We start from the raw sequence: 70,282 nt of genomic DNA on the forward strand, positions 1-70,282 counted from the left end.
GGAGGGCTCAGACCCCCTCACTCTGAAGCCAGGTGAGGCAGGAGCCCTCACAGGCAGAGCACCCAGATTCGGATCACAGACTGGGGTTTCTGGGGATGGGTACCAGAGAGACGATGTCACAGGCCATCTAGAGGAGAGCTCGGCCCCCCGGCCCCTCCCCACCTCATCCGGTAGTCAGTGCACTCCACCCACTGGAGGGAGCACAGTTCTCAGCCTAGGGCTGTCCAAACCTCTGATTCCAGCAGTAGTGGTTGTATTCCTCTCCAACTTCCTGAAGTCTAGCTTGTGCCTCAGAGCTGCCTGGCCACACCTTCCTTCCCCTAGCTCTGCCTTGTCTGAGCTGTCAGCTGAGTCTCTGTGGGTCTGATTGTCTATGTGTGTCTGTGTGCCTCTCCCATCAGACAGGGATCTCAGGCAGGCAGAGGTCTTTCTGCCTTTGACTCCTCTTTCAGTGGCCAGCCGTGTCTGTGCACATGGTTGGGGGTTCAGGAAGGGCGTGATCCAGGACACCCACCTTGTCGATGAAGGCAGCGAACCTGCTGTTGAGGCACTTGATCTGCTCCTTCTCCTCGTGCTTCACGCACTGCGCGTTGGGGTCGATCTCCAGGTTGAGGGGCGCGAGGAGGCTCTCGTTGACCGACACGGTGGTGATGCAGGGGGGGCTGGGCCCGCACACGCCGCCGGAGCGGTAGCCGAAGCTGCGGCCGCAGGAGCCGGTGCGGAAGCCCCCGCAGACGCTGTGGCTGCCGAAGTTCCCGGCGAGGCCGCGGTAGCAGGAGATGCCGCGGTAGGGGGCGGCCGTGATGCAGCAGCGGCCGGGCCGGAACCCACAGGCCGTGGCGCAGCTGAAGGCGCGGCCACCGCAGTATGATCCACAAGTCATGGTGCTTTGGGGGGAGACAAGAGACTCTGAGGATGGAGACGTCCAAATGGAGAGTACAGTGGAGGAGGTGTCAGATGTTTACTTCTTGGACTTCTGTAGGCCCTTTATATATGTGAGGACCCTGACTTGTGACCACGTGGGTAAGGGGAATTAGATGCGTTAATGGGCTTGGGTTGTTTAGCTGCTGTAGCTCCTCCCTTAATATGCCTAATTGGTGCCCAGATGCAGCCAGATGTTTATGGTCCTTTGCCCTAAACTACACAATTTTCTTCTTCAAAGGGCCACCTCACCTCCCACACCCACCTCAACTTCCCAGTGCACAGGTGGCAAAACTGAGAGGTTAGAGGACGGTGTGGGCAGTGACTCAAGTTGGAATGGAGGGAGGGAAGGGGCGAGGCTGTGGGTCCTGTTCCGCCCCTTTTGATGAGACCAACACCGCTGTCCGTGGTGCTGATGGGACCAAGCCAGGAACGTTGGAGGAGCATGAGATCAGATGATGCGGAATTTGAGGTGTGCTTGGTGGTTTCCCAGACCCAGGTGGCCCCTTTCTGCACCCCAAAAGCCCCACATTTACACAATCTCTAACTTAATCCAGCACCCTCAAACCAGTTCCCACTCCCAAATCCCTTACATATACCTATCAACATGTTCTCTCTCTCTCTCTCTCTCTCTCTCTCTCTCTCTCTCTCTCTCTCTCTCTCTCTCTCATACACACACACACACAAAATGCACTCACATGCTGGCCTTCCCACCCATAATTTCACACACACTCTCACAGGCGCTCACTTGCACATTCACCCGCCCTCACTAGCACACAGACCAATCCTTAAGCCAACTTATTGGACCCTCTTGGCTGGCCTATGCTGAGAGTCTCTTGTGATGCCTCAGGAAGCACACATTGGCCCACTGGCCCCAGGAAAGGGCAGGCAGTCATTTCCAAAAAGGCCCCTAGCAAGGATCGAGTGCCTAGATGTCACCTCAGGTCTCTGTGTTTCCTCCAGGGTCCAGAAGCCTGGGGTGGGCACCATTGTTATGAGTCTGTATAACATCTGGCTCAGAATGTGCAATTTACATAGAGCTGTGGGGAGGAGATCCTCCAACCCCCTGCCATCACCCCTTAGGTCCCTGCTGCTTTCCGTAGTATACCCACACAGCAACCCCCTTCCCTGCACAGAAGATTGTCAGTACATTTGAGGTGTCAGAACAGATGCATGTTGGTGTGTGACATCCATACAGCATGGAGAGTATGTACCTTGAATTCACAAGGGCTGGGTAGGGACCAAGGCTCTGCCCTGATTAACTCTGTGTGATCTGGGGGCAAGGCATTTCACTATTCTGGGAAATTGCTGGTTAAGGCTTTCCCTCCCACTGCTGCCTTGGAGATTTACAGAGATATGTACATGCCCAGTAAACCCCAGAGCACAATTCATATGGGCTTTGTTATAATCATTAAGAGGCAACAGGCTCTAGGACAGAGTTTTTTCAGAGTTTATATTATGACCCACTAATGGAAGTGACCAGAATTTTATTTTAATGAATTAAATTAGAACAAAATCAAATAGAGTAGAATAGAATAGAAAATATCAGAGTAAAATATATGTAGTAAGAATAACTATTGTTTCATTACTTTTTTTTCAATTGAATGTTGTCTAAATGTATGTACACACTCAGTCACTGTGCAAAATTATTTTTTAATATGGTTGCAGCTAAACAGCATCATTTAAGAAAACAGACCCAGATCCCAAACTGCCTACTTTCATATTCCAGCTCTGCCACTCTGCAGTTGTATAACCTCAGGCAATTACTTAACCTCTGTCTGAGGTTATACATGGTATAATAATAGTACCCACCTCATAAAGCTGTTGTAAGGATGAAAATAATTAATTCATGCAAAGCACTTAGAACTAAACCTGACACACTCTTAAATGTGTAATCGTATTAGTTGTTGTTGCTGCTGCTGTGGTAAATATACTGGCAGGTTTTATGAGGACATAGGGATATGTGTTGTTGCTGATGCTGTGTATATATTGGCAGGTTTGATGGAATAGGCCCACACATTCCTAAACCACCTCTGTTTAATTCCATTAATGGTGCCTAGCTTAAAGGACTATGAGATGGATTAAATAAAATGGACAATTTTACTCAATGGACAATGCTTAACATAGCATCTGGCACATAGAAAGAGCTCAGTAAATGTCATCTACTATATTCACCAATGGGAGCCAGTGCAAGGGGCAGAGAGGACCTGAGGCCTTTGGCATGGTTACTCCCTTTATCATGGAAAAGAGCCCCAAAACGAATGCCCACCTTTCAATACACACTCCAGCCTCACTGCCCCAAGGAAGGCCTAATCAGAATTTCTCCTTTTGGGCAAGGGGAAAATGTCACCTATCCTTGGGCAACCATACTACTGGAGAAGAGAAGCATGTGTAATCTGACAAGTCTGTAATCTGTGAATAATTCATAAATTTGTGTTTATTATTTGGCCATAACAGACCATCAGAAATCTTTAGTCATAAATCAAACAATGGTATGCTCATTCGTATTCCTTTTTACCTGACCCCGAAACTTCCCAATTGGTCAATAGCCAGGGGATACCATTGAATGGAGGGTGGGGAGTATGCCTTTGACAATCCATCCAAATATAATGGAACTCCAAAGATGACAAGAGAAGGCACTACAGCTGGACAAATGGAAGTTGGAGTTGAGGAAGAACTTCCAAGAAGGAGGGTAGGTAGTCATGGTTTCCTAAAGGAGCTTGCATTATCTCCTCCATTTAGGAGAGCTTTATATGAAAGAAAAACACTCCTTATTCTGGAGTGGCCACTGTGTTTGTGGAGACAGAGTGACAGAGTGAACCAAAAGACTTTAAAATCTGGAGATCAGAGTCCTTTTTAGCCCAAGTGGACCTTGTTTCAAGGGATGCCTGGAACAAGTGGGCAAATTGGGTGGTTTTAACATTAAGAAGTTCTTGTCCAAGGCTCCTTTCTGTCCATTCTGCTCCTATGGAGGGTTTTATGAGGCAGATTCCCTAATAGATGACTGCTCAGATGAGAGAATATTCTATTAGGGGGATTCAGGGATTCTGTGGCTGATATGCCCCTGCCATATGTTGAACCCTGTTTTAGTTTTGGAGGGAGGGAGGCATTAAGAGGAGGAAGGAGACATGGGTTCTGGAGCCCCCCAATCTGACAGGGAAGACAGACCTAGGGTCACAAGAAAGTCCAGAAGTCTGAAGAGAGCTGCTTTTCAGATGTACCATCAGATATTGAGGAATGCATTGCCTACTGACAGTGTCCTTTCTGGGGCAATGTGAAATGCAGCTAGTCTGATGAAAAGGCAAGGAAGGCTCCCTGGAAAGGGTGAGGACAGGCTTAAGTAAGGAGGCAGGCAGGACAGTGTTGGTGAAAAGGTGTGCATGGAGGGGTTTCAGAGAGTGGGAGAGGGTGAGACAGGGCCAGGCAATTGAGACCCTCCTGAGGGTCCTTGCAGGAATGGACGGAGTTGTGAGATGCCGGGACAGTGGAGAGAGAGAGAAAGGAAACCAGTTGAGACCTAGACCTAAGAAGTAGGGCCGTGTCATCCTTGAAACTCTGCTGCATGGCTGCGGGCTGGGAGGCAGCCTGCAGGCTCTACATCTGGAGGATACCAAAACATCTGCATGCTGCGCTTGTGAGTGTCTAAGGGGCTGCACCCTTTCTAACCTTGCAGCTCATGCGATCTGTTCACAGAAAGCAAGTGCAGGCCAGGTTCCAGTAAGGGAAGTTGAGGGAGTGAGGGAGTGGCAGTTTAGACAACACTCAAGCTGCTGAGCTGTTGATGAGGGAGTTGACCCTAACCACAGCAGCGGGACACTGGTCAATTATCCATCAGAACTCACAAGAAGGGAGTCCCATTAGACAAAGGCCCTTGTGGGAAGCCTGGATGGGGCTGGAGCCTGACTCAAGAGCTCTGCCCTGATGAGGTCTGCTTAGTGGACAAAACTAACCAGGCTGAGCCCCTGTGACTCCCCCACCCCACGTCCCTGCCCTGTGAGGGCTCATCACCATAAATCTGGAGCCAACACCTTGGATAATATTTGCATGTATCTTCAGGTAGGTCTACACAGACTTGCCCTCAGTGCTGTGCCCCTTCCACCACCACCCTACTCCTCTGCTCTTCTATCCCTGGCGTATCCCACCCCTCCCTCATCCTCCCCTGGGTCTTCTACCATTTTTCCTCCACTGTCCTCCACTTCCTCCTCTTTCTCCCATTCTCCCCAAATCACCCCCAGCCAGTCTCCTTCTTTTCTTCCAAGTGGCCCTTGAAAGTAATATTCTACAACCAAGCATCTCCTTCTCCCCCTTTTCACTGGAAATCCCCTCCCATCAACTTCTGTTCTCCAACCCGACCCCTGGTCTCTACTCTGCCCCAATGCCTTCAGAATCCTTGCCTTCATTGGCGGGCTTTCCCTAGCAACCTGTCATAGCTCAGGCCAAGGGCTTTGCTTTGGTCAGGGACACATCTCACTCACTTCCTTCCTCCTTCAGGCCTCAGCAAGAAAAATCACCCCTCCCCAACCCTACCCCCAGGAATGTCCACCCTCTGGTCTGCTTCATCTGGTCCCACCCCATCCCACCACAAAGCTTTACACAATTAACCACCAAGCTTTGATTGGCTCCATTACTCAGCACTTAACATTGCAGCTGGTATTCATTTCATTCATTCAAAAAATATTTATTGAGCAACTTCTATGTGCCAAGCCCTTGGAATATGGTCACGAACAAAACATTTGTAAACATTAGTGTGTTGCAGGGTTTGCATTTTTTGTTCGTGATTTAGGTACATGTCCAGAGTTTCTCTTAAAACTGACAGCTCACCGAGAACAAAGGTGAGTTCGCCTCCATCCTCTGGCCCTGAACCCTGAAAGCACCATGCAGGGCCTTGAAAAGGCATGGAGGAGAGATGTGCGTGCGTGTGTGTGTGCGTGCATGCATGCGTGCGTGCATGCGTGCGTGTGTGTGTGTGTGTGTGGTGTTATATACAAACACCATCTACTGTGTGATGCCTGCATTGATGGCAGAGGGTGGGCAGATGGGAGTGCAATGAGAAACTCATCTCTTCCATTGGGATCAAACACACCAGGTTCTGAGTGCCAGCTCTGCCACTAATCACAACCTGAGCAAGTCTCTTAACTTCCCTCGGCCTCAGTGTCCTCACCTGTACAACTAGAATAACAACACCAAACCCCAGGATAATTGTAAAAATTAAATGAGTTAATACATGTTGGGTTCTTAGAATAGCATCTGGTATGAAGTAAGAGGAACATCAAGAGATTTTTTTTTTTTTTTAGTTTAGAAGAATAAAATAGTTTTCTACACTAAACTTATACTACTTGTATAGCTTAAAAGAGTAACCCTATACTCTTAAAAAACTCTTGCACGAATGCACCAGAAGACATGAAAAAGAAGCTCTGTTCAAAATACAGAACTCAGGAAACAGGCATGAAGGTATCAGAGTAGAAAGGTGAATAATCCGTGGGGTACTCATGCAATGAGCACCACCCACTCATGTGAAAATGAATACAACGCAGCTACAGGAAGCAACACGGAACAAAGAAACCAGACACAAAAGAACTCATACATGATTCCATTTACATGAAGTTCAAACACTGGAAAACTAAATAACATATTGTTGAGGGATGCATACATTGGTTCTAAAATGGCAAAGAAAATCAAGGGAATAATTAAAGACAAAATCCAGGAAAGGGATCACCCTAGGCCAGGAAGGAGGAGGGTACAAAGAGAATGAGGTACATGGAAAGCTCCCAAGGTACACGTATGTTCTGTTTCTTCTTATAGGTGGTAAGGACACCGCCTTGACCTTCTTTTATGTGTTGACATATTTCACAATAAAAATAATTTTAACTTCCATAAAATTAAGATGCGTTAGCTTCACATTGCCAAAGCCAGGACCATAGGGTGGTGACTTGCCCACCTTCTTCCATCCCTTCCCCCTCTTCCCCACTACCAGCTTTCTTAATGAAAAAAAACAGGCCAAATGTCCTTTTAGGTCTTCAAAAATTGGCAGCAATTAATAATTCCTAAAGTGTCATGAAATGGTGTCACATTTGAATTTATATCTTGTTTTAAATTGCTTCTGGCATCTTTAAAATTGCTTAGCAAGGGCCAGCCATTGGTAATTAGCTTGTGTTTATGCATGTTATTTTTATAAGGAGTTACACAGGTAGAAAAAGCAGAGTGTGTGTGAGATGCACCTTGACTCATGGCACTGCTCAGGACACCCAGCCAGCTGGTGTGCTGGGGACACCCCTGCTCAACTGTGGGCAGTGCCTAGAATTGCAGATGAAGGTACAAAGAGCTTTGAAAGTGTTGACCCAGTTGCCCTGAACACATAAAGTGTCGGCAGGTGCCACACCCTCCTCTGGGGTGACAGATGGCTGACACAGTCCATGGCCCCCATTGTTGTCCTGTCACAAGGCCCCACTTTGAATGTTTTGCACAGACACACTGACCCCTATCCTGAGCCCTGCTCTCCTCTGTCTTCTTCCTTCCTTCTCTTTTCCCATCAACTCTACCCCCGTTCTCCTTCCCTTGAGGCTGCTCTGCCTACTTGTGTGCCTACGGCACAGCAGCTACAGGGGCCTGCAAGCCATGTCACTCAGCTCTCTTGTCTTCTCTTTGGTGTAATGCAAACCTCTGTACTTTGTAAGATTATTTTTCTAGGACCTTCTCTATTGGAGTTGGAGTGGTTCATGGGTAACTAAAACATAGTACAATCTATCAGAGTAGTTACAACATACCAGAAGTATACAAATAACTAAAATCAAGTTTTCCATTTCCTTCCTTAAATTCTTAGCCACAGGGTGCTGCACATCTGATCTTTATTCCTCTCTAGCCCCAAACAACCTCGCATTGCCCCTGTGTCACATATATCTCATTGGCTCCTCCTGCTTCTGTCATCCCAATCCCCTCTGACTCTGCTTGTCTTCCTCAGACTGACTCCCTCCCTCCCTAAATCCACAGATATCTCCTTCTAAACAACTTTCTCTACCCTCTTAAACTTTTCCAGCCATTAGGAAATCCAGGGGTTGTCATTGCTTGTAGGTGAGAAGGCATTGCCCCTCGTAGCTTCACCATTTACCAGCTGTAAGACTTTGGGAAAGTTCTTTAACCTCTCTGAGCCTCAGTTTCCTCATCTGCAAAATGGGGATAATGGTACTTACTTCATATGGTTGATGTGACAATTAGAGATCATTTATGGTATATAATGATGATCACATAGGTGACCAATAAAAAGGAAATATCCTCTTATCAAAATAGGACCTATGTTTCCCTACAGAGTTATTTCTAATGGTAAAGGGGGAAATGCACTCAAGTGATCCAATTGAGCATCACCAATCTGACATTTTGTGCTTCCTGAGGTGATACAATAAGAGTTATACAGCATCCCTTATAAAGTATTATTCTCATTTAATATAAACCTAATCAAGCCTCTAGCCCAGTGCTGTCTAATAAAATTTTATGTGATGATGGAAATGTTCTTTATCTGTGCCGTCCAATAAGGTAGGCACTAGTCACATGTAGATATTAAGGGTTTAAAATGTGGACAATACAATTGAGGAAATAGATTTTTAATTTATTTAATTTTAACTAATTTAAATTCAAATCATATGTGCCTATTGTCTACTGTATTGGACAGCCCAGACCTAGAATTAATTTCCAAGTTCCAGAAAATACAAGAGATAGAGCCTGAAGTTAAATCACATAAAACCTATTTAATTTCTTAGGACAATTGGGAAAATTGAATATGGAATGGATAGTAAGTGGTTCTTCGGAAATATAGTTAATTTTCTCACATGTGAAAATGGCACTGCCCCTACTCCTAAGAAATGCACACTGAAGTATTTAGCACACATGTCATGCTTTCTGCAGCTGTCGAGTAAATGGGCAAATGTGAAAGCAAATTTGGCATAATGCTGACAACTGGCGGATCTAAGTGTCTAGGTGGTGCATCTATGGGTGGTTGTTGTATTATTTCAACTTTTCTCTATGTTTGGAAACTCTCATAAGAGTTGAAAAAGACATACCAGACAAATATTAAATAATTTGATGACTGCTGCCATGGTAGAAAAAAATCAGATGTTTTCATCAGTACACTGAACAAACAATCTGGAGATGAGAAAATCCAGATTTTTGTTTTAGGAGTTTACCCACTACTGGAATGGAAATATCTTGATGTTATATGTTAATAGCTCATTCTGTCCCGGGCTCCCTCCTTCCTACATCACACTCCACACACAGGCCCCCTCCTGCTCCCGGTTTCCCCAGCACCGGGCCTCCCTTCTCCTGTCCCGGCCCTGCCCTCCCCCCCCCCGGCATTCCACACATGGGTACAAGCCCTGCTGGCAAGGCACTTTGAAGATGAAACATGCTGAGTCCCCCTACGGCCCAAGGGCTGGCATCATTTACAAAGAAGAGGGTGTGGGCCACTCCACCATTAAAGCACATTCTGGAGAGGCGTTGGACCCGGCTAACCGCCGAAGCCCATAAAGCACAAATTGCCCCAACCCCGTCTTCATAGCCGAGCCCCTTCGGAATCTGAAGATAAATAGGACTGAGGCGCCCTGCGGAGCACATTGGAGTTTCCATCAGGACTCCAGATCTCTTCTCCTGTGCTCTGCAACCCAACTTCTAAAGCACCATGACCTGTGGATCAGGATTCGGTGGCCGCGTGTTCACCTGCGCCTCGGCCTGCGGGCCCCGGCCCGGCCGCTGCTGCATCACGGCCGCCCCCTACCGCGGCATCTCCTGCTACCGCGGCCTCGCCGGGAACTTCGGCAGCCACAGCGTCTGCGGGGGCTTCCGCACCGGCTCCTGCGGCCGCAGCTTCGGCTACCGCTCCGGCGGCGTGTGCGGGCCCAGCCCCCCCTGCATCACCACCGTGTCGGTCAACGAGAGCCTCCTCGCGCCCCTCAACCTGGAGATCGACCCCAACGCGCAGTGCGTGAAGCACGAGGAGAAGGAGCAGATCAAGTGCCTCAACAGCAGGTTCGCTGCCTTCATCGACAAGGTGGGTGTCCTGGATCACGCCCTTCCTGAACCCCCAACCATGTGCACAGACACGGCTGGCCACTGAAAGAGGAGTCAAAGGCAGAAAAGACCTCTGCCTGCCTGAGATCCCTGTCTGATGGGAGAGGCACACAGACACACATAGACAATCAGACCCACAGAGACTCAGCTGACAGCTCAGACAAGGCAGAGCTAGGGGAAGGAAGGTGTGGCCAGGCAGCTCTGAGGCACAAGCTAGACTTCAGGAAGTTGGAGAGGAATACAACCACTACTGCTGGAATCAGAGGTTTGGACAGCCCTAGGCTGAGAACTGTGCTCCCTCCAGTGGGTGGAGTGCACTGACTACCGGATGAGGTGGGGAGGGGCCGGGGGGCCGAGCTCTCCTCTAGATGGCCTGTGACATCGTCTCTCTGGTACCCATCCCCAGAAACCCCAGTCTGTGATCCGAATCTGGGTGCTCTGCCTGTGAGGGCTCCTGCCTCACCTGGCTTCAGAGTGAGGGGGTCTGAGCCCTCCATCTGGCACCTGACACGTGCCACCTGGATTCATCTGGTGGGGATAACTCAGCTCACCTGGGAGTGGACACTGAGGTTTCCCAGCCCCTTGCTCCCATCCATAAATGGAAAATCCAGACATAGATCAGGATCGGGAAATCCACAAGTTGCCTTGTCTCTCACTGCCCACCTCTTCCTAATCTCTGCTAAGCTCCAGGTTGGGAATTCACGTTAAAGCAATAACCCCCAAGAGTTGAGTTTGGGGCACCAAGAGCCATCTGACCCCTTGTCCAACCTCCAATGGCAGGTGCGCTTCCTGGAGCAGCAGAACAAACTGCTGGAGACCAAGCTGCAGTTCTACCAGAACCGCAAGTGCTGCGAGAGCAACCTGGAGCCGCTGTTTGAGGGCTACATCGAGACGCTGAGGCGGGAGGCCGAGTGCGTGGAGGCCGACAGTGGGAGGCTGTCCTCGGAGCTCAACCACGTGCAGGAGGTGCTGGAGGGCTACAAGAAGAAGTGAGTGCAGTCAGAAGAGGGGTGGCAGGAACAAAATGGGATGAAGTCAAAGTGGGATAAATCTCAGTTAGACCACAGGAGGAACTCAACAGGAAGAAGACAGCGACAATAAGCCTGTGAGGGGAGGGATTCTTTTCCGGGCTGGAATACTAAATGTTGCACAGATTCTGAGCTGCTCCAGCTACCTCATCATTGTGTGTTTACTTCATTAATTCATCCACATCTGTTGAGCATCTGTAGATGTTCAGGTGCTGTGGAGGCTGTGAGTGCAGAAGAGCTGAGAAAGTAAAGCAGGGGGAAAGAGTGGTGAGCACCAGAACTAGCTCAGGGTTGCTGCCCCAGGGAGGGGCAGTCCACAGCAGAGAGGCCTCTGAAAAGTGCAAGGGCCACCCGGACCCACAGCGGGAATGAGTCTCTGAAACAGGAAAGCTCTGGTGACATGGGATGGTTGAATGCCCAGAGGAAAGAGACAGACAATGTACCTTCTAGGCAAACACTTTCGATTGTATGACCACCTCCAAAGGATCCAACTTCTGAAATGTCTTTGGTCTGGGCCTTCGTTCTCTTTTTTGCCCCCAAATCTGAGCCTTGTGTCCTTTGTCCCCAGGTATGAAGAGGAGGTGGCACTAAGGGCCACTGCTGAGAATGAATTTGTGGCCCTGAAGAAGGTAAGTGGCCCCAGAAAACTTGTCTCCAACTGAGACTCAAGGGCAGAGGCAGGAGGGAGCTCTCTGTAATTCCGAGAGGCTGAGCAACTCCCCCAGAACCACACAGCCCAACCTCTCCCCGATTCCTTTCCGCAGAGGCTCCAGTGCTCCCTGGTAGCCCCTGACATCAGAGTACACTGCCTGCTCCAAGCAGGGCAATATTCTCCCCCATCCCAGGCCACTCCCATGTGGCCACTGTCTTCCCAGCTCCTTTGGCCCTGGGCCTGGCAGAGAGTGGGCACTCAATGAGTACGTGTGAATGAAAGAGCACATCAGTGCCCGGGAACGGCTACACCGCCAGGCCAGCAGCAGCTGGGAAAGGCTGGCGTGAACAGTAACCCTCATCCTTCGCCTCTTACACATGATTCTGTACCAGTGCCTCACACGCACTCCTCAGGCCCCTCCGCCCACCTGGACATCCACGAGGAAGGCAGGGCTCATCCTGAGGACATGAGGCATGGCTATTGAGGGTCTTGATCTGAGTCCCACTGCCTGGGAATGGTCAGAGGTGATCTCCGAGCCCTCTTTTTCTGACCACAGATCTAGATTTCTTTCTACAAGATTCCAGAACAGAGATGGGTGGCACATTTCACCCTATATCCTAAGTCTTGGTGATAGTGTCAGGTGTGGATTCTAGAGGAACCATCCCAGTGGGAACCAGAGAAAGTGCCTGGATCCTCCATCTCCTCCTCCCTTACCCAAACGCTCCTGACCCCACTGACCATGGAAAGGGCCTTGCCACGCCATGACACCAGGAACTGGGATGAGTATCTAAGAAGGGTTTACAGTGCCATCATCTCCCCTTAGGACGTGGACTGCGCCTACCTGCGCAAATCGGACCTGGAGGCCAACACGGAGGCCCTGACCCAGGAGATCGACTTCCTGAGGCGACTGTATGAGGAGGTGAGGGACCACAGAGTAGTGGGGCAGCAAGGAGGATGTGAGTTAGACATTGGAAAGGACTGGTCACCATTTGGCTTCTGAACACCATGGTGGGGTGTGGGGACTGCAGAGCAGAGTTGAGAAGCCAGAGGCAGGTTTGTTGTCAGAAGGTGAGGAAGTGTGGCTTGACCTCTCCTCTGCCAGGCCCCAGGCAAGCTGGTGTTCCTGGCTACTACGAGACAATTATCACAAGTTGGTAAACTCTGGTCCTAGAGCCAAAGTTTCGAGTAGGTAGGCCCTGACCAAAATCAGGCAGCGGGCCTCTCTCGTAGACTCTCTCTACCTCCTCGTTGCAGCCTGAGGAGCATTGGGTGGTCCCAGGGTTGAGGGGGAAGACTGCTATATGGAGGTGGGCTTCAGACATGGGGCTGTCAGAGGAAGCAGGGAAAGGGGACAGACAGTGAAGGACTGTGAGACGGTGGGCTGCCAAGAGTGGGACGCTGGTCTAAGAAGCGCTTCCCACTCCCTGTCCTTTTGTAGGAGATTCGTGTTCTCCAAGCCCACATCTCAGACACCTCGGTCATCGTCAAGATGGACAACAGCCGGGACCTGAACATGGACTGCGTTGTTGCTGAAATCAAGGCTCAGTACGATGACATCGCCACCCGCAGTCGGGCCGAGGCTGAGTCCTGGTACCGCAGCAGGGTGAGTGGCACAGGACACCTGCCTCCTAGACATGGCGGTGGGAGGGATACAAGGCATATATTAGAAAAGGTTTCTGTGTGGAGATTCTGATCCCCAGGGATGGTAAGAGAAGGGCTGCCTCTCTGGGGTTGGGGTGGCAGGGCAGGACTGCCAAGTGTGGTAGCACAGGCTGAGCACTGAACAACCTGCACACTCCTCCCTGGTGTTCTGAGTGGGTGTGAGGTCCCACCCTGAGCCTCATGAGCGTCTCTGCTTCCCCCCAGTGCGAGGAGATGAAGGCCACGGTGATCCGGCACGGAGAGACCCTGCGCCGCACCAAGGAGGAGATCAATGAGCTGAACCGCATGATCCAGAGGCTGACGGCCGAGGTGGAGAACGCCAAGTGCCAGGTACAGGATCCCGGCCCACCCCTCAGCATAGGAAGACTGTGGGCTTAGCCTATAGCAGAGGATTTAAGTTAGACTCTGGAAAAGTCTTCCTAGCAAGTCAGGTAAATGCAGCCTCACAGATGACAGTGAGACTGAGGAATTCTACTGAGACATTCCTATTGTCTGGGCCAGTGTGTGTGTGTGTGTTTGTGTGTATGTGTGTGTGTGTGTGTGTGTGTGTGTGTGTGTGTGTGTGTGTCTGTGTCTGTGTGTGTAAGGAAAGGTAGGAGGCTGATTGTGGAGACAATACTTCAAAGCAGAAATTGAATGATCCTATTGGAGTCTGGCTGGGATTTCAGGAGACTAAGATTCACTCTCTCCTCCCCACATTCCCCCTGCTTCCCAGAACTCCAAGCTGGAGGTCGCCGTGACCGAGTCGGAGCAGCAGGGTGAGTCGGCCCTCAGCGACGCCCGCTGCAAGCTGGCTGAGCTGGAGGGCGCCCTGCAGAAGGCCAAGCAGGACATGGCCTGCCTGCTCAAGGAGTACCAGGAGGTGATGAACTCCAAGCTGGGTCTGGACATCGAGATCGCCACCTACAGGCGCCTGCTGGAGGGCGAGGAGCAGAGGTGGGCCCAACCCAGCCTAGCCCAGAGCCACCCACCCCCATCCCTTGCACAAACCCCACCTTTGCCCTTGGCTGAGCAGTGGCCAGGGCTCTGGGGGGAAACAAACCTATCATTTATCACTTTGAGGGGGCAGGGGTGGTAGGGTGCAGGGTGTTTCCTCAAACCCGCTGCTCCTAATTCCTTGCTCATTTGTGGATCCCACCCCATGACTCTGGGGAGCTCTGTCAGCACCTCTAGCCCAGTCAGTAATGTTGTCTTTTTCTTTTCCGCCCTCAGACTGTGTGAAGGCATTGGGGCTGTGAATGTTTGTGAGTATTTGGAGCCTAATATGGACAGATTTACTCCCTCCCTGTGGGGGAGGGCAGAGTCGGGAAGGAGGGGTTTCACTGAGAGCTAAGTATAAAAGAGTGGGCTGGTAACACAGCAGGAGGGATTTGGGGTCAGACAGAGGAAAGACCACAGCTTTGGCACTAGATGGACCTAGAATCGTCCACTAAACATGCTTCTGGCTTTTAACACCCTGAGCTCAGGGCTTGGGGAAGGGCAATTGTCAAGGAGGTGATACAGCTGGCCCCCAGAATTTTGACTCAGTCTTTGGGGTTCACAGGTGTCAGCAGCTCCCGGGGTGGGGTCGTGTGCGGGGACCTCTGCGTGTCGGGCTCCCGGCCGGTGACGGGCAGCGCCTGCAGCGCCCCCTGCAGCGGGAACCTGGCGGTGAGCACCGGCATGTGCGCGCCCTGCAATTCTGCCACGTCCTGCGGACTGGGCACCTGTGGTGTGGGCTCCTGCGGCATCAGCTCCTTAGGCCTGGGCTCCTGCTCCAGCAGCTGCCGGAAATGTTAGGCTCCTCAAATCATGCCCCAGGCCTCGGGCATCTCTCCCACCTAGCCTGGTTTCTCCCCCGACCCCACCCCCACGCCACCTCCAGCACCTGGAGCAAGCGCTCAGCTACTTCTGCACTTTGAAGCTCCCTCCCACTTCCACCTTCTCATTTCTCTGTGTGATCCCCTCCTCCTCGGCTCTGGCACCTGGCACTGGGAAAGGCTACGCCAGAAAGAAGTATCATTGGGGACCACCGGAAGGGAGATCGGGGAAGGGAGGACCAGGAGCCTACCCTGGGCTGAGAGCCCCCAGCCTCTCCCCTTCTACCTCTGCCCTGTTTGTCTTGATCTGTCTTCCCAATAAATCAGTGTAGCCAACCCTGGGCCTAGTCTGTATCTGTTAACGTCCTTGGGGTCAAGGTTTGGGAGGGTGGCCAAAGTTACACAGAGCAGAGAACTGCCCAGGCCTGAATCTCCAGTGCAGTTCTCTATTCCTTGGCTCACAGCAGTCTCGGAGTCAGCCAAGGGTTCTGCTAGGCCCCTATACCTGATATAATGTTATATACACAGCCTTAATGATACATCTTGCAATGAAGAAACCTGAACTCAGAGACACAGTAACTGGGGCAGGTCTCTCAGTGGTTCATCTGGGGTTTGAACCATGTATCTGTCTCTAGTGCTCATTTCACTAAACCACAGCTGCCTCCCAGAAAACATCCCATGCACTTGTATAAACTGATGGATAATACAAATTAGATTCACCAGTCACTCAAAGCTTAAGGAAACATGACTCATTCCTTTGTTGGAGAAGACTCATGGCTGAGTAATTTACTGGAATTCTTTAAGGGGAGAATACATGAATATGATTTAAACCTTCAAAAAGCCTTTGATTTGGCTTTCTTTTTTTTTTAGTGGAGTCACTCTGGGGTTTGGATACCTGCCATAGCTGATACATTGCTTCAAAGACAGAAAGCAACACATAGCAAGAAGGTGATGTGGCATGAAGGTGACTCTGTTCTTTCCCAGCTGAGTGACCTTGGGCAATGTACTTAGCCTCTCTGTGTCTGTTTCCACATTTCTAAAATGAGGATGATAAAAAGAGCATCTATCTCATAGGGTTGATGAGAGGATATAGGGAAAGTGAAGGAAAATGGTCATGGCCCCTCAGATGTTCAGAATCTTGCTGGGCATTTGATGTAAATATGCACGTATGCCCGAGTGTTCCTTGGTTATTGTCTAATATAATTGCCTATGTGCACCCAGGTGTCCTGGGTTATAGGACTTAAGTATAAAGGACAAGAGGCTCTGACGCACAGTGCCCCCCCGTCCCTGGGATGCGGGGTGGGGGGAGGTAGTGGGTACAGGGCCACGGGGAGGCCAGTACTGCTGCTGGAGGCTGTTGCTGCCGGTTGTTGCTTCCAGGGCCCCCAGACCCCTCCAGAAGGCCACCGCCACTGCTGCTGCTGCCGCTGAGGAAGCCAAGGACTGAGTTCATGTCGTCTGCCAATGGCTCCCGGGATCTTTCCCAATTACCTAGCTCATGGACCTGTGTGTGAGGGGTCTGGTGACCTAGCCTGGCATGGGAGGGGTCTGTGACCAAGTCTATACAATGGGTTTGAAGGGTCTGTGAGCCCTAACCTGACAATTGGCTACACTGGCAGGATTCTGACAATAGCCCTAGCAATACAGAGAATTAAGCAATTTCATATATATAAATGCTTAGACAGTGCCTGCCACAAAAGAATTGCCATACGTGTTTATCATTAGTATTATTCTTTTGCTGAATGTAAAGTAGTCCAGGGATCAGGACATGGCCAGATTCTTAGTACACTTGTATCTGTAATCAGAGATTGCAAGCACAGAGAGAAATCTCCATGTCTACCAGGGCCATTGAGTTCCTTCATGAGCAGGAAGGAACCTGGAGAGGTCCAGAGCATGTGATTGTTCTAACCAGACTTCTAGGCTGTGGCACCACACAGCTCAGAAGCAGGCCCTGTCAGGAGTCCATACTTGAGGTCCAAGCCCCAGCCCCAGCCCTGCATCCCTCCCCAGTTCAGAAGCCAACACAACTGCAGTCCCAATAGACTTCTCATCTCTGCCAGCTGATCCCTCCCTTTCCATCTCAACAGTCTCCTCAGCCCAGCTGGGCCATGACGACCTGCCTTACTTTCGCCCTCTCACCTCCCTCTCGCTCTGACACTCTCTTCCTTCCCACTCACGCCCTATAACCCTCACCTCCCTCTAGGTTCTCACTCCTGGACAGGCTCAGGCCAAGGAACAAGGGTCAACGAATCAAACACATAAGGCCCACGGTGCAGAATGGTGAAGGAAACGGAACACCTCACTGTGTGACCTTTAGCAAGACAGCTCTCCTGTATCACTAATGAAATAAAATGGTTGGACTAGATGGCTGCTAAAGTCCCTTACCAACTTAAAGCTCTATTATTCTTTAGAAGAGGTGGGACAGGATTAGGAGCTACAGGGAAATTGAGAGCGTGGAGTCCATGCAACTGTACTGTGTATGCGAATGCTGCCTGTATATTCATTCTGCATAGCTCCATGTCTATAGCTAGCTGTCTCTGAGTAGAGCAATATGATTGCATCCTGGTATATGTACATCTCCAGGCATCTGTGCAGAAACATATATACATGCACATGTGACTGTGAGGATTCCTGTATGTGTGATTATACGTACAACTGTGTGTATATGTGTGCATATGTGCTGCAGAGGGGGATTTGTGGGTGCACAGGGATGTGAATGCAGTGTGGGCACGAGTGGACCCTGTGTGCTGGTGAGGCAGAGGCCACAGCAGGAGAATTGGTTAAGGTGGGGTAGTGATGGCAGGTGCTGCTGTGACCCAGTCTATACAATGGGTTTGAAGGGTCTGTGAGCCCTACCCTGACAATTGGCTACATTGGCAGGATTCTGACAATAGCCCTAGCAATACAGAGAATTAAGCAATTTCATATATATAAATGCTTAGACAGTGCCTGCCACAAAAGAATTGCCATACGTGTTTATCATTAGTATTATTCTTTTGCAGAATGTAAAGTAGAAGTCCCTCCAGGGATCGGGACATGGCCAGATTCTTAGTACACTTGTATCTGTAATCAGAGATTACAGAGAGAAATCTCCATGTCTACCAGGGCCATTGAGTTCCTTCATGAGCAGGACAGAGCCCTGGAGAGGTTCAGAGCATGTGATTGTTCTCCACATGAGGGGAGGTGCCCTCAGGATAGGAAGCCCTTGCTCTTAACCCTTGGGCCAACCTACCTTCCCCTCCTGTCCTACTGTCACTCTAGATCCAGCTGGGGCAGAGGGAGGTCAGCTGGCCTTAGACCTTATAGAGCCTTCTTCAAAGGTGCTCAAAACCCTTCTAAAGAATTCCACTAAGTGACATATTAATGGCATCTCTATAACTCTTAAGTTTTAAGCACTTTACATACAGCAATATTTTTAATATCTTTAACAACCCTATGATAGGTACTATTCTATTTCATAGATAAACTTTGGCTCAGAGAGGCTAGGGAGGAAAATAAGAGGGGAAAATGAGTCTTTACCATTTAGATCGGGGAAGGGTGGGACTGAGGCCCAGAACCAGGTGAAGAGTTTGGTCAAAGTAGGAGCAAGTCTGAAAACAGAATCTAGGCCCTTCCTTCCTCACTCCAGGCTGGTCTGGTTGCAATCTTGCAGCTGAATCGCAGCAGGAAGAACTGCATTCAGACTCCACGAGAGACTGCCAAGGGGTTACATAGGATGAGACTTGCTAATGGTGGAAAAACAGGGCCCAAAACATCCCAGGACAGGGCTCAGAGCCCCAGGACCACAGAGCCCCAGCCACCTCAAGGGGCTTGAATAGAGACACAAACACAGCAATGTTAGCATCTAACTTACTACTAAGTGTGAGGCAGGCATGGGAGCCAACAGAGGACTGACTCTTTATGGTCCCTTCTGCTGAGAAGCAATGACTGAACCAGCAACAACCCTCCTCCCTTCAGAAGTCACCCTGACTCACAAAGGTTATAAATGGGCTGGTGAACGACTCTCCATAAAAGCACCAGACAGTTCTCTTCCATCCCAGGCTGGAATGTGGCCCATGGCCAGGGGAGCCTCTCAGAGAGTTGGTACCCAAACCACAAACATTGCTAGTGACCCACATGGCCCTGGCGCAGGAAGAGACTCAAACTTGCCTCCAAAGTCCCCAAGTCCAAGCTTATGGTTTGGAAACGGAAATGTGGGCAACCACTCCTCCTCACTGGTACAGGTTGCAGAATGCACATCCCAAATCCTGCCTGCAAGTCCTCGGTGATATTTCTGTCTGCACTTCCCACGAAGTTCCTTTGTTGACATCATCGTCACAGCAGCAGCTGGAAAAAACTGGCCTTGAAAACCATAGAATTGCATTACCTCCTAGCAAAATGCAAGGAACATGGAGCTGGACTAGAGAATTCTGCAGAAGGGAGGCTGTGCTTTCAGGCAGCTGTTTTGCATTGGGAGCTTTAGTAAGAATATTTATACAGTTGATATAGGACAGCACTGATCAATTGGGGCTGATGTGTGAGCCCAGTGGGGCCATGTCCCCTAACCCTCTGGTGGGTGGTATTCTGCCAGCCAAATTTTAGTTCATTCCTCTTGCATGAGACTGTTTTGTTTACCCAGGAAGAGGGCAGTTATCCAAAAGAACACAGTAGACACTCTGGCATTTGAGTACCTTAAAAGGTAAAGCCAGGACCTCTGGCCCATTGACACACCCTAGCCCTACCCAGGGACATAGAAAGCAAGAACAATTGTTCCTGAGATGCACTGATGATTTAATCCTTTGTGCAATAGAAAAGAATGTGAGCTCACTGAACAGAAGCTTCTCTTGGGCCTGTGTGACAAGGAGAGAGCCCAGAAACCCAGCCTTTCTCTGGCCACCCACCCCCCAAACTGGTCTATCTTCTGCTGGTCTAGTTGCCTTGTGAAAACTTGGACCAAACCACACCATAGATCTAGAAGCAGAGGCAGAGCTGGAGCCCCCATCTGACTCCAAAGCCCATGCTTCCCTCCACCCATGGTATGTTGTTCCCCAGGCCACGGCCAGACCCAGGCCTGGGACACGCAATTGTGTTTGTACCCCGCAGTCCCAATCTGCAAGAGCCATCTTTCCCAGAGCCTGTCCTCAAGTGCCTTGTTAGGACAGTAGAAGATGGCTGGCCCTCACCCCTCCCACTTTCTTCTCTTTATGGTCTGTGTCCTTGTTCACGACCTGCCTCCTCACCTAGAACATCATCTGCAGAGAGCCAGGACTTGGTGTCTTGCTCACCATCGTGTGTCCCCAGTGCCAGCACTATGTGGGACCCTGGGAGGCCATTTAGTATTTGTGGAGTGCATGAATGGACAAATGAATGCAGTTCTCAGCTCCTCTGCCCAAAAGAGCTGACTCTGGCCCCCAGGCTAGACACTCCTGCATTAATTAGCCTCTTCTCTCTCTTTCCCTGGGGCCCTCTGACTCCCCCTGCCCCTCATCCTAAAGATCCTGGTTCTGTAATATCAAATCACCTCAGATTAAGTCACTTGGATTCACACACCACGGGGCTGGCGGGGGTGGGTGGGTGAGTAGTTTCCTGGTACTGTTCCCCTTCGCGCCCCCAAATCCCGCCATAGTTGTCTGTGCTCTGAGAATAGCCCAGAGAACCAGGTTCAAACAGCTTGGCCGTTCAGCACTGCCGACCTTTTTATTGCAAAGGAGTCGTCCTGGGAAACAGGGATAGGGGGAGTTCAAAGGGATAGGTGCTGGGTCCAGGTAAGCCACAAGCCATGCCTACCCAATGGCCCCAACGTGCAGACTTTCTCTGCACGGGGGACGGGTCTGACACAGTTTTGTAAGCTACGCTCTAAGACTTTACGCTCCGGGGTTGGGGGGAAAGAGAGAGGGTCGAAGTGAGAGCCAGCTCCATGGGAGGGTGCGTCTGAGACAAGAGGGCCAAGTCTTTGGGGCAGAAGCTGAGGGTCCTTGTCTTCTCCGAAGCGGGGCGGGAAGGGTTCAACATCCGCGGGAGCCGCTGCAGCTGAAGTCCCCGGCACAGCCGGGGCAGCCGCAGAGCGCGCAGCCGCCGCCAGGGGCGCTCGTCTCCTGGGCGCCGGAGCCGGCTCCAGGCGGGAGCAGGCGGGCCGGGCCCGAGGCAGAGCCGGGCGTCCCGGCCCGAGCGCCACCTGGAGCTGAGCGGAGAGCGGCTGTGGGCTGTCGGCAGGAGGAAAGCCCGCCCGTTCCCCCACCCCCAGTCCCAGAACACAAACGTGCAGACTCCTTCTCCAGGGAGAAGATACACAGACCCTCCTCCCCACCTCGAGACAGAAGTGCAAACTCCCCCAGAGGAATAGATACGCAGACCCCTCCCCCAAAGCACAGACCACAGGATCGCCTCCCCCAACGCACAGAAACACAAAGACTCACCCCCAAGAGAAGCAATAGCCCCCCCCCCAAAAGGGAGATGCACCTCTGTAGTCACAGACGGAAGGAGAGAAACACAGCCATTCTCCCTTCTCAAGAGGGTGCACACAAGGAGGTGTAGAGGGGGTGTCCGGGAGGGTTGAGGGAGGGGAGGGGGCGGGGAGAATGAGAGAAGTTCTGACCCCTCCAACCCAAGTTATGCCTATTATTTACTTACCGACAGTCCCTGCCCCAAATCCTAGACCAAGCCTGCGGGGAGAAGGAAGCAGGTAAATGAATCATCCTACCAGGTTTAATATTCTCCATTCTCCAAGGCAAACGCTCCTGACCCTCCCCAGATGGGCAGAGTCTTTCCATCCTGCAATCTCCTTGGTTCTCTCTGATCCCCACAGTCCACAGTCAAATCTCCCTCCAGACCTTTAAGCTCAGTCCTTCCTGCTTTAAATTCAAATCACTCACTTTTGTTGATGACTTCTGGGAGTCATCAAAAAAGGACTTCTGGGAGTCCTCCTGGAAGGCGGGAGAAGGCAAAAGATCTACACTTTCTCTGGCCTAACCTGATCTTCAAAGGTGGGAGGTGGGGGTGGGGGGGAATATTTACAATTTTTAAAGAAGACCACAGTAGAGACAGCTCAATTGTCTGAAGAATATTGTTCAAGCCTCACCCCATCACGTTCTGCCTGGGTGTCCTTGAAGCTGTCATTTACCCTCTCTGAGACTTAGTATCCTCGTCTGTAAAATAGGGATAACAGTTCCTCCTTCACAGGGTTTTTGTGAGTTTTAAAGGAGATCATCAGTGCATTATGCCTGTTGCATGGTGGTCTTCAGTTCCTTGTCCCTCCCACAGCCTTGGTTTCCTACTGCCTGCCTGTTCGTTTATCCCTACCTCCTCAGGCCTGGGGGTAAGGGGCACTTCACACTGGGGACCTTACTCTCACTGGCTGGGCCTTGGTCCCTGCAGTAGTCTCAATGGACAGACCGGCCCCTTATCTCAGAAACTGGGGGTGAATAACTTGATGAGTCATCCATTCCAGGTGCCAAAGATGCTCATAGCTAGGACTTTGTTCAAAGGGCTATAAAATGGTGGGGAAAATGGGCTCCAGGAGAACAAATCCTTGGATACCCAGGTCATCTCTCCCCACTCCTCCCCAGCTTATGAGGGTGGTGGCCACCCTGTGCCCCTGCACTCCTACCCCCGTGGCCACATCTGAAACACTTCCCAGCCCTCACCAGCTCTCCTCGCCCTCCAGCAGCTTGCGGTAGGTGGCGATCTCAAAGTCCAGGCTCAGCTTGACGATCATGAGTTCCTGGTACTCACGCAGCTGCCGCACCATGTCCTGCTTGGCCTGCTGCAGGGCAACCTCCAGCCAGGACAACTTGCCCTTAGCACTGCCTGAGGCCCTCTCCTCCTGCAGGGCTGGCAGGTCCTTGGCTCTCTCTAGTTCACAGGGCTGGGGGTGAAGAGAAGACCAAGGGAAGAAGGACGTCCTTGGCCCCTACTCCTCCCCCCAGCAAGGATCAGAACTTCCTCAGGCTGGAGGACCAATGAGGACTGGAGATTGTCCGTGCAGTGAGCATGCCTGCTCCAAAGCTTGTGTCTGTGTGTCTATACCGCAGGATGAAAAGAACCCATCCACTCTGCTCTCAGGGTGCAGATTTGGGATGGCAGAGAGAGAGCCTTTTACATCTGGTATGATGACACTTCTAATACAAACTAAGATCTGAGAAGCAGCACATGCTCCATAGCACATAATTCTGGGTTATTGTCTCACACAGAAAACTAACAGGAATGTCCTTTCTTCATAGGAGACTAGAGTTCATGGTCTCTGGGAAAAAATAATAATAATAAACGCTCGACTCAGTGAGGTGTACTTGCTGCTTGGGAAGTCAGAGCAGCTTAGTGAAACTGAACCATGACAGGCCCACCCACTCACTCTGCCCCCCTGGAACCTAAACAGCCCGTCCCTCCTCAGAGTCATCAGGCCCTGGACAAGTGAGGACAAACACACACACACACCCATGAATATCCCTCCAAGCCTGAGACACTTGAATCTGCAGAAAGCAAGAAAAGACTGGGAGCAGAAACCCTTCCCTCTGTGGGGTGGGACATGCGCCAGCAGGCTTGACAGAGAGGGGTGCAGGAAAAAAGAGAGGGAGCAGAAAGGAAGAGAGACGGGGAAAAGAAAGTATCCATGGGGAGCCTCTCCTTTCTAAGGCTTAAAGCCCGAGTGACAGATGCCAGTGCCTACAGGGGCTCAGCTGGAAGCATCAAAAGGTGAAGGCCAAGTGTTAAACATGTATCAATAGTATCCAGTGCCACAAAGAAATTGCACTCTCCCATCTTCCTGAAATCACCAGGACCTCTTTTATGTCTTCAGTCTTTCAGTTCTCTACTTAAGAGACATGGGTTCAGAGCCTTTTCTCTTCTACAAGGATATTAACAGTGTAGCCAGGGTGATGATAAATGGCAAAGGACCCTCTGTCTCAGTGCCAAAGGATGCAATTGGGAGTGGTGGGGACTGCAGCACACCAGGGAGAATACACTCTGTGAGAAGATAGAGAAGACAGAGGCCTCTCTTCTCTAACCCAATGTTACCATGTGGTAAATTGCCAGATCTTCACATTTTTAAAGAGAACCCAGAAAACTGGGTTTCTAGGTAAAATCTTGGAATTTCTCAAAGTAGACTCAAATTTGATGCTAAGACAAACAAAACATAGAGACATAAAAATGTACATCCACATAGAAAAAGATAACAGTAAACAAACAAGGATGGGTATTCGTACATATTTACCTACAAGCAAAGGTAAGCATGGTATATACACGCAGCCACACTCCCGCTTGCTCAGACATTCACAAAGAAAAACTCTATCCATCTATTCCAAAGGAGTCGGGGGACAGGTCTAGTCCTCTAGTCCATTTGTCATAAGTAATGGACACCCTCCCATCACCACTCTGCCGCCCCCCCTGCCCCCACCTCTCACCTGATTCTTAGTGCTGTCCACCTCCATGATCAGCCTCTGGATGGCCTGGTTAAGCCTGTCCAGATCCTCCTTGCTGTGCCTAGGGCTCTGCGTGTGTTTCTGCATGGTGGCCTTTATCTCCTCACACTGGGGGATGGGGCAGCAGAGCAGACCAGGGTCAGGGAGGTGAGGAGGACAGGCAAAGACAAGACAGTTCCAGTACCCACCCATCCACCTGCTATCACAGGCAGACCATCTAACCTCTCTGGGCATCCATTTCTCCATCTGGGAAATGGGGATGATAATCCTTCCCATGCCCAAGGGTTGCAGGAAGGATGCAATGTGCTGGGCTGACACCATGGCTGGTGCTCCACCAGGCCTGGAGATGCCAAAGGTAGCCTGAATTCAGGCTCAAAGGCAACAACCCAGGACAACAGTCTATGGAGGTGAGGTTTCAGAGTGATATCACACAGGGTTTATCCCAGAAATAGGGATAGTGAAACTCTAGGAGATCAATTACTATAACTTACCATATATGATCTTGTAAATTAGTACAAAAAACATTAAAAATTTCTGAGATTCTAATTTTAGAAATTTTTTAAAAATCTAGGAATATGAAGAAACTTCCTTAACTTGATGAACGCTTTTAATCAGAAGCCAGTGCCAGGGATCCAGATTCCAGGTCCTTCCCCAAACCCATGGCCACTACAGGAAATGCAATCTACAAGGGACAAAATTGGTGGACCTTTTCCCTCTCTGCAACTTGCCTCCACGTGCCAGTGCAGAAACAGCCTGGGAACAGTAATGAATATTTGCACATTGCCTGACACTTTCAAAATCTTTTACTGCCACCGTCTCACTGCAGCCTCAAGACCCCCTGGGAAGTAGGCCAGGTTAATGTGACTGTCCCCATTGTCTTTCCTTGGGCAAGCTGATGCTCAGCACATCTACCACTTGCAAGGAAGTAAGGACCCAGAGGGAAGCGAGTGGCACTGCCAGTCAATGCTGGGCCAGACTGCATTTTAAGCCCAGGCTCTTTGCCCTATACCCTGGGGGACAGATAAAGTCACACACACCTCTCATCCCAGAGAGTCGGAACTATTCACACCGACCCAGTGCAAATCTCTTTCTAGGGCAAATGGAGTGTGTGGGAATGGATAAGAACAGACTGCAAACATCATCTCCCACAAATCTCTGCTGTATTCCCAACTGCCCACACTTTTCTGCTCCCATTCCCAAAAGCTGTAGACACAGAAAACAAGCTTGTGCTTGGCTGGGTCCAGCAGATCTGGGTGGAGTCCAAGACCCCTTTCCCATGTGACAAATGAGCCATGTGGATAAGTTTTACCATGATGAAAGGAGCTGCAGTCCCCTCCAAGCCTCTCTTGAGCACCAAAGCCTAGCTCCAGCCCAAGAGCTCCTGGAATCCTCGCCTCTGAGGAGGAGGCCTCTTCTTCCTGGGGGCTTTGTGACCTCACCTTGTTACAGTCACAGAGTTCTGACAGGGAGGCCTCAGAGGCAGGAGGTAGAAGAGGGCCATACTGTGAGACAAGATGGGAAAATGGAAGTCCCTGGGCTGGAGTGCATTTTGAAAAAAAGTGGAGGAGGGGAAAGGCTACTTCAGGTGGGGATAAATGTGTGGACCTGAGGAGTTTTGGCTTATGGAGTGGGCAATAGGGAGCCACAGAAAGTGCTTGAGCAGGAGAGTGGCATGATATGAAATGTGATTTAGGAAGGCCTGTCTGGTAGCAGTGTGACAGGAAGATGGACAGGAGGGTGAGAAACTGGGGCTGGGGGTGCCAGTTCCAAGACTTGGGAGGAAATCTGGGGTGAGGCAATGACTCTAAATTGGAGGAGTGGGCAAGGACCAGAGAGCACAAGCTACTGCCAGCGTTTTCCGTTTGTTTTATAGATTCCTCATGCATGCAAAAGAGTACATATACCATCACATTTAATAATTTAAATAGCAGCAAATCCTTGTGTACCCACCAGTATTTTCAAAACCCCCTGTGGGACCCTTGCTGCTCCCAGCACACCAATCCCTGACCCCATCCAGTCCTTATAGGAACCACTATCCTAGGTTATTTCATGTTAATCATTCCCCTGCTTTTCTTTATTACTTTAGGACTCATATGTGTGAGTCCCTAAACTATTGTTTAGTTTTGCCTACCTTTAAACTTTATATAAATAAAATTACACTGCTTGTATGCTTCTATGAGTTGTTTTTTACTCAACATTCTGTTTTTGAGATTCATATGATTTGATGCATATAGTTTTGTTTATTTTTCAGTGCTCCAAAGTATTCCAATGTATGAATATTTATCCCTTTTCTTATGGGTAGTACATTTTTGGTGGTGGTTGTTACTACAAACAATGCTGCTATGAGCTTTTTTGTACATATCTGCTGGTGTACTTCAGCAGAAGGTTCTTTAGGGTCCTGGCTGTCAAACTTTTTTTTTTTACCACAACTCAAAATAAGAAATATATTTTATATCATGAATCATTACCTACACTTGTATACACACAAATAAACTGGAATAAGTTTCATGAAAAATTACTCATCCCATCTATGTATAATGCACTCTGATCTTCTAACCAATCACCTTAACTCATTCTTTTACTTGCAATTCATGTGCTTATGTTTTAGGTTCATTTCTTATAAATAGCATATTACTTTTATTACTTATTTAATAATATAATGAAAATGAAATATCCATGAACCCACCTACTGACCCCAAAATGAAAACATTACTAGTAATTTACATTTACCTACATGCTTATTCCCTATCCTGTCCCCCAATTATCACCCCAGAGGTAACCTGGAGTGCGTTATAATTCCCGTGTTTATTTGTTTTTTAGTTTTATCATATACATGCATACACCTAAAAATTTTTTTTTCAGTTTTTCTTGTGTGTTTTTTTTATAAAAAGGGTTTCACACAGTAACTTGCTTTTCTTTATTCAACAATTTGTAACTGGGATTCCTCCACTCGGATTCATAGTACTACGTTCCTTTGTATGACTATATCACACTTTATATAATTCTATTATTGTTTTATTTTTTCCTTTTACAAAGATGGTGCTATGAACATTTTTCTACATGTCCCCCAATGTACATATGAGAGAATTTCTCTTTTTTATACAACTAAGAGTGGAATTTCTGAGTCATAGGATGGTCAAATGTTCAACTTTACAAGATAACAAAAAATTATCTTTCCAAGTTGTTATAATAACAATGTACACTTTGATCAGCAATGATTCATCTCCTCTCCAATGTGTCATAATTTTCAACAATTAAATGATGTAATTAATCTCATTTTTTTGGTCTTGCTTTGCATTATCATTATTACTATTGATGTTTAATATCTCTTGAAATGTTTATTAACTTTATGTATTTCCTTTTCTTTTGCCTATTTTTTTCCATTGGGTTGTTTGCCTTATTCTTGTGAGATTATACGAGTATTTTATGTTTCTGGATATTATTACTTTGTCATTTATATGTACTACAAATATCATCTTCAAGTTTATGACTTGTCTTTTCATTTTCTTTAGGGCCTTTGTGTGTGTGTGTGTGTGTGTGTGTGTGTGTGTGTGTGTGTGTGTGTGTGTGTGTGTGTGTGTGTGTGACCGGCAAGGGGATCGCAACCCTTGGCTTGGTGTCGCCCGCACACCGCGCTCAGCCAGTGAGCGCACGGGCCATCCCTATATAGGATCCGAACCCGGGGCGGGAGCGCCACTGCGTTCCCAGCGCCGCACTCTCCCGATTGAGCCACGGGGTCGTAGGGCCTATTTTGATTAAAAAAAAAAAAAAAAAAAAAAAAAAAAAAAAAAAAAAAAAAAAGCTCTTCATTTCAATGCAGTCTCCTTTTTCAATTTTGTCTTTTATACTGAGCATTTTATGTGCCTTGTTTAAAAAATCTTTCCCTACACCAAAGCCAGAAAGACATCTTTAACTTTTACTTCTAAAGGTTTTAAAGTTTTGCTTTTGACATTTTTTTTAAATTGTTTGGAATTGATTTTGTGTATAATAGTAGAGAGATTCAATTTCACTTCTTCCATGTGGATAACCAATGCATATTCCTTCCTTTCCCTACTGATCTGCCATACCACCTCTGTTGTACATCAAGCTTTTATATATATAAAACTGTTGTTATGTCAAAGTTATGCTGTTGTTCATACCACAACACACACACACATGAGTATATAAAAATGTAGGGGCTATATATTTTGTTCCACTGGTAAATTTGTCTATTCTTGTGTGGGTACTACACTGTCTTAATCACTATGACTTTATAATAAGTTATAATCTCTAAAAGGAAGAGTACTCATTCCTTCTTTTTCATCAGTGCCTTGGCTTTTCTTGACCTTTGTTCTTCCCCGTAAATTTTAGACTCAACTTGTAAAGATTCATATAAGTTCTTGTTTGGAATTTAGTTGTAGTTGCATAGACTGTGTAGATCAGTTTAAGGATAATTAATATCTTTATGATAGTAAAGCTTCCTGTCTATGAACATGGTATATCTCTTCATTTAGTTAGGTCTTTATTATCTTTCATTTCTTATAACATTTTATATAATGTCTATATTTCTCTATGTATAGGTCTTTCACATATTTGTTAGATTTATTTCTAAGTATTTTACAGGTTTTTAATTATTATTTTAGCAACTTCATTGAGATATAATTTGCATACAATAAAATGCACACATTTTAAGAGTACAGTTCAACACATCCATTTGGGACAGGTGTATGCCCCAAATTAACCATCTTTGAATGAAAATATAAAACATTTTCATCATCTTAGAAAGTTTCTTCATGCCGGTTTGCCATCAGTCTCCCCACCCATCCCAGGCAACCACTAATTCTAATTTCTATCACCGTAGATTAGTATTGCTAGTTTTAGAACTTCATATGAATAGCAGCATACATTATGTTTTCTTTTGTTGATGATTTTTTTTACTTAGCATAAGGTTTTTGATAGTCATCTATGTTGTTTTATGAATTAGTAATTCATTTTTTAATTGTTGAGTAATATTCCATTGTATGACTATATTTCAGTTTATTTATCCATTCATCTGCTGATAAATATTTGAGTTGTTTCCAGTTTGGAACTGTTATAAAGAAAGCTCCAAAAATAAAATTCAGAGTTCCAGTCAAGATGCAGAATAGACAGCCCCCAGTGTCACTCTCTCCCACAAATCAACCAATTTACAACTATAAAGATGTAACATCAGCCACACTGGGGCTGCTGAGCTCAGGGGAAGAGGAGGAGAGACCTATAGAGTTCATGAAGGGGGAGACACCACGATGAGAGAAAACAAAAACTGCTCTGAGTGTTTCGGGCCACAGCAGCTTTAATGCTGGAACTGCTGAGTACATGGAGCAGGAGCCAGCAGAAGCCACAGCTGTGCCCTTCAGATGGAGTTACTTGAAGATGGCAGGGGAGAAGAGGACCTTGGTGGCCCCCAGGACAGCAAGACCACTAATAGGGTTCCCGTGGACCCATGCAGGAGCAAGGAGCCAGAACAGCTGAAAAAGGGGAGCCATTCAGGGGCTAGTGAGTCATCGCAAGGGACCAGCACAGGGCCCGTCCCGTGGGAAGTGTTTGGAGCAGGGGTGGTGGAAGAGACAGGCCCACCAGGAGAATACTGGGACACAGCAAGGATAGCAGATCACCCCCTCAATCAGCGCAGGACCACTCAGAGGAAACTGGTCAGGAATGCAGAATTGTATGGGGTATGGTTTGATGAAAAAACTAAGGCCTAGATCAGAGTTTCTACACGACCCAGGTGCACCCAGTCTCTGGAGAGCCGGAAGTACCTATAAGGTCAACCAGTAAACCCTGAGCTGCACAAAAAGCCTTCCCTTGGGAAACAGCAGCAATTTAGCTCAACCACACAGCTCAAGTACTGGTTCCCACAGGAAGTTCCCCAGTGTTAGAAGTAAGCAAAGGACAAAAAATTAGTTCCAGCCCAGGCACACCACCAGCACCTTGGAGCCCTCTGGGAGACTGGAGGCTTGTAGCCAGGGATGGGACCCCTGCCCACAACCACACACTGCCAGTGCCTCCGGGCCCACCCAGGGACCCAAGGCATGAAGAAGGGGAAGAGACCCCTCCCTCCCACAACCAGGCACACTGCGCCAGTGCCTCAGGGCCCACTCAGGGACCCAAGGCATGGAGAAGAGGACCAGACCCCCCTCCCACAACCAGACACACCATGCCAGTGCCTCAGGGCCCACCTGGGGACCTGAGATATGGATCCAGGGACTGGACACTCCCCACAACCAGGCACACCAACACCAGCAAGGAGCATGCCAAAAACATCACCTCCGTGTGGGTGGCCCACCACACCCACCACAATAAGCATGGCTGCTGCGAAAGCGCCTAGACGCCACAACCACCACACAGATGGTCCACCAGCCACTGGAATGCATTGAGACAAGGAGAGTCACCAGCAGAGATAAAGAAGAGGATGTCTCTGTCCACAAAGCCCATTCAGAGTGACAGAAGAAACATCTGCTCTATGAAGATATTGGGGGACCTGATCACACCTCTCAGCATTGGACAGATCATCTAGGTAACAAATCAACAGAGTAACCATTATTCTTACAGAAGGAGAGAAGAAATCTAGGGCAGTTGGAGGGGGGAGGGGAGAGGGAGAGGAGGGGGAGAGAGTGGACAAGTGGAATAAAGAATAATTATGATTTGTAACAATACATATGCTAGAAATACTGATTTGATCAAAATATCTCAATGTTGAACCCAAAAAAATATGTATAATTGATTTTGATTCAATAAAAATTAAAATAAGAATTTTAAAAATTAAAAAAACAAAAATGAAATTCATGTACAAGTCTCTGTAAAGTCCTGTTTTTATTTACTTGAGTAAATACTTAAAGTAGAATTGCTGTGTCATTTGATAAGTGAATATTTAACTTTATTAGAAATTGCCAAACTGTTTTCCAAGGGAGCTATATCATTTTACATTCCATGAAAGTTCTGGCTGATCCACACTTGGCATTGTCAGTCTTTTCAATTTTAGCCTTCTAGTGGGTGCGAAGCAGGTTACCAACTTGTCTGAGTCCGGAGAGACAGAACACACTTACATGCAACAAGTTACATGAAGTAGATTTATTACTTACACATAGGCAGTAGGGAGCAACAGAAGCCTAGGATTCCTTGTGATCTAGTCCCCCAGAGCTCAGAAAGCTGCCTGGTGCAGATGGAGTCTCAACTGTGTATGCCCACTTGCACCGCGGATGAGGGATCCTGAAATGCAGCCTGCCTTGGGGTCATACCTCAGGGGCCACATGACATGCTGGGCTAAAGCACTGAAGGAATCCTGTTTCTAGGGGTAAACTGAGACAGAGCCTGGGCTGTTCCAGCCAGTCCCTCCCTATCACAGGATGTTACATTCCCAGCACATCCTACAGTTTTTCATGAGAACGACAAGCAAGAAATGGGGGGGAACTGGATCAGTTGAAGGCCACCTGGAGAACTGTCCTACAGTGGGTATTAAGTATCTTCTCATTGTGGTTTTAATGTGGATTCCCCTGATGACTAATAATAATGAGCAACTTCTCATGTGCTTGTCAGCCCTTAATATATCTTTTTTGCAATGTATCAATTCAAGTCTTTTGCCCATTTTAATTGAGTTGTTTTTCTTATTATTGTTGAGGGGGGAGACTCTTTACATTTACAACGAATATAATTATTGATATGATTAGGATTAAGTCAACCATCTTGCTCTTTCCTTCCCACTGTCCCTTCGGTTTTCTTTTGTTCTTTTTATTTATTTATTTTTGCAGTGGTGGTGTTCTCCATTGTTCCTTTCCTGCCTTCTTTTGGGTTAATCAAATATTTTTAATATTTAATTTTATCTATTCTATTGCCTTTCTAGTGATACTTTATTTTGTTTTATTTTTAGCAACTGCTCCAGAGCTAACATGTGCATCCTTAATCTACCATAGTTTATTTAGAGTTCACGTAGGACTACTTCACCCTTCTCAGCTGACATTTCACACTTCACATCAGCCCAATTCATTTGCCCACCTCCTTATCATCCGTGTAACTGTTGCCGGATCTTTTACTTCTCCATACATTGTAGACAGTGTCACCATTCTGCTTTAAACAGTCAGTTGTCTTGTAAGGAAATTACAACAACAAAAAGAATAGCCTTATATTTACTAATTTACTATTTGCAGTGTTCTCCTTTTCTTCAGATTTCAGATTCTTTGTGGTTTCATTTCCCTTCAGCCTGAAAATCTCCATTATCCTTTCTTTGTAGAGCAAATTGGGTGGTGATACATTCATTCTGCTTTTGTGTTTCTGAAACGTCTTTATTTCATAGTTGTTTTGAACAATACTTTTGCTGGTTATAGAATTCTCAGTTTACTGTTATCTGGTTTCTATTGTTTCTGATAATGGGTCAATAGTAATTATTATTGTTCTTCTGTATGTAATATATCTCTTTTTTTTTTTTCCTGGTTTCTTTCAAGCTTGTTTTTTTTTTAATCCAAAGTGTATAGTATTTTCACTATAATATGCCTATGTGTAGCATTCTTTTTACTTATTGTGCTTGGAGCTCCCTGGGATCTTGTAGTTGATTTTTTTAAAAATCAAATATGGGAAATTATTTCTTCAACTATTTTTTCACCTCATTCTCACTCTCTTTACCTTCTGGGATACCTATTATATATGTTAGATTATTTGATATTGTCCCACAGGTCCCTGAGGCTCTGTTATTTTTTTCTTCAATATTTTTTCCTCTCTGTTCTTTGGATTGAAAAAGTTCTATTTATCTGTCTTCAAGATCACTGACCATATTGTAACAGGGACGACATAGCAAAGGTCGTTGCCTAGGTATTAGAAGTAGAAGACCACACCTAAATGGCTCAAGCAGGTGGCCAGAGATAAGAATTTAGAGGCATCTCTCCTGCCTAGCAGACTGGGCTCCCACTTTCTCAACTCTTCCAGCCACTCTTCGTTTAAATGGACCATTCAGGCACTTACCTGCAAACTTAAAGTGATCCATGCCCTATTCCCTTATACAGATGATTCTCCACTTACAGAGTTTACATCCTGATAAACGCATTGTAAGTTGAAATTATTCTAAGTTGAAAATGCGTTTAACACACCTACTGAAAATCATAGCTTTGCCTAGCCTACCTTAAATGTGCTCAGAACACTTACATTAGCCTACAGTTGGGCAAAATCATCTAACACAAAGCCTGTTTTATAATAAGGTATGGAATAGCTCATGTAATTTATTGAATACTATACTGAAAATGAAAAACAGAGTGGTTGTATGGGCACTTGAAGTCTGGTTTCTACTGAATATGCATTGCTTTTGCACTATTAAAGTTGAAAAATCATAAATCGAACCATCATAAGTCAGAGACTGTCTATACATACCGCTAGTCGCCATGGTCTCTCTCTCTCTCTGCCTGACTCTTCATTTGACCTGCCTCATGTGACCCAGGAACGGAGAGAACTGCCCTCCCAACCCAGGACCTGTAAGTTATAAATCTTTGAACTTATTTCCTATTGTGGTGGTATACTGAATTTATGCCTTCCATTAGAAGAACCAGGGGCTACCCCAGGCCCAGTTTTCCCCAGGACACCAGGGAGAACACAAAGTCAGACTCCCAGTGCCAGAGTGATGTTCAAGAAAGCATAAACTGGATATGGGTCAGACAAGCAACAAGGATGTCTGTCGTTATAAACAAGTTTCCTGTGTGAGGGACCCCCTGGTCACAGGTTGGACAACGAGGCATTAGGCTATCCACCAGGTAAAAGAAGTATCCCATGAAAGGCACACTGTGTCTACCCACACTCAGCTCCCCTTCATTTCTCCTTAGGGAAGGGTTGCTAGCCGCTCTAGTACTGGAACCCAAATTTAGCTGAAGGCTCTTGAAATACCTATCATCTGATATCTTCAATCTGTTAAACTCATTTATTGAATTTTCCATTTTGGTTATTGTACTTTTTAATTCTACAATGCCAGGCATTGTAAAGATGCCAGGCAGCCCAAAGCCAAGGTTGGCCATGATGACCTCTGGAGTTCCCAGATTTAATTACTGTTTGCACAATAATAACTCATATTTAAAAGCAAAGGAAGCTAAAGGCAATTTGCATGCTTTTCTTTAATGCTGGCTGCTGAGTGCACACTCTTGTTTCCTCTGCTAATTATTGGACACATAATTAACCTATTCTATAATGGGTTATAGCCTTTTAGAGTTGGTGGCCATGACCAAGCATCAGCTGAGGGGAAGGCTTTGGGTCAGGATGATTTCTCTAAGGTGCAAAACCCAGCAGTCTGTGCTCTTGCCTCCAAGGAGAACTTGGCCCTCTCTCACCTCCTTCCTCTCCCCAAAGACTCAGATTCTGAGAGAGGCCAGTGTGGAGACCTGGGGATTCTCCTTTCAGATTCTGACTACACCACTCTGTGGAGCCTTGTGTGTATGGCCTTAAACAAATCACTGGACCACTCTGAGCTCACCCTCCTAATCAGGTAAATGGGCACAATAATAAGGGCCTCAGAAGGATGCCTTGGAAGTCAGATGAAATAATGTATCAAAAATCCCTCGGGACAGTACTAGGCACATTGCCAGCACTCCATAAATACAACTCCCTTCCCCTCCCCCAAGCACAGTGGAGAGAGGTATAGGAAGCAATTGCTGGGTGGATGAGGGAGACACTTACTCTGGGAGGAGATAAGAGCTGAGTTCTAAGAAGTTAAAGAGAAGAGAAAGTTATTGCCCAAAGGGACACAGGATTAATAACAAATTAATAATAGAATAAATAGAACAAATAATAAATAAGCAAACATTTATGGAGCTCTTATTAAGTGCTAGGTAGGGCCCTAAATGCTTTCTGGTCCATTATCTCAGATCCTCCCAACAACTCTCAGATGGGTACTATTATCCCTATTTTGCGTATGAGGAAACTGAGGCTCAGAAAGGTTATTAACCAGTGGGACTGACTTCAGAGGCCCCTCCCCCTCAACACACTCGCGCCCCACACCACACAGAGGTGCGAGGATAGCTAAAGCCAACACGTCCAGCTCGCAGGGCTTGGCGCCTGGTTGCGACCTAAATGGGGTCCAGTGTTACCCAGGCGCCCTGCCTGGGGACGGAGCCAGTGATCCAGCGAGACCCGGAGTCAAGTCCCAGCAGGGGCGTGCCGGTTCCGCCCGCGATGCCCGAAGTGCACGGCCCGCCGAGCTGAGCAGGCGCTTCCCGGCCCCATAAAGCGCAGGTGGGGGGCGAACGCCGTTTTATGGAAGCGGCCGGGCGGCCCGGCCCGCTTTGATTCCGGGCTCGGCGAGGCGCGCGGGCCGAGCCCTCCAAGCTCATAAACGCCGAGGCCGGAGCTCCCTCCCCGGGCCCGCGGGCCGACATAAAAGTCTCGGCGCGGGCTTGGGGCTCCAGCGCCCGCCACTGCCGACGCCGCCGCACCATGTCCTGCCTCTCCTCGCGCCTCGGCGCCCCCTGCGGGGTCCGCGCCTTCAGCTGCGCCTCGGCCTGCGGGCCCCGGCCCGGCCGCTGCTGCATCACGGCCGCCCCCTACCGCGGCATCTCCTGCTACCGCGGCCTCGCCGGGAACTTCGGCAGCCACAGCGTCTGCGGGGGCTTCCGCACCGGCTCCTGCGGCCGCAGCTTCGGCTACCGCTCCGGCGGCGTGTGCGGGCCCAGCCCCCCCTGCATCACCACCGTGTCGGTCAACGAGAGCCTCCTCGCGCCCCTCAACCTGGAGATCGACCCCAACGCGCAGTGCGTGAAGCACGAGGAGAAGGAGCAGATCAAGTGCCTCAACAGCAGGTTCGCTGCCTTCATCGACAAGGTGGGTGTCCTGGATCACGCCCTTCCTGAACCTGGAGTTTCTGGGAGGAGATGAGATTTCCCAGGCCAGTCTCTCTAGAAATGAGGAATGGAGACCGCCGATATTTTTAATGATGATTTTGGGTGGTACTGACCTAAAGCATTAAATAACATTTATTTTTTTTTTTTATTTTTATTTTTTAAGATGACCTGTAAGGGGATCTTAACCCTTGACTTGGTGTTGTCAGCACCACGCTCACCCAGTGAGCCAACCGGCCATCCCTATATGGGATCCGAACCCGTGGTCTTGGTGTTACCAGCACCACACTCTCCCGAGTGAGCGGTGGGCCGGCCCCTTAAATAACATTTAAACACCTGATGAGAAAATTCATGTCCTTTAATGTCTGTCTCAGTCCTTAAGATTAGGTGGAGAAAATCTCATCGGGTGCTAATGTCTTTAGCATCTCTCTAATACTTGCTTCCGTCCCACTTTTAATAAAGGAAGCAAGCCTCACGTTCAGAGTTGTCTGGAACAATAGTTTCCGCTAGAATTTAATGTTTTGTGATTTCCTTTATGTATGCCTAGTGATATTGGTTTTACAACTATGGTGGTAATATGAAGTTACCTCTTTAACCCTGTAAGTGTAAATGTTAAATGATTCCATTTACAGATATATGGTTAGTAAAATAGAATAAAGGAAAGGCAAAATCCTGAAGTCAGCCTGCGAAGGGTTAATATTGAGAATTGCTGCCACCAGTCCAGATCTTTGAGTGGACACAGAAGAGACAGGAGGCAGGGACAGGGCAAGGACCCTGCCCAAGGGGCCACAGAGAGTGGGTGCCAGAGCAAGATACCACACCCCAGCTCCTTCCAGCTCACCAGACCCCTAGGGCTAGAGGATCTAAAGCTTGGGGCCCCAGCTGCCTCCCTGCTCTCCAGCAGGGGCTGGTCCACCTCAGCAGGCAAGAAGTGGAGTAGGGAATGGATCCTGGCCCAGGCACAGGAGGCCTGAGCTCCACACCCAGTTCCTCCCCTGGTTCACTGTGTGGCACTGAGCAGTGGCTTCCCCTCTCCACCCCGTGTTCTTCTCACCAGGGCTGTGTGTGGTGCATTGTGTGGGCCGGCCATGACTTTGAAAGGGAAGATGGGGTCAAGGCAGCTATGAGACCCTGTCGCCCAAGACATAAAAATTATTCCATGTAATATCAGCAGTCCCCGTTCTCCATTTTGGGCAGTTTTAACCTGGGAGTTCCCAGCTGCTCATGGAGTTGGATGAAAATGATCCCAGGGCCAAAAGGTGGGGAGACATCTCAACTCCAGCTCAGATGTATGAGAACTGGGAAACTGGAGGCCAGGGGACCCAGTCTGTTGTGCTGATGTCCTTACTGGCCAGCACAGTGTGCTACTGCCATTGTGTCTCTCCAGTTTGAATGACTTCCAGTAAAGGCTTGCATGCCTCACTTCCCTACTGTCCTCACCCTCCCTATTTCCCAAAACCTTCCCTCGTTCACATTACAGGCCTGGCCTCCAGACACATGTGACTAAGTGTCCTACATGTGAGTTTAGGCCACCTAGGACCACACTGCACAGTCCCCCGTGCCTCCTCAGGCCCCAGGCATCTGCTTGGTGACAGCCTAACCTATCTGACATCCCCAGCTAGGAAGCTCTTCCCACCCTGAGCAACCATTCAATCAGCTGCTCACCAAGCCCACGCTGGCCACTGAGGACATCAATAAATAAGCCAGAGGCCTGCCCAGAGGGAGCTCGTAGTGAAAGGCTTTCTTCTACGCTGTCCCACCCAATACTGCTCCAGGAAGCCTTCCCTGATTGTCACTACCCTCCACTCCTACCTGACCCCCGCAGACCAACAGTAAGCCAGCACAGCCCCATGCCTCTCAGTCTCTCACCCATCCCATCCAGGCCGAGCCCGACAGACCCCCCACTCAGGCCAGAAATAGCAATCAGGAAACAAGCTTTCTCCAGGTGCTTCCTCAGGCCAGGCCAGCCCAGCAGAGGCCACATCATCTGCCCCTTCCGTCTGCACACCTCACTGCTAGTTCACTCTGGCTGTTCTGTAAAGAGGGCTGGGGATATAGGCTCCTCCCACAGACACTTCTCCCACTTCCACATCAGGTGCGCTTCCTGGAGCAGCAGAACAAGCTTCTGGAGACCAAGTGGCAGTTCTACCAGAACCGCAAGTGCTGCGAGAGCAACCTGGAGCCGCTGTTTGAGGGCTACATCGAGACGCTGAGGCGGGAGGCCGAGTGCGTGGAGGCCGACAGCGGGAGGCTGTCCTCGGAGCTCAACCATGTGCAGGAAGTGCTGGAGGGCTACAAGAAGAAGTGAGTGCAGTCAGAAGGGGGGTTGCAGGAACAAAATGGGATGAAGTCAAAGTGGGATAAAACTCAGTTAGACCACAGGAGGAACTCAACAGGAAGAAGACAGTGACAATAAGCCTGTGAGGGGAGGGATTCTTTTCTGGGCTGGGAGACTAAACGTTGCACAGATTCTGAGCTGCTCCAGCTACCTCATCATTGTGTGTTTACTTCATTAATTCATCCACATCTGTTGAGCATCTGTAGATGTTCAGGTGCTGTGGAGGCTGTGAGTGCAGAAGAGCTGAGAAAGTAAAGCAGGGGGAAAGAGTAGTGAGCACCAGAACTAGCTCAGGGTTGCTGCCCCAGGGAGGGGCAGTCCACAGCAGAGAGGCCTCTGAAAAGTGCAAGGGCCACCCGGACCCACAGCGGGAATGAGTCTCTGAAACAGGAAAGCTCTGGTGACATGGGATGGTTGAATGCCCAGAGGAAAGAGACAGACAATGTACCTTCTAGGCAAACACTTTCGATTGTATGACCACCTCCAAAGGATCCAACTTCTGAAATGTCTTTGGTCTGGGCCTTCGTTCTCTTTTTTGCCCCCAAATCTGAGCCTTGTGTCCTTTGTCCCCAGGTATGAAGAGGAGGTGGCACTAAGGGCCACCGCTGAGAATGAATTTGTGGCCCTGAAGAAGGTAAGTGGCCCCAGAAAACTTGTCTCCAACTGAGACTCAAGGGCAGAGGCAGGAGGGAGCTCTCTGTAATTCCGAGAGGCTGAGCAACTCCCCCAGAACCACACAGCCCAACCTCTCCCCGATTCCTTTCCGCAGAGGCTCCAGTGCTCCCTGGGTAGCCCCTGACATCAGAGTACACTGCCTGCTCCAAGCAGGGCAATATTCTCCCCCATCCCAGGCCACTCCCATGTGGCCACTGTCTTCCCAGCTCCTTTGGCCCTGGGTCTGGCAGAGAGTGGGCACTCAATGAGTACGTGTGAATGAAAGAGCACATCAGTGCCCGGGAACGGCTACACCGCCAGGCCAGCAGCAGCTGGGAAAGGCTGGCATGAACAGTAACCCTCATCCTTCGCCTCTTACACATGATTCTGTACCAGTGCCTCACACGCACTCCTCAGGCCCCTCCGCCCACCTGGACATCCACGAGGAAGGCAGGGCTCATCCTGAGGACATGAGGCATGGATATTGAGGGTCTTGATCTGAGTCCCACTGCCTGGGAATGGTCAGAGGTGATCTCCGAGCCCTCTTTTTCTGACCACAGATCTAGATTTCTTTCTACAAGATTCCAGAACAGAGATGGATGGCGCATTTCACCCTATATCCTAAGTCTTGGTGATAGTGTCAGGTGTGGATTCTAGAGGAACCATCCCAGTGGGAACCAGAGAAAGTGCCTGGATCCTCCGTCTCCTCCTCCCTTACCCACACTCCTGACCCTACTGACCATAGAAAGGGCCTCGCCACACCATGACACCAGGAACTGGGATGAGTATCTAACAAGGGTCTACAGTGCCATCGTCTCCCCTTAGGATGTGGACTGCGCCTACCTGCGCAAATCGGACCTGGAGGCCAACACGGAGGCCCTGACCCAGGAGATCGACTTCCTGAGGCGACTGTATGAGGAGGTGAGGGACCACAGAGTAGTGGGGCAGCAAGGAGGATGTGAGTTAGACATTGGAAAGGACTGGTCACCATTTGGCTTCTGAACACCATGGTGGGGTGTGGGGATTGCCGAGCAGAATTGAGAGACCTGAGGCAGGTTTGCTATCAGAAGGTGAGGAAGTGTGGCTTGACCTCTCCTCTGCCAGGCCCGGGCAAGCTGGTGTTCCTGGCTACTACGAGACAATTATCACAAGTTGGTAAACTCTGGTCCTAGAGCCAAAGGTTGGAGTAGGTAGGCCCTGTCTGAAATCAGGCAGCAGGCCTCTCTTGTAGACTCTACCTCCTCGTTGCAGCCTGAGGAGCATTGGGTGGTCCCAGGGTTGAGGGGGAAGACTGCTATATGGAGGTGGGCTTCAGACATGGAGCTGTCAGAGGAAGCAGGGAAAGGGGACAGTGAAGGACTGTGAGACGGTGGGCTCTTCCCACTCCCTGTCCTTTTGTAGGAGATCCGTGTTCTCCAAGCCCACATCTCAGACACCTCGGTCATCGTCAAGATGGACAACAGCCGGGACCTGAACATGGACTGCGTCGTCGCTGAAATCAAGGCTCAGTACGATGACATCGCCACCCGCAGTCGGGCCGAGGCTGAGTCCTGGTACCGCAGCAGGGTGAGTGGCACAGGACACCTGCCTCCTAGACATGGCGGTGGGAGGGATACAAGGTATATATTAGAAAAGGCTTCTTTTGTGTGGAGATTCAGATCCCAAGGGATGGTAAGAGAAGGGCTGCCTCTCTGGGGTTGGGGTGGCAGGGCAGGACTGCCAAGTGTGGTAGCACAGGCTGAGCACTGAACAACCTGCACACTCCTCCCTGGTGTTCTGAGTGGGTGTGAGGTCCCACCCTGAGCCTCATGAGCGTCTCTGCTTCCCTCCAGTGCGAGGAGATGAAGGCCACGGTGATCCGGCACGGAGAGACCCTGCGCCGCACCAAGGAGGAGATCAATGAGCTGAACCGCATGATCCAGAGGCTGACGGCCGAGGTGGAGAACGCCAAGTGCCAGGTACAGGAGCCCGGCCCACCCCTCAGCGTAGGAAGACTGTGGGCTTAGCCTATAGCAGAGGATTTAAGTTAGACACCTTGCCAGTGTGGGGGGAAAGGATTAAGGTGTAGGATAGTCTCCTCCACGGAAGATGCTCTCTGTTCTTGCTGAATATAGGTGGGGGAGCAGTGTGGAGGGAATGAGATGAAAAGGGTTTTCCTGGTCCAGACGGCAGAAAGGGACTGAGGAAATAGCACCAGTCTGAGGGGTATGAAACCTGGGCTCTCAAACCAGCTTTGCCACTAATTCACCATGTGCTTGGTAAAGCCATTTAACCTGTATGGCCCATTGTTCTCGGTCAGTGATCACTCACTCAGATATCAACAGATGTTAGTACATGAGTGAAGCAGGCTGTTCCCAAGGCTTTAGGATGTGGTAGGGACTATGGCAAACTAGAAAGCATAATGGGTAGAACTAACCAGATCCAACTGATGCAGGCCACGCAGAAATGCAAGTACAGTGTGGCCAGATCCTCTGATCTTTCAAAAGAAGCCAGGAATCTGCATTTTTGTTACATTTCCAATACCAAAGTCTCTATGCCAACATTCCTGGGAGCACTAATTTGCAATCTCTAACCTAACAAATAGGTAAGGCCCCTTCCTCTGCTAGTCAATGGTCAGTGGATGTCTGACCTCTAACCTGAAATCTAGAACAGGGACCCTTAATAACCCTCCCCTGCTTCCCAGAACTCCAAGCTGGAGGCTGCTGTGACCCAGTCAGAGCAGCAGGGTGAGTCGGCCCTCAGCGACGCCCGCTGCAAGCTGGCTGAGCTGGAGGGTGCCCTGCAGAAGGCCAAGCAGGACATGGCCTGCCTGCTCAAGGAGTACCAGGAGGTGATGAACTCCAAGCTGGGCCTGGACATCGAGATCGCCACCTACAGGCGCCTGCTAGAGGGCGAGGAGCAGAGGTGAGGACCACACCTGTGGGGAGTGTGTCTCTTCAATCCCCCCCCCCATGTAGTTCTGCAGTGCTTCAAGAGCCAGTAGCATATTTGCATATTATTACATCTAATGTGTATCAACATTGCTTGGAGGAGGGAATTTACAGGTTAACAGATTTCTTCAGGTTTGCTCCAGTAACTAATTTCTGCCTCTTTGCTCTCCCCACAAGGTTGTGTGAGGGCATTGGTGCTGTAAATGTCTGTAAGTAATCTATATTGTGTGTTCTGAAATAAGGGCTTGGAGTTCCAGACAGGCAAACTTTTTCTTAAAGAGCCAGGTGGTAAATATTGTCTGTGGGCCAAGCTATCTGTGTTTCAACTACTCTGTCCTTGTAATGTAAAAGCAGCCACAGCCATAGGCAATTCTTCAATGAATAGGTATGGCTGGGTTCCAAAAAGAACTTTCTTTACTAAACAGGAATCCAGCATTAGCCAGTTTGCAGACTCAAAAAAAGAGAATGTGGGGCCTATGGGGAGGGGCTGAGCTAAAAGTGTATCAGGATGCTTGAGTTTAGACTGCAGGAAGGAGTGCCCAGGTGTGAGGGTGTTTGAGGGGGAGCGGATAGACATGGAGGGGAGGATCTGAGAGCAAGAGAAGGGGGCTCTCGCCGGCTGGTAGAGAATAAGCCCGTCCTCCTCCCGCAGGTGTCAGCAGCTCCCGCGGCGGGGTCGTGTGCGGGGACCTCTGCGTGTCGGGCTCCCGGCCGGTGACGGGCAGCGCCTGCAGCGCCCCCTGTAGCGGGAACTTGGCGGTGAGCACCGGTATGTGCGCGCCCTGCGGCCAGGGCTGCGGCAGCGGCCGCTCGGTGCGGTTCGCTTAGTGCCTCTGCTTTGGAAAGACGCCGCTCCGCGAGCCCACGGTCCCTGCCTCCAGGGCGGCCCCAGAGCTCCGAAGATCCCCGGACCAGTGGCCCGACCAGCCCACCTTGCCGCGCGCCTTACCGTTTTGCACCCCGTCTCCCCACTTCGTGGCTTGATTTTTTCCAGGGGGCCGGACTCCTTGCCCGCAGGTCTGGCAGCTCTCTGCCGGCCCCAAGTAACCAAATGACAGCTTTTCTCGCAGCTCTGGACAAAGATCCACCCAGACTCTGGCTGCTCGGGGGGCTTGGACGCCTGTGGCTTTTGAGGGACAGACTGGCCCCGGGGCCCCTCGCGTGTGGACTTGCTGTGCGCTGTACCTCCCCTACCTTCTGAACCCACGTGCAGTGTGACAGGCAGCGTCTTCCAGGGAGCAAACTTCCGCGGCTGCCTAGGGTGCCTAGGCTGCCTCTCCCTCGTGCTTGGTCTCCACCTCTCCAATAAAGCTCACTGTCGGTCGCATATAATGTGCCCTGAGAATCTCCCATTTGTCGATGCCTTCCAGCCCAGGTGTCACCTGGTGTGAGGCGATGGAGGAAGGGAGGGCTCTCTATGGGTACCCTCCCCCTTCCCCTGCACACACATCCCAAAGCCGACAGCCCCCAAACTCAGACACACAGAACCATAAGGAGGAGCTGGAAGGGCAACAGAGGAGCCTTAGCCATGAGGGGAAGGGCCTGGACCTCCTGACACCTTGGGTGGAGACCTCCCACCTCCTCCCCAGTGCCCACAATATGTGCTGCTGTTCACCAGGGAGGGATATCCACATGCACAGGTCCTGACACAAAACACCCCACACACTCACACAGACATATAGAACCCCACATCAGAGACCCTAACAGAGGTCCCATCAAGCACAGACTTAACACACGGATGTCCTCCTCCCCTCCCCCACCACCAGGGATCCAGATGCACAGCCCATTCCTCTGCCCAAGGACCCAGGCACAGACTCCCTACCAGGGAGCTAGACTCTGGGACCCCCCTCCCATCACACACACAGACCTCCTCCCACTGCTATCACCCCCATAGAACACCAGATACAGAGAGCCCCATCCAGGCACCCAGAAACACACACCCTCCAGGGCCCCAGGACCTGGCCCAACCCTGAGCCTGCCAGACCCAGCACCAGGAAGTGCTGAGGGCACCTGGCATGAGAGTTGGCTGGGCCACCCGAAACCCAGGCCTGGGACAGCTGAACATTTGTGGCCTTCTCACCACAAGAGGAATGTACTCTGACAGCACAGGTCATTGGGGGAGGTTTGTGAACAACCCTCCCACCCCCTCAGCAGGGGAGGACTCCAGTGCCCACTTGCTGGCAGAGCCTGAGTTTCGCTGTGGCCTTTCTGGGCTTCCTTAGGAGAAACACTGCAATCAGCCCCAGGCCTGAGAGGAAGCCAAGCCTTACACTGGGTAAGAGTCCAGTTCCTTACAGCAGCAACCCAAGGCACCGTGTGCTTTCCCAGCCTCCTGCCCAACAGGCCTCCTAGTTATCAGGGCAGACCCTGCTTCCTGCAGTCCCCTACCCTGCCCAGCCTAGTGAAGCCAGGATACAGGCGCCAGGCATGGGGATCACCCAGGCCTCACTCAGAAAGAGACTGCTTTATTGAAGCTACTCAGACATTGTTTTTCAGACTATCTCACAGTCTTGGGACGAGGGATGCAGAAGCGGGGCTGGGAGTCCTCCTGTGACTGTGGGCCACACCCAAGGCTCAGTTTCGGGTGCTCCTGCGGGCAGCAGATGTGGTCCTGATGGAATAGGTCCTGAGGGCTCCAGGGCCCCCGCTGCTAGAGAAGCTCAGGGCATTGCTGCCCATGGTTCCCCCGAAGGTCAGTCCGCTGCCACTGCCACCACCACCAATGGGATTCGCCACAGCTGGGGGAGAAGGGAGGAGGGCTCATTCGTGTGAGGCCCCCACCAGGGACCCATCCCTTCTCTCTTTCACTCTATCCCTGCCCTCCTGCCACAGATGCCCCTCTCCTACACCGCTACCTTCCCACCCCTCACCCCCACCCCTCACCCCCACCCCTCACCCCCACCCCTCACCCCCACCCCTCACCCCTCACCCCCACCCCCACCCCTCACCCCCACCCCTCACCCCCACCCCTCACCCCCACCCCTCCACTGGCCAACCCAAAAGGAGCCTCTGACAGTGGTGGGAGCTGCTCCACAGGCACTCCCTGCCCCATCCTGCCCCCCAGGGCCATTGAACCTGGCTGGGTGTGAGCTCCAGGACCCGCCCAAAGCTGTGGAACAGAAAGAGGCTCCCAGACCCCACAAGCAGGTCCCTCGGGCCAGTCTACCATTCTCCAGACCCAGCCTAGTCTGGACAGTATAGGGGATGCTCCCCATGGGCCACAGCCAAGGACTTACAGATGTTCACGGCTCCCACTCCATCTCCGGCCATCCTGGGGACAGAGGACAGACTGTGAGAGCAGCCCTTGCCTCACACTGGAGGGAAGCACACCCAGCACTCCCTGGCAGGACCAAGCAGGGTGCTTGTGCTTTCCTTCTGGTCCCCACACTTCCAGCCTGCCCCCAGCCTTGTGAATTGAGCAAGGAGGAGTGGGGGAAGGGAGAGTTCACTTAGGCCTTTCCACCTACCTGCCACATGACCTTGGGCAATGTCTAAGAGCCTCCATTTCCTACCTGCAATTGGGCGTAACTACAGGACCAAGGTCATGGGCTTGTTTGTGAGGGTCAAATAACATATTTACCTAAAGCCCTGGGCACCCAGAATTAGGTAAATGGTAGCTGCACTTATTACTTATGTAGAGGGCTGCCTTCCCTCACCAGATCATAAAATCCTAAAAGTGTCTGTAGCCTACTGAACCTTGTATCTTCAGTCCCTAGCATAAGGCCTGGCAAAGCAATTGCTTAATATGTGTTGAAATAATTAGTGAATTGTTGACCGACTGAAGGACTCCAGAGGAGAAAGGGGGAAGGTGGGCTGACTTTAAGCAGCCTGTGGGGCTGAAACAGTTCTTGCAGTGGAAATTAAAAATCTGTGGGAGACAACTGGGTGTGTTTGTTTTGTGACTCACAGCCCCACTGTCTTCAAGCCCCTGGCCTTGGGGATCAGTTTGCTCTGCAGGACTTAAGGGAGGCCTCACTTTGGTGGAGGGAGTAGCCCTAAGCCCAGGAAGAGAGTGGAGCAAAGGCCAAGGGCAAGATGATGTGTTTGCTGGAAGCTTCCAGGCTCCTTGTTCAAAAGGCCCCTGCAAGTGCTGGGAGTTGCCAGCACTTGTGGGTAAGGAGGGGGAGCCAGGTTGCAATCAGGCAGCAAGTCTATCTAAGAATTTCTAGTGCAATGCCTAAAGAACTCAGAAGGAAGAGGCTTGAATGCCCAAAGCTCTAGTGATTTGAGTGATTTTTCTTTTCTCTAAGTACTTATTTTTGTGCCTAATTTTTTAAATTTTATTTTGTACTCTTAAGGAAGGTCCCCCAATTTGTATGAGTTTCCAGACCACATATCCTGGATCTGCCCCTGGGAAGGGCTGAGGCGTTAAGGGATAAAAGCAAGGTGTCCATCTCCTTGTCCCCCAGGGGTGGAGAGGGAACGTATCCTCTCAGAGAACCAGGATCTAAGCCTGACGACAGCAACCTGGACTGAGAGTAGGCTGTCACAGAAGGGGATGTCTCTGCTTGCTGTGTGACCTGACCATCTCTGAGCTTCGGTCTCCTCATCAGGTCCCACTCCAAGGGTCCCCTGGCTCTGACTTCTGTGAGGAAGGGGGCCTAGGGTATAGGTTCTGGAGAAAGGGGGGCCCTGCACCCATGGGGTAAGGAGGGGGCAGAGAGGCACTTGGCTGGAGCCGCCCTGTGCCCGGAGCAGCTTCTCTTTTCCCAGAGGCCTTTGGTGTTCAATTTCTCTTCCCACAAAGAAGGCGGGGTGGCAACCCAGAGAGGCAGGTCAGTGCACAGGGGCTCAGATCCTGATGCACTGTATCTCCTCTCCCTCCTCCCAGCATCCAGGCACTCTGCCCTAGTGCTCCCTCATTCCCCAGTTCCCTCTTCTCCTCTCCATTCATCCTCCATATTCTCTCCCCAGCCGTTCAGGAATAATGCTCAGAAGAGAACAGGTTTTTTTCCGAAACTCAGCATTTTACAAATGCAAGTTACTGGTCTCTGAGTGCTCAACCCATCTGCAACCACCCTGAGGGCAGAAACTTCTCTTACACATTATCTATCTCCATGTTGGATTCTAACAAGCCAAGAATGAAGAGTCCTATTTCCAAGCTTTTGTCAGCGCTGTTGCCTCTCATCCTCTCCAAATCCTAACCTTCCCTCAAGGTGCAATGCTACAGCCATGTCTGTTAACTGAATGAATCCAGCAACCTAATGTGAACAGCCTCAACTTCATAGACAGAGATGCTGTGTCTTTTATGAAGAATTCCCTGTAAGACTAACCCATCCCCACCTCCTCTCTGCCTACAGGTGAGTATTTGAATATCTCTGGAGTCAGAGGAAACTCTCCTCCTCCACACATTCATCAATGCCACATGATTTAGCACTTAGTTATGTAGTGAGAAGCAGCCCATGTCATGGAAGATGCTTGGACCAGGACTCAGAACACCTTTACTGCAGACTGGCCCTGTTCCCTGAATCAATAAAACTAAACCACAGCATTCCCCTCTGTAGACTAGGGAATCAATAATATCTGACCTGCTTACCTGAATGAGGATCAAATAAAATAACCCTGCCTCCACACACAAGGGGGTTATTACTTCACTTTCTCACTGAGCTTTACACCACGTGTTCTTTCCTTCTAGAAGGTTATCTCATTGAAGGCAAAGAAGCAAGCATTAGCTCTGCGCTCCCCACACCTCCCACCCCCAGTGCCCTGCAGCAGAGGGGGACACAGGAAATGCCTGGAGATGGATGAAGGACAGGCCCAAACCCCACTGAATCCCAGGATCCCCTTCCCAGCCTCCCCACCCCTCACCTGCTTTCCTCGCCCTCCAGCAGCTTGCGGTAGGTGGCGATCTCGATGTCCAGGGCCAGCTTGATGTTCATCAGCTCCTGGTACTCACGCAGCTGCCGTGCCATGTCCTGCTTGGCCTGCTGCAGGGCAGCCTCCAGCTCCTCCTGCTTGGCATGGGCATCCTTGAGTGCCAGCTCCCCACGCTCCTCAGCCTCAGCGATGGTGGCCTCCAGCTTGGCACACTGTGGACATTAGTGGAGCTGTGAGCTGGGGGACAGGGCTCACCAGTCTCTGCCTTCCTGCCTGCCCATCCTGCAGTGAGCACCTGGGCAACTTGCTTAAGGTGGCTTCATGCGCACCACCTACTCCCCCAAGTACCAGGGAATCCTAAGGGTTAAACCCATGGGTTTGGATATCCAATGCCTAGGTTCCAATTCTGTCTCTGCCACTTACTAGCTATGTGGTGTTGGGCAAATCAACCCTTCTGTGCCAAAGTCTCCCCTCTTCTGAAAGAGCAGTGATCACAGTTTCTCCCTTACAGGGATATTGCAAGGATGAAATGAGATAATACACAAGAAACCCTGAGCACAATGTCTAGCACACAGCAAGTACTTAATAAATGCTATTATGATTACTATTATTAAAAATTGCTAATATGATTCACAAATGCCCAGTCCCCCAGCCCCAGCCCTCAGCTGGAGGAGCTCCAATGCATGGGATCCTAGCTGAGTCCCCAAGTGTCAAGCAGCTGGCAACGACCAGAAACTACCTTAAAAACAGAAATCAGTTAGGAACAGGCCCAGAACAGGGGTGCTTGGAGCAGAGAGACCCTACTAGGCTCCCCCTGATGCCATGGGATGGATGAGCCACAGCCCATGGGTTTGGGTAGAGATTGTCTTGTAACAGTCTGAACAGAAGTAACTCCATTTTGTTAAATTTTTGAATTTAAAAACTTGTTCTCTCCTGTTACCCAAACCATACAGCCTGCAGCTAATTGCCAGAACATGATAACTCTTGCTCTCACACTGTACACAAATAATTAGAGAAAAATTATTAACCCAGATGGCCATTCCTTACTATCTTACTAACCTGCCCATAGAGAATGAAGTACGACTCTAGTTAACTCCCACCCGGGAAGTTCCTTAATGATTATCTGAAACACTCAAGCATGTCTGCATGTCCCCACTTGGTCACCATGAATCAACTTTCTACCACAGACCCCTATAAAATTCTTTGGCAAACCTGGGAGAGGCAGAGACGGTCTTTGAGACATAAGTCCTCCATTTCCCCAGGCTGCCGGCTTCCTGATTAAAGGCTACCTTTCCTTACACCAACACTTGTCTCTCAATTATTGGCTATTGAGTGGCGAGCAAATGGATCTTTGGGGTCTCCACAACAGTCTGGTTCCCACAGACCTGCGTCTGCCTGGAGCAGCTGCCACTTCCTGCCTGGCCTTAGAGTTCCCTCTGCTTCTGGCTCATCCCCCACTACCAGGAGCCTGTCTAGTCCCAGGGCTCACCTCATTCAGCTCAGACATCCCCATCCCTTATCCCAGGCTTCTCCTCCTCCTTTCTCACTGACCACTCTCTGCCCTTGGATCCTCTTCCTCAGCTGAGGCACTTGCCTCTCTGCCCCTTGGCCACCGATCAGTGTCCTGGTCTGTCACACTGGTGGCCCCAGGCCAGGCCATCCCACTGTCTCTGGAGGCCCCTTCCAGCCCCTCTTGTGGTCCCTTGACAGTGGCAGACACCGCAACTCTGGGGTCTAGATCTGCCCTGTTGTGTGAGAGGAGAACCAGATGTGGCGGAGGCTTCAGGGTTTGGGAAACTGCCCTTCATGATTCTGTGTCTCCCCTCTTGGCCTGGAAGCTGGCCCACTTTATGGGGTGATTCATGGCCCTGCATCAGTGCCAGGAGGCAGCCTCCAGCCTCCTGTAAACAGGCCCACAGGGCTCCAAGGGGAGGACACTTCTGGGTAAATCACCCCACCTCACACCTCCAATCCCCCAGCTCATCTGCGAACCAGCTCCCTCCCCACTGCAGACAACTGCCTGTCCACACCTGTGCCTCAGCCAGGGCTGCGGGACCTTCCCTCATCAACACCCCCACCCCAGCTCCCAGCAAACTGCATCCACACAGTCAGTCTCTCATCTGAGACCCATGCCCCTACCATATGCCAGGTACTGGAAGGTAGGGGCAGTGACCCAGACAGACAGGGTCCCTGCTCTCAAGACATCTGCTCTATTCCAGTGGAGGTGGGGACAGTCAATAACTTAACTAATAGGACAGAAGTTTCAGAGAATGATAGGTGCTTCAAACAACCGCAGACAGGCTGCCAATACAGTAGCTGTGTGGTCAAGGAAGCCGCCTCTGAGAAGGGGTCTCTGTCCTAAACCCCAAGGATGAGAATGGGACAGCCGTGGACAGAGCTGGGAGAACCACATTCCAGGTGGAGGGAACACCAAGTGCAAAGGCCCTGAAGCATGAACATGCTTGGCAAATGCAAAATACAGGAAGTGGGTTGGGTTAGCGTGGCTGAGCAGAGTGAGTGAGGGGAGTCATGGGAAATAAGGTCAGGGGCTTTGGGAGACATAGTAAGGGTTTCTGTGGCCTCTGTCTCCCCTATGGACTGTGAGTTCCCAGGTACAGCATTCTCCACCCAGAGCTAGGTGCAAGCAGAGTGCTCAGTACTGGTGCAGTAACTAATGGTGGTTCTTCTCTGGCCGGCCAGCCTAAGGCTTCCTCCACAGGCTCTATGCCAGGCAGGACTCTTCTCCTCCCAGTAGCCCCATGCCAGGACCTGGCCAAGAACATTCTGTCCTAGAGATCTCACAAGTGGGCATGAGAAGTGAGCTCACCAGCTCTGGCCTGGGAAGGACAGGACCAACACCCTCCCTCCAGCCTCCTGCTGCTCACCCTGAGCTTGGCCTCATCTGGCTGCCCTTCACATGCCCCAAACAGGCAGGAGCAAGGGAAAGGGCTTGTCCCCACCTGGTTCTTGATGTTGTCAATCTCAGCCTGCAGCCTCTGGATGGCCCGGTTCATCTCCGCAATCTCATTCCGGGTATTCCGGAGGTTGTCCCCGTGCTTCCCAGCCTGGGCCTGGAGGGTCTCAAACTGGAGGGGCCACACAGAGAAGCATGGCAGGGGGGTAGGCAATGGTTGCAGGTGACTCGTCCCTCTTCCCATACAAGGAAGGCCCCTCCCAGCTTATATTTCCAAGGAAGGACAGTCTGACTCCCGGCAATCTTCACCCAATGCCAGGAGGCCAGACTATTGAGCTGCAGCGGGGAAGGGGTTCGGTCTCTTCCCAGCTAGGACAGGCAGGGCAGGCAGGGCAGGGAAGGCTCACCAGGCCCATCCCCACAGACCCTAGGGTTCTTCCTGCTCCCACCAGGTCCTAATGCTGGAGAATCATTGAGAGTCTGAGGCCCTCGCCTGTGCAACAACCCCCTCACCAGCATCCCCATTTCACAGATGAGGGGAGTGAGTCCCAAAGAAGGGAAAACACCATCCAGGGATCACACAGCAAGTCAATGTCAGACAAGGGACTGAACCCAGGTCTCCCTGTTGGTATACCTGCTTTCAATCTTTGCCTTCGGCTCCCTTCTCCGGGAATGCTGGATTACCCCAGAGTGCGCCTTCACCCTTGGCTGTCTGACCTCCGTGAAGTATGTGCGATATTTAAGCCTCCCAGGTCTGGAGTCCTACGACTTAGGATCTAGTCCCTACTCTTCTGTCTACTAGCTGCAAAGATTTAGGCAAATTACATAACCTCTCTGTGCCTCAGTTTCCTCATCTTTAAAATGGGGATAATAATGATGTCTACCTAATAGGGCTATTTCATGGATTACGTGAATCAATACTGTTAAAACATCTGAAACATCCCCTAGCACTACGTATCTGCCAAATTTTAGCTACCATAATTGTTAATCCATGTCTATTTCCCCTGCCCTGTCCTCTCATCAGGCCAGAATCTCCCCAGGGGACCTGGTCTTTACATCCAGGCACACAGGAGAGCACACAGATTTAGCCTCTAAAACGCCTGCCAGACAGTGGGACCCCAGGCCCTAAAGGCTCAAGATAAGTTGAGGAGTAAGAGGGACCCTGGCAGGAGGAGGAAATGTGCCCCCTATGGCCACACACCTTGGTCTGGTACCAGCTCTCTGCCTCGGCCCGGCTGCGGTTGGCCATCTCCTCATACTGGGCCTTGACATCAGCAATAATGCCATCCAGGTCCAGGGAGCGACTGTTGTCCATGGACAGCACCACAGACGTGTCCGAGATCTGGGACTGCAGCTCCGTCAACTCCTGTAGGGACAGACCAAAGATCGGGGCTTGGGGTATGACCCATTACTGTGCTCATGACCACCCTGGGATTCCACACACAGGGGAACAGAAAAGAGAAGAAAGGCTGGGGTGGGCTGGGTCACCAGGCAGTGAGAGGCACAGACCCAGCACACAGCAAACAGTTCTTTCTGCCCACCCTTGGCTCCCAAAGAGCCCACTAAAGGGGTTAAAGAAAGTGACAGTATTGTGAACAGTAATGGAGGTGCCCTTGCAGCATGAGCTCTATTGTGAATGGGGCTAACAGGAGATGGATGAAATAAACCATATTCCACCCTGTAATGGAATACTCTACAGCCTGTAAACTGGTGATACGGCTGTGTTTGCTGACAGAGACGTACGTCCATGGTATTCGTTGCATGAAAGAAGGTATAATTGTATTTTTATTACAAATAGATATTTTGGGCTGGCCAGTTAGCTCAGTTGGTTAGAGAGCTGTGTTATAACACCAAGGTCAAGGGTTTGGAGCCCTGTACCAGCCAGCCGCCAAAAAAAACCCCAGATATTTCTATATTTCTGTGTGTATATATGCACAGAAAAGTCTGGAAATATAGATATGAAGATGGTAACAATTGGTAAAAGTGATCTCTTTTCAATTTTATGATATACTTAATTTTTTAAATTTTTGCAATGAGTATTTATTACTCTCACAATGAGAAAACAATTTTATATATGTATGTTATATATAAATGTATACATGTGTGTACATATACATAATAACATACATAAAATGTGTGCTAGACATAGGAAGACCTGAACAGAGATTACAAGGGCCCGAAGTGAGCCTCTAGGCCCCAGCCCCTGAAATGACTGCACATGTGGAAGTTGCCTTGAGGGGCTAATGAAGGCTGGATGTTCAGGCAAAGACCAGACGGAAGAGATCTGAGATGTGGTCTGTAATTAGCCCCAAGTGCTAATTATGCCCCAGCCCAGCCTCTGCCAGATGACTGGCCACCCTATCTTCTGCCTAAGGCCAGAGACTCACATTGATGAGAGTGAAGAAGTTCTTAAATCCCCATGAGGGAAAAGAACTGAAGCCCAGCAGGGCAAGGGGAGAGGGAAAGAATGAGATGAGAAGGTTGGACAGAGTGGCCAGGTGGTGGGTGGCCACCCATCCAGTCCCTCTGGGTATTGACTCTCAGCACTCGAGTCTCTCCTGACTCAGGCTCCCCTGCCCGCCCCACCCAGCCCACCTTTGAACTCTGCCATAGCCTGGGATCCCTGACCTCCTCCCAGTTCCTTTCAGCCCCACCCAATTCCCCTTCCTGACAAATGCGATCATCCCATGTGTCTCCAAAGCCAGTCCTGAGAGATCCTACCTGCTCTGCTATCCCTAGCTTCTCCCGAACCCCTAGTCCATCATGGATTCCTGAGTCCAGAAAGGATAAAGAGCAGGATAAATGCACCCATCTCCCAAGATACATCCAGAGACAGGGGGCTGTACCAGATGGCTCCCTGGTTAGGACACATAAGATGAGACATGTCACCCACCCCTGGGGTCCTCACCGTCTCATTGAGGGTCTTGAGGAAGTTGATCTCATCATTCAGGGCATCCACCTTGGCCTCCAACTCCACCTTGTTCATAAAGGCAGCATCCACATCCTGGGGCGGGGAGGGCAGGTCACGAAACAGGGCAGAGGGACACCATGTCCTCAGTACAGGGAACATTTAGAACGGATGGGACAAGCCAGTCCTATCCAACCCATAGGGCCAAACATTACTGCCCTAGAAAGAAACACAGTTTCTCCAGGCTGACATGACCACAAGGAAGCTTCCTCTGCCGGCCTCCAGGCTGTGTGGCGAGCATCATCTCCACGCATCCCCAGGACCGGAGGTGGCTTCTCAGCACTGGGAGCTCAGAGCAGCCTGAAGCCTCAGACCTAGCACTTGACCAGTTCTAATCTCTGGAGACCTAGTGACAAGCCTAGTCATTCAACACACGCACGCACACACGCACACACGCACACACACACTGGCTCCCTGACATCTCCCTCTCCAAGCCCAGTTCTCCCCTCTTGTACAGCCCAGGCCAGACCTTGGCCACAGGTCCCCACTGGCTGCTCAGGTGAGAGAGCCCTGTGGTCCCCTGTCCCAAGTGTTTTCAGACAACCTGCCCCCCCAGCCTCTCTGTCCCCCTCACCTTCTTCAGCACCACAAACTCATTCTCAGCAGCCGTGCGGCGGTTAATTTCATCTTCATACCTGCCATAGAGGAGGGGCGTGGTGTCGGTGCAGCTTTGCCTCCATCCCCTCATATACAGGTGTGAAATCTACCCTGCCTCCCCTCCACCCCCTCCTTAATGACACAACTGAAAAAACAGGTGTCAGAGCTACAAAACCAAATTTCCCTGACTTCCACATGGCTGTTCCTAGGGCTTTGAGTCTCAGCATGGGGGGGAGGCAGCAAGAAGGAAATGTGAATTAAAGGGACGAAGGCCGCATGCACTGGGGGAAAGAAAGCACATAATAATAGCCATGCCCATGGCCTGCTTTCTATAGCGCCTGTGTGCTTCCCATGCACTAACTCATTTTATCCTCACTACAGCCCCATAGCGATGGTACTAGGACTGTCAGAGAAGGGAACAGAGGCACAGAGAGACAGATAGTCTGCCCAAGTCACTAAGCTGCTGAGTGGCAAAGCCCAAACTTGAACCCTGGCAGTTTGACTCCTGAGCACATGCCTTAACCACCACCTAATGCTACCCCTGAGGGGTGAAGAAAGGATCTGACAGAAAAAACCTTGTGGAATCAGGACAGGGGATAGTGGAATGGCCCAGCCCCCATCCCATTCCCACAGCTCCCCCCACCCACCCCTCTTCCTCCGAAGGAGCCAGCCCCTGACCTCAGGAGGACCAGCAAACAGGGCACAGAGAAAGAGAGTGCACTGACCTAACCTAGTATTTATTTTGGGACTCAAAAAACGGTGTCAGAAATAAGAGCTCAGCAGTGCCCAAGAGCTGCTGGCAGCAGCGAGAGCAGCCTGGGGCAGCTCTGCTGGGGAGCAGGATACCCAGACAGGTTGAGCCCTCTGTGAGCCCAGACTGCCTTGGCGCTGAGCTGCTAGACCCAGAGGTGCACAGATTGGAGCTCCCTGTGCCCCCTTCCAGCTCCTCCTTCAGTCCCAGCCTGCAGCTCAGCCTGGCTCCACAGGAAGGTGCCCTAAGGGTTTTGTCAGGGTTGAGGGGAGGATGTGGGGAAGAAGGGGGCACACGCATGCACGCACACACGTGTAAGTCCCTAACAAAAGGGGTTGGTTGTGGGCCCAGGCCCTCCCCACCCTGCACCTGTCTGGATCCACCTGCTGTGGGATTAATTCTGTTGACTTTTGCCTAAGGGAAGTGGGAGGGGGCACACTGCACAGAGGCCTTTGTGCCCTGCTCCAGTCAGAGCCAGGTGCCTGCTACTGCTTAGTCATACCATCCCAGGCAGAAGACGGCACTTACTCGCTGCCCCCAGTGCCCACTGGGCAGGTGTGCCAGGGTGAGGCCCAGCCCAAGCTTCAGGCTGTACTTTCTAGTCAGTGAGAAAAGAGCACTTCAGAGGCCTGTCCTCAAAACCCCAGTCTCCTGGTCTCCTCTTCACAGTCTCCTTTCTGGCTCCTGCCCTGACCCACCCCACCCTTCAGCCTCAGCAACCCCTCCCATTGCTCATGGTGATCATTCTCCTTCCATGTCCCCTCCTGAGAGTCAAAGACCCAACATTTAAGTCCCAGCTCTCCCAACGACCTGCTATGTGATCTCGACCAAGTTCCTGAATCTATCTAGCCTCTAATTCCTCCCCTGAACAAAAGGAAGTTGTTCTAAAATATCTGTGAGGGTACACAAGTCCTAAAGCACCCCCCAAATAGGACACCTTCTGCTCTACCCTCTCAGGGACTTGGTCAGGCACCCAAAGGGAACCATGCAGGTCAGGGCTGGACTGAGCTATCTCACTGGGACTAAGGCAGAATGACAAGAATGACTTGGAAACAGTCCCAGGGACAAAGAGGGGAGAGAAGAGGCAGGGAATGTGTTAGTAAAGACTGTCCCTTCGGAAAGTTACTGTACTGAGCAGCTTCACACTCTGACCCCTAAACCAGGGGGACAAGCAGAGGGTCAGCTGATGAGGGGCACATTGGCCTGGAGAGGGATCCTCGCAGGTCGCAGGGGAGTATTACTTATTCTTGAAGTCTTCCACAATATCCTGCATGCTCCGCAGCTCCGCCTCCAGGCGGCCCCCATCCACCTGCAGTGCCTCGAGCTGCCCCCGCAGGCCAGCAATCTGCACCTCAAAGAGGCCTGGCAGGCGGCTGCTCTTGGCTGACTTTTGCTCTTGCAGCAGTGACCACTTGGTCTCCAGCAGCTTGTTCTGCTGCTCCAGAAACCGCACCTAGAAGGGACATGAAGAGGAAACCATGAGGGGCCCAACTGTGCCAGCCACCACGGGATTGAGGAGGGTATCGAGCCACCCAGCAAAGCTCATGTCCCCACTGGTTGTTCCCCTGACTGGGCCCCCAGCCCTTGCCCCTCTCCTCTAGGAATCTGTCTTGAGTGTCTCAGAGTGTGACCCAGGGAGCAGATCTACCTGGTTCACTGATATATCCGGTGGCTGACTCTTAACAAATGTGCTTTGGAGTCTCCTCCCTCCTTTGCTCCCTATTGTGTGATCTTCTCTGCCTCCCTCTCAGAAGGACTGCCCCCTTCCTGTCTCTGGGTCCTGGGGCTGACCAGCCCGGCCCCTCCATTCAGGCTGGGACCTCTGCTCTTCCTTCCTCACTATCCTCTCTCTCCTTCCCCTTTCCTCCAGCAAGGCCTCAGGACAGGGCACTACAACCAATCCAATGCAAAATGAGTACCTACTACATGCCCAGCCCTGGGACTCAAAAAGGCCCTTAAGTAGCACCTACTTTGACTGGGGGTGGGAGGCAAGAGAAGCCTCCTCAAAAGCAGCAACTCAAAGCACAAGGACTTGGGGGCTGCAGACAAATCAGATAGTGAAGCTCAACAGAAGGGGGGGAACCTGGGCTTGGGGCTACCTGGGGAGGCTTCAGCAGAACCTGAAGGATGTGTAGGACTAACGGTAAAGGAAAGGAAGACATGGGGCAGGGGCAGTAGGGAGGTACACAAAGGCAGGAGAGGAAAAACGTGGTCTAAGCCCAAGGGAGGGGCCCTGGCCAGAGGGGCCCAGCAGGACCATCCCCCAGTTCCTGGGTCCCACCCATTTGTCCCCCACTCTTTCCAGACCCACCGGTCAAGTCTGCCCTGCCCCTTCCGGGAGGGACCCTTGTGTGAAAGGAGCAGACAGCCAGGAAAAACACTTCCCACTGGCCCCTTCCCAGGATCCTCACTGCCACTCCCTGCCCTCACCCGGGCTACCTCCAAGATTACTCCTCACCTCCTACCACCACAGGGAGGCTGGAGGGGAGCGAGGGGGTCAGCCTCACACGCCTTCCAGCCCTTTGCTTCCAGCAAGCTTCAGCATCTACAGCATGTGGGAGAGCTGGGTTCTCCGCAGCTGGGAAGGGCGTGTCACCCCCCACCTCACCCCTGAACTCCACACAGTCCCCTCTCAGAGAAATGGCCCAGAGAGAGAAGAAGTGCTGGCCTTGGCCTCTGGAGCTCCCAGACTGATTCGGGTGACAAAACTGCCCAAGGGCCCCAGCGGACTCTGAACACAGCCAGCCAGGGCAGCCATACAGAACCTGGGTACACATTGCTGGACGACAGGGAGGGGGACTTGGAGCAGCTTGCTGGAAGAGAGGGGTACAGAACAGCAGCAGGGTTAATGGGGGGCGGGAAGGCCACCGAGACAGCGTTGCCCAATTGTGGCAGAAAGAGGGAGGGGTGCCTGTCCTGCCGCGGTGGCCTGCGTGCGGGAGGGCTAGTGGAGGCGCTGGTGTGGCCTGGAGCGCGGCTGGAGGCAAGATCGAGTCCGCTCACCTTGTCGATGAAGGAAGCGAACTTGTTGTTGAGGGTCTTGATCTGCTCGTGCTCCTCCTGGCGCACCTGCTGGATGGAGGGGTCGATGTCCACCCGCAGCGGGGCCAGCAAGCTCTGATTGACGGTGACCTCGCGGATGCCGGCGCCCACGGGGCCCGCATAGGCGGAGCGCACGGCCACGCGCGGCCGCGGGGCGCCCAGGCCGTAGAGGCTGCCGCTGCCGAAGCCGCCCAGGCGCCCCGAGCTCAGGCGCACCTGGGCGCCGCGGCTCGGGTAGGCGGCGGAGCGCGAGCTGAAGTGGATGGACATCGCGACGCGCCGGGCCGGACCGGACCTAGCGGCGGGCGGGCGGGCGAGGAGGCGCGAACTCGCTGGCCTCGGGGAGACGCGCCCTTTTATCGGCCGGCGCGGGCGGCTGGCCGCACTCAGGTGGGGGCGGGGCCGGCCACCTTTCTCCCCGCGGGCGCCTCCTGCGGCCGCGCCGCCGCCCTCCGCGCCGCCCTTGCCCCGCCGGTGCCCGCGCTGTGGGTCCAAGCGGGAACGGTCCGGAGTGGGCAGGAGCGCCACCCGCAGAGCCCCGCAGATGCAGGCGGCCGCAGATCTGAACCACGCTCAGTCAGGCGAGGAGGCTTGGGGAAGGGAGAAGAACATCCAGATTCTTGAGGCCAGAGGAATCAGCGCCCGGACCCCTGCTGCCAGCCTCCAGGCTACCCACAACCCGGAAAGGCATTCTCTGACACCCTCCCTCCTCCCAAGTCCAGCTCCTCCTTGAGAAATTGGTTGGCTCTTGAGTTATCTCGCCCCAGGGTGGGCCCGGCCTAGCTGGAGTCCTCGGCTGCACCCCGCCACCACTCACTTCTACAGAGAAACGAGGCTGAGTGGGGCCGGCCCCACTTCTAGCTGCTCCCCTCGCCACTCCAAAAGGCATCTGAAGTCCAGAGGCTGGGCCTCCTCCAGCCCCCACTCACATTCCTGAGCACTTATTTCACGTGTCCCTGTAGAAGGGGACGCCGTGTGTGCTTGTGACACTTCCATGTGTACCCACCTGCAGGCTTTGCAATGCCCACACCCCTTGACACACGCACGCGCGTGTCTGTGAGCTACTTACACCCGTGGGAATCTGCATGGATACGGTGGGGGGGCTGTGGATACACACCTGCACACGTTGGATGCCTATCTGTGTGTACCTGCTTCTGTTTGCACTCAAACACTCCTCCCCATCCCAGCTGAAGCCCATCATTTCCTCACCTGAAGCCACCACCAAACAGTTTCCAGCAGGGTCAAGTCCACTGATGGAGGGAATAAGCATTGTGCTGGGACAGGGAATCCTGGACCGAGGCAGCCCCTGAGGGCTGGCCTCACTTCCTAGTGGCCTCTAGCACCCCCGCCACATGCTCTGTGCTGCTCTGCCGCCATTTTCCCAGGGCTGTGTCAGCCTTTATCCCACCTCCAGCCACACCCAAAGAGCTGGCCAGGCTGTCACCTCAGACCAAGCCCTCGGGGAAGTCCTGGATGGAGGAGGAATGGAATGTCCTTCCTGGTTTGTCATTTCAGTTAGACCACAAGGACTTCCGCTGAGGCTGAACATGGGGTAATCCCTCTCAGGAATCTTAGTGGGGGCCCACGAGGCCCCTCCCCTCTCCATTGACATTGAGACACATCAGACCAGAGGCAGAGGGATTCCCAGGGAGACCTTCAGTGGTGTCTTCTATGAAGTGTGTGTGCGTGTGTATGTGTGTGAGAGAGATTTAACTGGAAGAGATTCCCTGGCCCTGTGACATGTACCATCATGAGAATCTCACGCCCCCTTCCCTAACCCCCAAGCAGGCAAGTAAGACCAATTGTTTAATTTACATAAACACACACACATCTCAATTTCCTTACTCCTCGGGGATCCTCCTCAATTCTTTTTCCCACTGCCTCCTACCCCAACTCCCTACCACTCCAACTCCCAACCCAGGTTCTGCTTCTGGCCCCTCTCACCCCTCCCCACCTCCAGCGCCCCACAGGACCTGCACTCTGGAGGCCGTGCCCCACCCACGCCAGGAGTTCCTCCCCAGTGCACCTCTCCCCTAAAGCCCGACCTGAGAAATCTTTGGCAGGGCACTGCTGGTACCTTGTCACAAATCACTGCCCATCCCCAGGCCAGTTTCCTCACCAAAGATGAAATCTTGGGGTTCCATACCTAGAGGGAGTTGGGGGAGGTCATTACAAAGGAGAAAAGGTCTCTGGGCTTCTCAGGCCCAGGCATTTCCCCATTCCGGGGCCTGGCTGGTATCTACCCTCGGCCTCTCCATCTCCTCGCTGAAGCATTCCTGGCTGCTCCAGCCCTCGCCAGTCTCCTGTCTACTTTCTCAGGCAGCACCAGGAGCCCTCTTGGTGCCAGGCAGCGCACACAAACATCCTCTGGAGGGCTTCACAAGGAGCTGCCAATGACGAGAGGCTGCAGATCAAATTCCTGCACCACAGGAGTTCTCAGTTTGGTGGTGCATCCAGACTCAGCAGTCTCCCACCCTGGCAGGCCTCTGTTGACCTCACAGAAACCACCTTATAAGATCCTGGGCAGAATCTTGAAGCGAGTTAATTCCACAAAGCCTTTCCCCACGGTCCTCTGCACACCCCAAAGGCAGGCTCCCCTCTCTGTAGCATTCTGTCTCACACACGCTCATACACACACACACCAACCACACACTCGCTTGTCCTCCCACTTCCCTCCTCGCTGTCCTACTGCACCCTCTGGAACCCAGCTATGAACAACCAGCAGCCCCAGGTCCTCGGCCTTGCTTGGCTCTGCTAAACCTGCCCTAGACACCAGGGCCCCTGCAACCCACACAGGTGGAACTGCTGCTCCTCTCCCAGGGAGGTGGGGGACATTCTTTTTGGCTCTCTGCTGCACTTTCAGAATCATTACTCATTGTTCATCAACTAAAAACATGGCCTCTGATTCTTAAAGAAAAAAAAATTTTCTTCATTATCAGGGAATGCATGAATGCTGGTAAGCATAACAAAACCATTTCCCATTTCTGCATGGAATTCAATACTTTTTTGAAAAAGTCAAATGGTAGAGGACAAGAACGCAACACATATGAGCAGGCTACTTCCTGAACATAAGAATCAAGAAGAAAAAGACAAAGCACTCAACAGAAAAGTGGGCAGCAGACATGCCTAATATAAGCTATTGCTTACATGGTGTTTACTAAGCATGTGCTGGCACTGTTCTAAGCACTTTCCATCTATTAAGCTAGTTAGTTCTCACAATAACCCTACGATGCAGGTGTGTGTTATTACCACCATTTTAAGAGAGGAAACTGAGGCACAAAGAATTCAAGAAAATTGCCCAAGCTCATACAGCTAGTACGTAGAAAATATAGGATTTGAACCTTGGCAGTTGGAACCTGTAGATTACTTACAAAAAAAGAAAATAAATAAAATCAATTAGCATATAGGAAAAAATGCTCAACCTCACTCAAATTAAAGAAATACAATACGAATAAAAATGAAAAGCCATTCTCACCCATCAAATTGTCAAAGACTGAAATATTTAATAAGTGCTTCATGTCGTTGGTTGTGTGGGTAACAGAAGGCTCTGTCCTTTGTTGGTGGGGTTGTCAATTGACGCATCTTTTTTGGAGGGCAAAAGCTCTCAAAATTAAAAAGACATCTACTCTTACTTCAATACATAAAATAAATAAAATGAATACACTGATCCTTTGACCAAGTAACTCCACTGCCAGAATCTTATCCTACAGATGTTCACAACAAATGTACACACGTACCTGTGGTCTCTGCTGTCACTTTTTTTTATATTCATGAAAAACTGGAAACATCATAAACTGTCAATAGAGAAGTGATTGAATGAATTGAGCTACATACATTCAATGGAGTGTTATTAATTGAAAAGAATAAAATCCTTTACATACGGATTGAGTTTTTAACCTTTATGTATGGCTTGCACAAATCACTGTAGTTTTTAAAATCCTCCCGCTCGTACTATCCAGCTACCTCCCTCCCCTATGGCTTATCATTCCTGGCCCTACAGCCCCTCCTGCCCTCCTGGCCACTGTGTCATGTTCAGCAGGGTCGCTGGTACCTGGGTTCGGTGCTCCTCTCCATGCAAATAACCCTCCCAGCATCTTAACCCTTAGTGTTCCCCGAGCTCCTCAACTCAGGTAACTCACTTTCATCCTTTTTCTCTTGTCTCTACCCATGCATACACTCTAGACCCTAAACTGCTCCATCTCTGAAGTCTTAAACTGCAGGATCATTTATAACTCTCTGTCAGGAGATGGCTTCCTCAGCTACACCAGCAGCCCCAGGCTTGAACCCAGCTATTCTGTTTTGCCCCACAACACTCTCCTTCGATCCTGCTTCCAGCTAGGACCCCTTGATTATTATCTTCACTCACAGCTGGAGGTAGGCTATGGCACCAGGGCCATCTTCAAGTTTATCACCACCAGGGTGCAAAGTGACCTGTACTAACCCAAATCCCAACTTTGAGAAGTTCTTGATCAAGAGAGTTACTGAGAACCAACATCTGCAGTTTGAGGGCTTCATGGTGGCTGCTGGGGAGAACATGCAACAGGTGGCCAGTGGCCCCGTGGATGTGGTGATCTGCACCTTGGTGCTGTGCTGCTCCATGGGGAGCCAGGAGCAGATTCTCCAAGAAGTGTGCAAAGTGCAGAGGCCAGCAAGTATGTTGAGGGGAGGTGGGAGAGACCTATCTTCACTATTTGCTAAGCTGGACAGAACATCGGGCTAAATCAGGACACCTGTGAGCTCTGGCGCAGCTCACACTGAAGGTAACCTTAGGAGAGTCATTCCTCATTCATTTATTCATTATTTATGCAGCAGACATTTGGAAAATGCTGACTATTTGCAGCAACACAGTATTTCTGAGGTGAGAAAATTAAAGACACATAGCTTACAAAATGACAGAGACACAACTAAAACTCGGGCACCTCGACTTCTAAGCCAGAGATCTTATCACCATGCTGTTCCTCTGGTGGCTTCCCACCTGGTGTCTTCTAAATGCTGTCACTGAGCCGAATTTTCTAAAGATGAGAATAATGAATCCCCTGTAGGGCATGCCAGAACATCTTCCTTCTCCAACAAATAAGGACTTGTAAGTACACAGATAGCCATCTTTATGTCACATGTTCTCCAGTTTTTACTTTGGGGCCTCATCTACATACCATTCTCTAGCCCTTTTCCCTAGTGACAGTCATTATTCATTATTCCTGAAAAATAAAATTAAAAAAAGCATTCCAGGAAAGAGAGGAGGAGATGGAGAAAAGCAGTTTCTCCAAAGACATTGCTTATGGCCTCACCTTGCATCTTGGAACACTATTTACTTTCCAGTGTTTCTTACTTCATTGTTTTTAACTATAAAGGCAATTAATCAGTGCAGTCTTGTTGTGAAAAAGAATTTAAAAATTAAAGAAAAGCATAGAAAGATAAATGAAAGTTCTCCCTTCACTTTCCTAAATCCCACTCCCTTCACCTGTCCCCATAGGTAGCTACACGTTTCTCCTCCCTGGTATTTGGAAGTTTTTCTACCTATCTCAAGTTGACTAATAGTACTTTCACTTTTTAAGTTACATTTGAATCCATATTTCACTACCAATATACCAAAATTATATAGTCATAAGACTTCCTCAACTTAGGCCAGACCTATGACAATTTTTATTCCCCATCCTGTCCCCTCTTTTCTTTCAACCCCACAAGCCCCTACATCCCAAATCCTGGGTTTGGTTGAAATAATCTGTAATTTTAGTTCCAACCTATTACTAAGGAGTTTTCTCCCTTCTATTTCAAAACTCCTTTCCAATTTATAATAATTTTAAATCGCTTTATCATCATCCATTTATTTAGTATAAGTTTTACTAGAGTTATTGCTCTCCTCTGTTTCTTATGCTATTTGTCTTCCCCTATTGTGAGTTGTGGGATGGTTTTTTTGGATTTTTGTTTGTTTTTCAATTTTAATTTTAATTTGCCTAAATTACCTCCTTGCATAGTTTCCTTAGAAATGGTTTGTGGGGGGCTGAACCTGTGGCGCACTCAGTAGCGTGCTGCGTTAGCAGCGCGGCGACACTCCCGCCGCGGGTTCGGATCCTATATAGGAATGACCGGTGCACTCCCTGGCTGAGCGACGGTCACGAAAAAAAAAAAGAAATGGTTTGTGGGAATATCATTGTATATCTGAAAATGTCTGTCTTCTACCCTCACACTTAAATAATATTTTGGCCAAGATTATTGAATCTGGGTTCCTTCCCCCAGAAATTGTATTATTCCACGGTCCTTGGGCTTTCCAAGTTGCTGAAGATACCTTCAGTGCCATTCTAATTATTTTTCATTTTCAGGTAAAGTTTTGTGGTTGTTGTTTTTATGTCTGGAATTTTTTAGGATTTTTACTTTTTCTTTGAAGTTCCAGAAATTTCACTAGGATATGATTAAGTATGTGTCTTGTTTTTATTAATCTTGCTAGGCATTTGAAGAATTCTTTTCAGGTTAATATTCAAATCCTTCTTTAGGTCAGAGACGTTTCTTCTATTATTTCTTTCTTTATAGGTTCTACTCCATTTGTTCCTTTCTCTTCTTCTGGAACAGATATTATTCAGATACACGATTTTCTACCTTTGGTTGGCATCCTTACTCATCTTTTCACTCATAATTCACATTTCTTTATACTTTTGTTCCATGGTACAAGACAGTTCCTCCATTTGATCTCCTAGATAGCTTTCTCTATGACCCAGCAGTATTTATTCTACTTTTCATTTCCTATATTGAATTTTAAATTCAGAATTTTTTTTTAATTGCTGAAACATCATTCTTATTCCCAGATGATTCCTTAGCAATATGATGTTGAATCATCATAGAAGTATTTTTATTGTTGTAGATTGCTTAAAAGTTCCATTTTATTTTGTTCCATTAAATTTTCTTCAGTAGGAGGCACTGGTTCTGACTGTCCAAGTTGGTGTCCTTCCGTCAGGCTGGCAGCATATAGGCTGGTAGGCAGGACCCTCTTGTCTGAAGGGTGGGGAGAACTTCCAGGTTCTTTGGCTGCTCCAGAAATGAACAGGTGAGGGCAGTTTTCTCTCTGCCCAAGCAAGCAGAGTGGATCCTCTCTAGAGGGGCCAGTGTCAGTAGATGTCTGACTTCTACTGTAGTCTCTGGCTTCACTCTAGATCTTTTGCAGGGCGGCTAGGGATGGGTCCTTTTCTTGTTTTCAGAGAGTGGATCCACCCAGCTCAGGTATTTCAGGGGGTCGTGGCTCTGCTAGACAAACAAGCTTTCTCCCAGGCCTTTGGGTCCAGAGTTCCAAGAATGCAAAGCTTCTCATGTGCCTTCTCTGGATTCCAGCAAAAAAACAAACTTCCGCCACTCACTCTCATTAGCTGATTAGCTTTTTATCCTGTTATTGAGTATTTTAGCAGGACAAAGGGGGAAAAAAGGGTTACCTTTCTCAACTTCAGCCACTATTTTCCCAAATGCTCCAGAGATAGACAGATAGATAGAAAGTTTTTATCAAAGTCATACATGAACATGGCTTAAAGAAGCAAACAATAATGCTTATGATAAAAAAAAAAAAAATAGCAGCTTTCACTCACACACAATTCCCACTCCCCAAAGGCAATCACATTCAAGTTTTAGCCTTTTTTTTTTTTCAGTTTTTTATTCATATCTCTAAATAACGTGTTTATGCTGCTACTTCTCAACTTCTAAGATTTAGGCATTAACTACTGACATTTCACTCTGGAAAGTGAGAATTCACCTCTCTTTCACAACCACCCCACAGCCACCACATTTCCTATCACCTCTCATCCTGATAGAGTTATTTCATTAATCGATATTCACAGCACAGCCATGTAGTATACTTCATTTACTTTTTGAATCATGCAATCAATATGCTCCCTTACTTTTAGTTTTCCCAATTAACAAATCATCCCAGAATCTTTCTTACTTGTCTAAACCTCTCAGTATGTTCAACCATGCCAAATATTCTACTCATTTCCTCATTTGGAGCCATTTTTCCCAGGGTCTCTCCCCTGTTCCCATCTGCACTGGCTGCTCTCCAGGACTGTCACACTTCTCTCTTCTTGGCATCTCCATCATCCAGGGAACTCCCTTCTTCTGTCTCTTGCCCTAGATCTCTGTTTCTTACATTCTAGCTCTTTCTCTTTCTTAGTTTATTCCCTAGTTTATGTGGAGCATACCCTTTGGTAGCTTTCTGAGAAATGATGCATGTGAGATAGATGTACTGAGAAAGTGCATGTCTGAATATTCTTTATTCTCAAAACTAATTCATAGTTTGGACTGCTATAGCATTCTGAGTTGTAAAAATGTTTTCCCTCAAGATTTTGAAGTATCCATTGTCTTCTATCTGCCAGTATAACTGCTGAGAAGTCTAAAGCTGTTCTGATTCTTATTTCTTATATAAAACCTATTTTCCTCTATGTTTGCACAAACTTCTCCATCCCAGTGAAATGACTTGATGAGATCTGTTGGGGATTTAGTGGGCCATTTCAATCTGCAAACTCAGACCTTTCAGTTCTGGAAATTTCTCTGGGGTTATTTCTTTGGTGATTTTTTTTTCCCCCTTACATTTTCTCTGTTTTCTCTTTCTGGAACTCTTCTTATTCAGATTTTGGGCCTCCTGAACTGGTTTTCTAATTTTTATCTTTGCTGTCCTGTTTCCCATCTCTTTATCCTTTTTCTCTACTTTCTAGATTTCCTTCATATTATCCTCAACACCTTTTACTGAATTTTCTATTTCTGCTATTATCATTTTAATCTCCAAGGCTCATTTTGTTTTCTGACTACACCTTCTTTATTGCATTCTCTTTCTGTTTCATGGATAAAATATCTTCTCATTCTCTTTGACACTATTAATAAAAGGGAGAGGTTTTTTTCTTCGAATATTTCTATCTCCCTACTTAGCCTCTGCTTTCTTCAGGGATTTTTTGTTGTTAGTGGTGGTTTTTTCTTTTTTTTTTTTTTTTTTTTTTTTTTTTTTTTTTTTTTTTTGTCGTTTTTTCGTGACCGGCACTCAGCCAGTGAGTGCACCGGTCAGTCCTATATGGGATCCGAACCCGCGGCGGGAGCGTCGCCGCGCTCCCAGCGCAGCACTCTACCAAGTGCGCCACGGGCTCGGCCCCTTTTTTTTTTTTTTTTTTTTTTTTTTTTTTGTTTGTAGTTGGAGCTCCAATTTTTGTGTGAGAGGCTCTTCTCAGAAGACTAGTGATCCATGGCTGACTTACATTGCAGAGGTATCACTAAAGGCCTATTGGGCATTCTGGGAGCACAGGTGAGTCATGTCAACCCTAGGCAAGCTAGCTGATCTGTTTACATGGGTAAATCCTAATGTCAATGATTTGGGGTCTTTCCTTTTCATCTGGTCATGCCCAGTGAAGAAACTTCCAAATTACTGCCTGGAGTATATAAGCCTGGCTTCCAGCATTCTGGATGCAAAATAAGAGAGGAGAGCCAGAAGTCTCAGGATTCAGTTGTAAACTTTTACTTAATCCCCATTTTTTCAGTAAAGCATTTATGTCCTCAACAGGGCTTACTCTACCTTGTTACAAAGACCCTCTATTTAACCATCTTCAGAGTATAAACCTACAGTCCTCTGCTGAGGTGGGAAGGGACAGACCTGGCTATTCTTTGTGGGGTAGGGGATTTCAAGGTCCAATGGCTTATAACACAGACTTCAACAAATCCTCCAGTCTTTTTTTTTTTAATCAACTTTACTAAGGTACAATTTGCATACAATCAAATACATTCATTTTAAGTATATGTTCAGATCAGTTCTGACATGTAACCACCACCAAAATAAAGATACAGAACATACCCACTACCCACCAAAAGATTCACGTGTTCCTCTTTACAGTCAATTCTCACAACCCTAAGTCCCAAGTAAACATTCATCTGCTTTCTGTCACTATAAAGCATATTAGTCTTTTGTAGAATTCATATAAATAGAATTATACAGTAAGTACTATTCATGGTCTGGCTTCTTTTGCTTAACATAAATTTTCAGAGATTCATCCATGTTGTTGTAATGTATCAATTTTAATTCCTTGATATTATTGCTGAGTAACATTCCGTTGTATGGATAAAGCACATTTTTTAAAATAAATTCACCTTTAATGGACATTTGAAATGTTTCCAATTTTTGGCTATTATGAATAAAGCAGATGTAAACATTCTTATACAAGTATTTCTGTGCGCATATGTTTTCATTTCTCTTAGGCACATAAATACATAGAAGTAGAATTGCTGGGTAAGTTGTGTTTAAGTTTGTAAGAAATTGCAATGCTGTTTTCCAAAGTGGTTGTACAATTTTACTTTCCTACCACCAACATATGAAATCCTGATTGTTCCACATACTCACCAACACTTGATATTATCAGTCCTGCTAATGGGGGTGTAGTGATATCTCAGAGGAGTTTTACTTTGATTTCTCTAATGATTAATAACATTAAACATATTTTTATGTGCTTATTGGGTATTCATATATATTATTCTGTGATGTGTATGATGAAATACTTTACCCATTTTTTTTTTTAAAGATGACTGGTAAGGGGATCTTAACCCTTGACTTGGTGTTGTCAGCACCACGCTCACCCAGTGAGAGGCCATCCCTATATAGGGATCTGAACCCGTGGCCTTGGTTTTATCAGCACTGCACTCTCTCAAGTGATCCATGGGCCAGCCCCTTATTTAACCCATTTTTAAATTGGTCTATTTGTCTTCTTGTCGAATCATAAGTGTTCTTTATATATTCTGCAGTCAAGTCCATTGTCAGATATAGGAATGATGAATATTTCCTCCCAGCCTATAGCTTGCCTTTTCACTTTTAATAGTGTCTTTTGAAAAGCAAAAGGTTTTATTTTTAAGTCCAATTTATCAAAATTTGTATGCTCCATGCTTTTTATACTTATCTAAGAAATCTCTTTCTACCCCTAGATTATGAAGTTTTCTATTGTTTTCTTGTAGGAGTTTTATAGTTTTAGCTTTTATATTGAGGTCTATGGTCCATCTCCAGTTAATTTTTGTGTAATGCATGAAATTTCTTTCGTTTTATTTTGTTTTCATATGAATATCCAGTTCTTTCAGGACAATTCATTAAAAACACTATTCTTTCTCCATGAAATTGCCTTTTCACTTTTGTTAAATATCAGTTGACCATATATGTTTGGGCCTATTTCTAGGCTCTATTCTGCTCTATTGATCTATGTGTCTATCCTTATGCCAATACCATACTGTTTTCATCACTGTAGCTTTATATTCAGTGTTGAAATTAGGTAGCATAAGTCCTCTGACATTAAGCTTTGTTAGGGTGAATTTAGAGTAGTCTTTACTCTGGGTTAGTTCAGGCCTTCCACTAAGGCATGACCCTTTGGGGGTCTCTGCTGAATGTCCCAGGTGTTCAGTAAGGACTCTCCTCTCTGACTGGTTGGAACTTGAAATGTCTTTCAGCCTTGTTTGAGCTTTGTTTGGAGATTCTTTGGCTTACAACTCCTCAGTCATTCTTTGCCTACCCTCCTGGAATTTCACCTTATACCCGTTACTCATATGTTACTACTGAGTAATATACTCATTACAGCAATGGACTCAAGGAGACCCCATGCATATTGCTAAAGTTCTCTCTGTGTAGAGACAGTTGCTAAGGTTTTCTCTCAGCTGGCTTAAGATTCAACTTTCTTGGGTCTAAGTTACAACTTGTTCCACTTTCCAGCTTCTAAAAGTGTTCTGCATCATCTCCTTTGCTGTTTTTTGTCAGCTGTACATGCTGACAGTTGAAAATGTTATTTTCATAGCACAGTCAGTTCTGCTAGAATACAACATATGCATTCCTAAAAAGCACCATTCTACTCAAAATCATGCAATAAAAACCACAGGACTTAAAGGAGAAAAATGAGCTTAGGGACACAACACTCAAAAACCTTAAAAGTGACACACAAAAGAGACAGAACCCTAATAA

The 70,282-nt window shown here is 49.3% G+C and overlaps 4 protein-coding genes across 4 annotated transcripts in view; 2 read left to right on the forward strand and 2 right to left on the reverse strand.

The window, feature by feature from the left end:
• Positions 1–883, reverse strand: part of KRT86 (keratin 86) — a 6,238-nt gene extending 5,355 nt beyond the window's left edge. Inside the window, exon 1 of the mRNA XM_063115682.1 lies at positions 515–883. Within this exon, the coding sequence (XP_062971752.1) occupies positions 515–883 (369 nt within the window). The remainder of the gene's footprint in view (positions 1–514) is intronic.
• An 8,703-nt stretch (positions 884–9,586) lies between these two features.
• On the forward strand, positions 9,587–15,096 carry LOC134360380 (keratin, type II cuticular Hb1). Its single transcript, XM_063074671.1, has 9 exons — positions 9,587–9,955; positions 10,756–10,964; positions 11,572–11,632; positions 12,479–12,574; positions 13,094–13,258; positions 13,522–13,647; positions 14,033–14,253; positions 14,530–14,561; positions 14,861–15,096. Exons 1-9 carry the CDS (start codon positions 9,587–9,589, stop codon positions 15,094–15,096), a joined length of 1,515 nt encoding a protein of 504 aa, XP_062930741.1.
• Positions 15,097–35,926: 20,830 nt separating this feature from the next.
• On the forward strand, positions 35,927–42,967 carry LOC134360625 (keratin, type II cuticular 87). Its single transcript, XM_063075242.1, has 9 exons — positions 35,927–36,310; positions 38,423–38,631; positions 39,239–39,299; positions 40,145–40,240; positions 40,721–40,885; positions 41,152–41,277; positions 42,003–42,223; positions 42,427–42,448; positions 42,902–42,967. The coding sequence occupies exons 1-9, from the start codon at positions 35,927–35,929 to the stop codon at positions 42,965–42,967; spliced, it is 1,350 nt and encodes a 449-aa protein (XP_062931312.1).
• Positions 42,968–44,746: 1,779 nt separating this feature from the next.
• Positions 44,747–58,608, reverse strand: KRT7 (keratin 7). Its single transcript, XM_063075241.1, has 9 exons — positions 58,300–58,608; positions 56,538–56,749; positions 54,523–54,583; positions 53,889–53,984; positions 52,182–52,346; positions 51,027–51,152; positions 48,058–48,278; positions 45,486–45,520; positions 44,747–44,987 (listed from the first exon to the last, which is right to left on the reverse strand). The coding sequence occupies exons 1-9, from the start codon at positions 58,606–58,608 to the stop codon at positions 44,824–44,826; spliced, it is 1,389 nt and encodes a 462-aa protein (XP_062931311.1). The 3' UTR covers positions 44,747–44,823.
• Positions 58,609–70,282: the final 11,674 nt, after the last annotated feature.

The sequence above is a fragment of the Cynocephalus volans genome, chromosome 12 (assembly GCF_027409185.1).
Source record: "Cynocephalus volans isolate mCynVol1 chromosome 12, mCynVol1.pri, whole genome shotgun sequence".
Classification (NCBI taxonomy): domain Eukaryota; kingdom Metazoa; phylum Chordata; class Mammalia; order Dermoptera; family Cynocephalidae; genus Cynocephalus; species Cynocephalus volans.

Bases quoted from the DNA above. Each gene is read 5' to 3' on its own strand.
- LOC134360625 (XM_063075242.1), top strand. From the start codon at position 35,927: ATGTCCTGCCTCTCCTCGCGCCTCGGCGCCCCCTGCGGGGTCCGCGCC. The intron at 40,241-40,720 runs GTGAGGGACCAC...GTCCTTTTGTAG, and splicing joins TGAGGCGACTGTATGAGGAG to GAGATCCGTGTTCTCCAAGC. The intron at 42,224-42,426 runs GTGAGGACCACA...TCTCCCCACAAG, and splicing joins CTAGAGGGCGAGGAGCAGAG to GTTGTGTGAGGGCATTGGTG.
- LOC134360380 (XM_063074671.1), top strand. From the start codon at position 9,587: ATGACCTGTGGATCAGGATTCGGTGGCCGCGTGTTCACCTGCGCCTCG. The intron at 12,575-13,093 runs GTGAGGGACCAC...GTCCTTTTGTAG, and splicing joins TGAGGCGACTGTATGAGGAG to GAGATTCGTGTTCTCCAAGC. The intron at 14,562-14,860 runs GTGAGTATTTGG...TGGGGTTCACAG, and splicing joins CATTGGGGCTGTGAATGTTT to GTGTCAGCAGCTCCCGGGGT.
- KRT7 (XM_063075241.1), bottom strand. From the start codon at position 58,608: ATGTCCATCCACTTCAGCTCGCGCTCCGCCGCCTACCCGAGCCGCGGC. The intron at 54,584-56,537 runs GTAATACTCCCC...CCTCTATGGCAG, and splicing joins GTGGAAGACTTCAAGAATAA to GTATGAAGATGAAATTAACC. The intron at 44,988-45,485 runs GTAAGTCCTTGG...CTTCTCCCCCAG, and splicing joins AGTGGGAGCCGTGAACATCT to CTGTGGCGAATCCCATTGGT.